This window comes from Mercenaria mercenaria, chromosome 3, assembly GCF_021730395.1.
Source record: "Mercenaria mercenaria strain notata chromosome 3, MADL_Memer_1, whole genome shotgun sequence".
NCBI lineage: Eukaryota > Metazoa > Mollusca > Bivalvia > Venerida > Veneridae > Mercenaria > Mercenaria mercenaria.
This window is the reverse complement of record NC_069363.1, coordinates 81384659-81445161: the sequence shown is the minus strand read 5'-3', so window position 1 is coordinate 81445161 and position 60503 is coordinate 81384659. Positions and strand designations below refer to the sequence as shown.

The following is a 60503-nucleotide window of genomic DNA, read 5'->3' as shown; positions in this document are numbered from 1 at the left end:
TATGTTTTTGTGACACTGCCCTTTGTTAGCTTTCAGTATTGTATAGATTCGCTTAACATAAAAAGCATGCATAAAATTGTTCTCTTTTTTCGTGGATATATTTACTATTACTGTTACGAATTCAAGTATTTTAGATTTGATACTTTTATCACTTTAATGATTAATCATATTACTGGACTTCTCTCCATAATTCAGCGGTACCATAAAGGGAATAAAGTAGGCCTAGACAGTATAGTCTTTCAGTGTGTGTAGAGCGGTTTTACCAAAGCAATGCTAATGTTCATGTACATGTTTCTATGGAAGCCTGGTGCGTCATGTTAATTGTCAGTTGTTAAATATCTGATATCAATGCTAAATGCCAAACACCTTATGCAAAATGTTTTGAAAACGAAATGTTATTTATTAAGTACTATGGAAGGCTATGGAAAGCCGGTGCGCCATGCTAATTGCCAAATGCTAAAGTACAAATGGTTATTCAAAATGCTATTTACTATATGTTTAATGTCAAATATTACCTAATAAATGGTAATTGTCGAAAGATAAATGATAATTGTTAATTGTGATATACGAAACAATAAATGCCAAATGCACATTGCTAAGTACTTATTCTAATAAAGAGCTGAATATATCAGTGTACAAATGCATCCTTTAAATAGTCATTGGCATTTGAAACATTACTTTATCTCTATCAAAAATAATTTCTTAACACTTTAGAGCGAAAAGTTTCGATCACGTCATCTCATAACCTTTAAAACATGTTATTGCTTCAAATCAGTCTGATTGTACTTCATATATGTTTTCACGTAATTAAAAGTAACAGTCATTAATTTAAGGGATACAGATTATTAACTGCATTTGACGAGTAGCATTTATCATTTGGCAATGATTATAGGCTATTTAACATTAAGCATTTGGCATAAAGGATATGGCATATGGCATTTGATATGTATGGGAGGCCGGTGCGCCATAAATATTGCCAAATGCTAAATTACAAATATTCAATGCTAAATGCCAATTACTTAATGCTAAACGCCAAATACTTATGCTAAATGCCAATTACGTAATGCAAAGTGCCAAATACTTCATATAAAATGCAACATACCAAATGTTATATGCCTATGGAAGGCAAATTCTATATGCCTATGGAAGGCCAATGTGTCATGCTAACTGCAAAATTGATAATGCAAAATGCTATTTACGAACTGCTTAATGCCAAATTTTGGCTTTCAAACGGTAATTGTCAATGATAAATGCTAATTGTTAAAACGATAAATGCAAAAATGATCATTGCTATGTTTTCATTGAAATAAAGAACTGAATATATCAGTTACATTACTTTGTCTCTGTTACATTCTTTAGTCTTAATACTTTACAGCAAGATGTTTCGGTTCTATGTCCCCGTAACAGCTTTAACGTAGACTGGCTGAACATATTTTTTTTCAAATGAGTAAAAGTTACATTCATTAGTTGAAGAGATAAAGATCATAAAGTTTGATAATTTGAGAATTACCATTTATCATTTGGCAATAAGAATTTGTTTTTATGACATTTAGCATTTGACATTTACCATTTAGTATATGGCATATAGTATTTTGTATGTAGCATTTAGCATTAAGTATGTGACATTTAACATAAAGCTATTAGCATTTAGCATTAATTATTTCTTATTTAGCATTGGGCATTTAGCATAACAAATCGGTCTCCACAAACTGCGCAGGGACAATGAGACCCAGTATTATGAAAAGAGAAGTTCGCCAAGCATTTTCGATGATGTTAGATGATCAAAATATTTTGGCCGCCATCTGTTTTCGCAATTCAATCACCAGGCACAGTCACAGAGCAAAGGAAGCTAGGGCTTTACTCAACTTGTCGTAGTCCGTATCTTGTAGGACTGCTTACACCAAATAGGAAGTGACAACTCAGTGTTACATGTGAAGTAGTCCAAAATGTAGTTCCGTGTTGTTGATGAGATTTGGTATATGAGTCAGATAAGGATGTGGCAGGCTTAGTTGTATTGCTTATTGTATTGAGAAAAGAACTAGATCAATTTCACTGTGAATGTCCATGTCTACATGTATATGAGTAATCGCTAAAGGACAAATTTCATGGGAGTATTTTCAGAGGGTGATGTTTTCAGACAGGTTGGATTTTTTTTTTTAATATATGTAACCTAACATCTCAATATATTTTTTTTTCATTTTTAGTAAGAAGACATGTTATATTTTATGGCTATATATATGTGTGTTTTTATATCATTGAAATGATGTATAGCACTGAAAATAAGGTCTCAAGAGTTAATTGCTTAGTTTTTCCAAATAAATAACTAATTATCAATTCATTTCTATGGAAACCGTACTTTGATATAATAGGCATGCGATTTACGTTCTATTTTACTGTTTAAATACAATTTTTGAAGCGATAACACTATAACAAGCAAAATGATCTTAGCCAGCAAGTGATCGTTTTGCAATATCTACCAAAATACAAGAACAAATATAATTGATGTATAGAAATAAAGCGTGCATCCTTTGAAATAAATATTTTTGATTTTAAAGAGGCCGGTTAATATTTTTAAGTGCGCTTTGATCAAATGTGAAAGAAAAGACAACTGGACTGGGAAACAATTTTATTATGATATTCTTTTCTATTAGTTTTAATAGAGATTGTAGCAAGAAAAATTAGCAGTAACATCAAATAAAGCTTTAAATCTAATTTTAAAGAAGAAATCCTTGCAAAAAACAAAATAATAATTATGCACGTGCCAACTATGTAATTTCGTACGTGCGCCGCAAATCTTGGTCATTGTTAATTCCATGTCATGTGTGCTGATGTTATAATACCGTATGTCAAGTTTCTCTGAAAAACATTCAGTAGTGTTAGTTTAAAATCACTTTTTTGAAATCTGAATTCCGAACGTGGCCAGTTTCATTAACTGTTGCCATGGTAACGCACACCGCTTCATTTCTTCGACCGGTCTTAAAAGTCAGTTCTTATTTTACTCAATTGAATTATTATAGTAAAAAGGTTTTTTTATGATGGGAGCAAGTGTGGCAGATACTTTGAAAGAATCCTCAAATGTTTAGCATTTGGCAATTAGCATGGCGCAATAGCCTTCAATAGTACTTTATAAATGTCATTTCGTTTTCAAAACATTTTGCATAAGGTGTTTGGCATTAAGCATTGATATCAGATATCTAGCAATTGGCAATTGACATGGCGCATCGGGTTTCCATAGAAACATGTACATGAACATTAGCATTACTTTGGTAAAACCGCTCTACACACACTGGAAGTCTTTATTCTAGGCCTACTTTACTCCCATTATGGTACCGCTGAATTATGGACAGAAGTAACATGATTAATTGTTAAAGTGATAGAAGCATCAAATCTAAAATACTTGAATTCGTAACAGTAATAGAAAAGATATCGACGAAAATAAGAACAATTCTATGCATTAATTATATGTTAAGCGTTACGGTATCTATACAATATTGACAGCTAACAAAAGGCAGTGTCACAAAAAGAAGCATAATTTATCCACATGTTTTCCAACAATTAATTTAATAAACATTGTTTTTTCTTTTTTTTCCATATAATATACATTAATTTTCCAAGCCGATATTTAATGAGTTATTCCTTAACATCATTGTCCATATGTATTGAAAAAGGAAGCGGATTAATAACCTGTATTGCATGTAATCCGCTGCATTAATATATAAAATAATGTTAAACTGACGTATCCAACGTTTTAGAATTTTAATTGTATGCGTATTATACAACTTTTTTAAGCCAAAAATCAGCCATAGTTGTAATTAAGTCCAAAACAATATTTTCTGATCTAAAAAGGCACCTTGTGTTTCACAGTTGAATGCAGTGCTAATTACTAAAATTGCACAAGCTGACGACAATTAAGGAATTTAAAAAGATATTTAGAGTATAATCACTGCAAGCAATAGGTATTTATATCTTAATGAAAATATGAAAAAAAAATCAAGTTTCTAATACTACTACTCTTTGAAATATGAGACAAGAAAGTTTTTTGATTTTCCGCGATTACCAGCTTCTGTAGCCGTTCACACCGCTAAATTTCTACGACCGATCTTAAAAGTCAGTTCTTATTTTACATAATTATTTTATCATAGTAAAAAAGTTTTGTATGACGGGTAAATTAAGTGTGGCAGATTTTGAAAGATTCCTCGTATATATCTTCGACAGGAGTTTGACCGTCATACCTAGTGAACTATTAAACACATGGTTAGTGATTTATCTAAATTACCATTAAAACGACTAAAAGCCAGCTTTGTTTTCGCACATACTTATATTCGCGGACAGAAGGAAACTAAGAAGGGGGTTCAGCCTTTTTTCATTCAGCCATAGAAATTTAATCCTAATGACTGAAGAAATTGAATTTATACATAATGACGTATGCGTTTTTCTATTACAACTGTAGCTTCACCATTATTCATAACTGTATGCAAATCTTCAGTATTGTATACTTTCAAGGGTTCAAATATTACTTATACACGTGATTGTGATAGTTCAATCAGTTTCATCGTGCATTCTGAAAACGAAACTTCAAAAATAGTGTATAATACTATTTTAAATGGTACAATATTTTAAATGGTACAATGAACATAACAACAATTGCAAAAAATAGGTATTTATGTAATGGTCAAATGGACATACCAACCATAGCAACTCCAGCACCATTTTGTGACGTCCTGTTGCAATCATGCTACAAAGGTCGGAACTGCAACAGTTTTGACATCCAGGCGATGTGCGCGATTGCCCTTGCTGATGAAACAGATTGAATGACCTCTTGTGGGATATACAATTCAAGATTTCAACAGCATGTTAACACTAAATTTATGGTCGTTATTTACCCAAACTTTAAGAAAGATAACGACGATATATATATGGAAAGAAAGATGTTTGAGTTAGAATTTTTAATAGTTAAATTCTTGGGGTTGAGAGCCTTGAAGGAAGAGGTACCATGAATGATATTGAATGTCTCAAAAACCAACTGCTGAACTCTAGTGATTATTTAGGATAACCTTATCAATATGGTATCTTTATATAAATAAATATACATGTATATACATAAATGTATACATGTAATTGTCTCTAAATGATTGTGGGGCAAAGGCATATTCCGTATGTTGTCCGTCAATGTATTTCATACCTATACCGTGACTTAGATCTAAAACTCAGCTTTTCAGTGGCTATATATCTAAAGATATACTGCATGAATAAATATGAGCCGTGCCATGAGAAAAACAACATAGTGGGTATGCGACCAGCATGGATCCAGACCAGCCTGCGCATCCGCGCAGTCTGGTCAGGATCCTTGCTGTTCGCTAACAGTTTCTGTAATTTGCTATAGGCTCTGAAAGCGAACAGCATGGATCCTGACCAGACTGCGCGGATGCGCAGGCTGGTCTGGATCCATGCTGGTCGCAAACCCACTATGTTGGTTTTCTCATGGCACGGCTCATATAGTGTTTTTTAGTCCGTTAAACAAGGACAATTTATTATCACCGATCGTTTCAAATAAGACATTTACAAAACAGGTACTATATTCCGTATTTACAAGCTTGCTATCCTATATGTCGCATTTGATCCTAGGATAAATAATAAAAATTTTAATCTGTAAGAAGATCCTTTGAAAGCATAGAACGCAACCAACCAAAAATAATTACAGACTCGGTATGATCGAGTCTATTAACGCGAAGAAAAGTGAAACACCCCTCACCTCTCATAGTACTGGCTTAATCGGAACCCTATTTCTATAGACAAGGACCAGAATACATAACAACTTGGAGTCCAAGTAAGGGGGGCCTTTTCATGGTAGCCACACATCACTGTAAGGTCCTCTTCCAAGATTGTTCTACATCAGTCGTTTTTCAGCTCTTTCTCGACTAGCATACTTGAACAGATGCATATCTGACTCAGTTCAGGTGAGATTTACAACACAAATAATTGTAATATGATTTTTTACTGCTATTGTAAACTTAAAATCTACTTCATGCTGTGTCATGAACTCTATAGTCATCCTATTTGTTTTTTTAATTTTCCCAATGTGCCACTGTAAACGAGCACATACTAATCAACAGGTTAATGACTGAAGTACTCGATCTTTCTAAATGTTATATTTTATGGCAACCCATTCAAATTCGTTTTTTCTGTATAATCGAATTTCCAGTAATCTCTATTTTTACTTCCACCTATCTATTATCATTTGAACCAATCAGACAACTTGTTTTTGGCTAAATAATCTTTCTTTTATATTGACGTTTCGTCATATAATGAATATAAAACATGAACTTTTGTTCTTAACTATCTTTAAAAATGCGAAATCAAGAAAAAAACATGATAATCGAACCCGGGCCGCCGCGACAATAAATAGTTCCCTGCGTTCATGATCAATACACCGCGGAGGAACACGTACTAACCTTTGGTTAAATCTAAAGCTTTATAATTAAGGCATTTTACCCCCAGTACCCTGTTTCAAACGCTTTTCAAATATGAATGTTAAAAATAGGAAACACATTACTTATTCTCATGTGTTTCCTACGATATCGACCCTATTAACAATAAAACAAATTACCATTTTCAAAAACCTGCACAGTCTGTGTTATCTGAAAAAAAAAACAGAAGAAAGATAAAAATAACTAAACAAAAAAGCAGCTTTAATTTTACACTCGTAGAACAACTGAAACCGACACTGGTGAAAGAAATTTTAGAGGACAAACAACTTTTCGAAATAGCTTTTCTTGGTGTAAATCGGCTGTTCATAGCACTACACAAACAGAAATTTTAAAGAATATTTCGATACTGTCAGGTTTGATGAAACACTCAGAACCAGAACGTTCTTCGAACAGAAAGTACGTGGACGAACAGAAAGTACGTAGATTAAGTTAAAAACTGTTCAAAATGGTCATATTACAACTTGGTAAAAAGAAAGATGCCTAAAACACAAAGGGAATTTAAAGACACATTAGAAATAAGTTAGTACACATTTCTTCTCTTCACGAGAGACAGAAATGAAAAAAAAAATGTATTTCCAGTCCAATGAGTACAAATTTTACATTATTCTCAATGAGAATAAAACTTTATAAAGCGTTAAAAACATATTTGTCTACCTCAAAAAAGGATAGTACCAAAATTAAACCCTTTATAAAGTTTTATTCTCATTAGAAATAATGTAAAATTTGTACTAACTGGACTGGAAATACATATTTTTTTTTTTCATTTCTGTCTCTCGTGAAGAGAAGAAACCTACTTACTTATTTGTAACGTGTCTTTAAAACACCATTTGTGTTCGGTTTAGGCATCGTTTTTGACCAATTCGTAATATGACCATTTTGAACAGTTTTTTAACTTAATCTACGTACTTTCTGTTCGAAGAACGTTCTGGTTATTTAAAAACGTTTAATTAGAGTTGTACCTCATATCTAAAAAATAACTATGAAAATCTACAGTTTTTTTACAGCGCAAGTTAGTTGTGTGTTTCTGAAGTAGCGAGGAATAAACTACTTGGGAAGTTCAAAGTACATGTTACTATGTGTTAATTTACATTCTTATTTAGTGAATGTAATGATAGCAGTCTTCCTTGTCCATAGTACGACGATTCAACAGGTGTCCAAATAGTCACTGGCATACAGCCTGCCTGTGCGTAATGCAGAGAGCCTGCCTGTGCATCAAAAACTGGTGTGCAGAGAGACCGCCGGTGCCCCGACAAAACTGAAAATAAGGAGTTTCGAATAATTCCATTTACATTTTGGCCTATTTGTCAGTATTTTTTGGAAGAATATTGAAAAATGAATACAAGTAGAGCGCTTGATATGTATGATATCGTTAACGACTGTGGAAAAGGTCGGGCTAGTGTTCCATGTCAGTACACCATTAACTAATTACATCGAGTTTGCGAGCAAAATCGCAGATAATTAAAAAGTAAACACTACATTACATAGTAAAGACATTCTAATGTTCCGTGCTTTACTTATTTTTAAGCAGCATACCTATTATCATGGATGGCAGCTCGATTTTTCGCCTCCTTTAAATATATACCGACATGGACATTGTTTTAGCAAAGAATAGCCGATGCCGACGCAAAGAAATCGCCGATATAGCAGATTTCGCAAACAGTCCGCCGATATGGATATGCACCGTGATTCTATGATATCTAACTACATAAAACTTACAAATAATCTATAACGTCAAATTCTTGTGAACAAACGAACGGGAAGTAATCCAGATAACATGTTATACAATCAATACAGCAAACGGGTTCGACACAGTTTTAACCATTGCCGAATAAATTACTGTTATGAAAGAACTCATTTGTATCTCAAAGATTGACTTTTATGAAAATGCCGCCACCATTAATGAATATAAAAACAGATTTTTGTACGTCATGTCTGTATATTTGCCGTTTGTCGCATTCAGTCGGTCTCAAGAAACGCGGATTATTTTCTATTAGCAGTAGTATCAATTGCTTACAACACGACCCAGATAATATACAACCTAAGTTCAAGCTCCTTGCTGATAATTTTGTTAACGTTCGTAAGATGGTCGAGAGTGAGGTTCATTTCTGTACATTCTATGCCTTTCAGTGTCACAAGCTCTCACAATGTCTGAATAAGCAGTCTTTCTTCTGCTTAATCTCCTTGTAGAACAATGTAAACTTTTATTCATTTTCTGCACATCTCATTCGATTCAGCCATCTGTTTATATGTGAAAACATAACGCACACAAATACATATTTTATTAATGAAATCAGATTCAGAGCAAAATGTTAGTATTGTACTATAGAGTGTCAAATTGTTCGCCCCGATAAACAAAATAGGAATTTTACTTTTCTAAGATGTAAATTACAAATCGAATGATCCATACCGACTATCGACAGAATTCCTGATCATGAGCATGTTATAGTTACTTACCATTATTGTACAACGTCTGATTTAAAATGTTTGCCTCGTTTCTTGCAATGTTAAAGAAAGAACAATGTTCAATTTTCCTGAATTGACATTGTTTGGACATTGCTTTGTTTTTATTTCATATAAACTCACCATACTTTCCTCTATCAGATGCGAAAAAATATTTAAAAGTTCAAATTGATGAATTACCAGGATAAGCAGTAAATATTTGACATGAGTTTACAATAACACCCTTCTGAAAGGAAAGCCAGGCTGTTAGTTTAGTCACGGTATTTATGGACCATCGGCTCAGCATTTGATTTTCTGAATCTCAATGATTATAATGTGGTCATCCAAGGCTCTAGCGGGAGCGTTAATTAGATTTATATTGCTTTGATGTAATCCGAAACTATATGGGTGATTTTCTCCAGGTAAATATAACGAATTTATACAGGCCTAATAATTTGTGAATGTTCTCCTGTCTCCTAGTAATACATGGAATTGAAGAATGAAGTAGTCTGATTCGTTGGCAGAAAAATACGGGAAGTTCATGCTTTGATGAAGGTGAGGCCTAAGGATTTAGTTAATATTATACATTTTCTTCTTTTTCTCAAAACAGAAATTCACAACATGGTGAAATGTTTGATGTGATTCAATTCTTTTATTTATGATAAATTTGCATAAATATTGGCAGTCTGTTCCTTTGAAGAGTTTATAAAGGTGTGCCAGTTTTATTGAATGAACCCATTCTTGAATCATAACACTTTTAATTAAGTTGGGAAGGAAACAGATACCCCAAAAATAATTGATTTGTCTGTCACTCGTTTTTTTTGCAACATAATGGAACTTTGTGACACATTTTGGAAGTTTATGGGCCTCCATACTGCACACAAAAGTTTGGCTCATTTGAAGTACTGATGAGAGAGTTGAGTGTTATTAAACATGGTATAGTTCAATCTTTCAGCTTATTTTGGTATGCTACACAGTATGTTTTTTTTTCTTCAGAAATGTGGAGAAACATCATGTTAAAGCAGGTCACCTCTCCATACCCTAGAGTGGTCTTAAAAGTTATTTATTTTCTTTTACAGTTTAGTGGATCAGTTTGTATTGCATTAAAGAGTCAGCGTCAAAATCAGTGAATGAAGGCTTCATTTTAAAAAGCTGACATTTTCTGAAATTAGTGCATTAGAATACACTGTGTTACTTAAACCAGTTATTTGACATTAATCAAACATTAGCTGTATTAAAAATATAAAACGTCTTCAGGGTTTCGCTTGTTTTAAAACTGTATACAATTGATACTACAAGTTGTAGGCAGAATCACGCATATATGCACTTGACAAATCTTATGAACGTATTATTCACGTTTCTACCAAAATCTTATCGTCTGAAATTTGCCATACGTTTAAACACATACCTAGTGAACGTCAAAAAGCAATTTCAATTAAATAAATTGAAGCCATCTTATAGTTTTACTCATGTTAAAACCACAAATCATCTTTGAGAAAAATGTGTTACGTTAGATGAATTGTTCCCGCAATTGATACAGTACTCACAATTGCTAAAATTAAATTAAACTATCATTATGACATGGTATACTACTTCCTTTGTATATCCATATTTAATCTGAAATTGATTTATCTTAATAATAAGTGTTATGTCGGTTTCTCTAAATTTATAAACAAATACTTCAAATATGCACATGCATCCGCAATTTTAGATAACACGAGGAAGTTTACACTGCCGCTAAAGGAGGGTTTTTATCAAAATTGTGCAAAATTTGTCATTAATGGAATACAAAGTATCAGGATATCTTTTTAAAATATCATTTAGCGAATGGTAAGCATTCAAGTAAATACTTTTGAACAACATAATTTAACTTTAAAAAGTACTAGTATCCAGTTGAATGCATGAAACGACTGTTAATATCCGTTTAAAAAGATATATATTGTAAATTTTGTTATTGTGATAATGGAATACATTTAGATGTCCTTTTATATACATTCAAATGAATGCGTGAAACGATTGTAAATATCCATTTGAGAAAAAATATTTAAGGTAATAGATACCCATCAGTGTACCGCCTTTTGAAGAGTATTCAATTCCTACAATAAATCTACTTTTGACTTAAATTTTTCAAGGGGCATAGGTTCAAGTCCCACTGGGACCAAACTTTTTCCCTTATATTCCTTTTTTCGAGTAAGTTTTAACTTTTTTAAAGACTTATTATTGATTTATTGTACAAAATTGGGACTTTTTCTGATTTGATAAGCGATTTCTTGCTGTTCAATTTGAAAGTGAATTAACCTCTGAAACAGAAGGGGGACAGAGTTTGACATCTTTAAAAATACTGAATTACATGCGGTAAAAGTTCTCTATTTTGCATTTACTCTTTAGATTACATATTATGGAAGAAATGTAGGTAGATTTTACTTCCCCAAGCTATTTTTTGAATGAAATGACAAAATTTTAAACAGTTCCACAGGACTCGGCCTTAATTTTCCAATGGAGTTTGAATTCTTTCTCATTAAATCCTTTCACTTGAGGCACCCTAGAAAAAACTGATACTGACAGTTTTATTTTGTGTTTTATAATTGTTTTTCAATAGTTTGCCGTGTCTTTCATCAAATTAATGGTATAATGAATTCTCTGCAAACATTTTGGACAATTGCCATCACTTTGAAATTTGTCTCTACTTGAGCTTGAGGATATATCATAAATTATACAAAATTTATGAAAAAACAGCACGGTAAAAGTTGTTAATAATTGCAACACAGTGCAAAACAATGTCAACTTTAAAAATATACCAAGCAAATGTCATTTTTTAAATATTTCTATTAGGTATCTAATACCGTAATCATATATTTCTTTTTTTGATTTCCTTTTATTTCTAGATCCAGTACTCATGGGGTTTCGTATATTAACAGTTTTACTAGCCGCGTTTGCAGTATATAGTATGGTGACATGCTTACCTAGCAACGACTGGCATTTCAAAGGTAATTACATGTTAATAAGTTTCAAGTTTCGTTTGTTGAATTTACCCACCAATTCAAGGCGGTGCCCATCTTTTCAATTTGCTTTTTGTCCGTTTCATTTTATGTTATGTCTATTGTCTTGTATGTTGGTGGTGTTCATTCCCTTCAACCCACCTCCCCCCTTCGTTTGCCTTGCCTCCCTGGTCCTCCACTTCTTTTCATACATTTCCTTTTCACTTAACCTTCTCTCCCATCCGCCCCCTTTTTACCCAGTCCACATTTTTAATTAAAATGTACTATTTGATGGGTATTTGAAGCAACCAGTCTTCATCTTTCCACTCCAACAATTTCTATTTGTCGTTAACCCACTTTGTGATGTGTGGCTCTGGATGTGATTTGCTGTGCTCAATGCTTCCAAAGAGTCTAATCTTACCTTTAATTATTTATGTAGAAATTGGCAATATTCACTTATTGTTATTTTAGATTTGTTACATTCTATAAGTATATCTTAGCGGGCTTTTACAACGAAGAAAACTTTGGACATTTAACAGACACTGTGGGGAATCACATGATCAAAATAATCTTTAAACCAAAGTTATATTTTGAAGAACATGAATACATTTCCTACCATGATAATATATGAAATTTTAACATAGCCTAACATATGACTAATGACAATCGTTAAATTATTATGCAGTTGGCAATAATTATAGATATCCTGTAATTACAAACACTAAGGAAAATAAGAAGTCTCGGTTTCTTGAAGTGTTCCAGATAATCAGAAGGTGATTGTTATTGAAATCTCTATAGTTTTAGGATACATCTATGTTGCCACATGATAGGCTATATTTTAGATTTACAGCAACTGTTGCTTCAATATTATCCCATATCAGTTATAAATTTATCTTAGTTTAGAGATTATTTTGATCATGTGAAAGGGTCACAAGTTCAATCTCAGATGGTACTCATTGTTACTATTTAAGAAGCATACAATACTCAAACACTTAGTCGCTTAATTTTGTATTCAGAAATAAAATTGTATAGTATATTTAACTGATACGCTCATTATTTGAAAGTAAATGATTCAATATTTTCTCAGAGAAAGACTGACTAAATTCCTTTCTTCTGTATTTGCAGGACAAAATGTTGCATTTGGGAAAACAGCATCTCAAAAACCTGCTACATTTACAGAAAAAAGTTATCCGTACACTTTGTATCCTGCGAGTCTTGCTGTTGATGGAAATGATGACAACGACTTTTCTAAAAAAAGTTGTAGCCGAACTACATTTTCATATCCAGAACATATTGCACAGTGGCGTGTGGATCTTGGAGGAACGTATGATGTAACTGGCATTATCATCGTCAACAGAAAAGGTGATAATTTTCTATAAATTATTCCCGTAACTATCGGAAATTTTCTGTAAGATAGAACTGAGTTAACATTACTTTGCATCATTCAGCGAGAAATACACATGAATGGGACGGAATGTCAGATCTTTGAGCTCATTCCGATTTCAATCAAACTGCACATGAAAATAATATCAGCATGCTTTGCAGTACGCAGATTTATACATTTAAGATTAAAAAGATTTAAATTTAGAGAAATATTTCAACTATCTGGTAAATGTAGCTTTGAGTTGCTTTCTAGAATTAGCAACAACAAACAAGAAGTGAAATTTCAATTATTGTAGAGATTTAATGAAAAGACGAAGCAGTAAAAACTTCCCAAGCCTATTTTTGGATGACTATGGAACCCGATTATCTCAGTCTTTTGCGAACATTGGCACAAACTTGCACAAGCAGTAAATAAATTCAATGGAAACATTCTTTGGAGGCATAAAACCCAACCAATCAAAATAATTGCAGACTAATTAATAATTGGTTTAGCTGAATCTGTTCACGAGAGATAAGAAAATGTTTAGCACCTCTCACGCCCCTAGCATTAGAATCGATGTTCGAATTCGAATCGATTAAGATTTAAAACAATGGACATTTTAGATTAATATGCACAGTAATGTATGCCCCAGACGAAGAGCTATAAAATTTGACGTTATTTCTTGTCCTACCTATATTCTACGACCTCGTTAAGTCACCTGCCTCGCACGTGTAAGTCTTTTCCGGCCGCACAGTTTCAAATATAGAACATGAATTTTTAATTGAAAATACAATTTAACAACGATAGTAGTATAGTAATTGTTTGTTTTGGCGTTTTAACCCCACTTAACCTTTTGACCACTTCTAAAAAATTCAATGCCGGACAATTTAAAATCCACAGGTTTTAAACCCAGTTAAACCCAATTAAAAACCAACTAAAAAGTTTTAAATACATATGATATAGATGAGTTTACAGAATAAAATATATTGTTTGAAAGAAAGAAGATTTACTGATAATATAAATCCTCATTATGTTACAACAAAAAACGGGAAAAGAATGTTAATGGCTACCTGTTCATCTTGTGGAAAGATGAAATCAAAGTTTGTTAAAAGTACAGGGGGTAATTTAGATATTCACAAAGCAATGTTACCTTTATTACCTAAGAAAGGTTTAACACTTCCAGGATATAATTATTGTGGGCCAGGAAATCCCCTAGATAATGGACCCCCTGTCAATGAACTGGATGCAGTATGTATGGACCATGATTTTTGCTATGACAGCGATGTAAAAAAGGGTACATGTGATAAGCAAATGCTTTCCAATTTAAATAAAACTAAATCAAAAACATTTGGAGAAAAGATTGCAAAACATTTAGTTGTGAAACCTATAATTAAAACGAAATACACACTTGGGTTGGGACAAAAACAAAAGTCAAAAAACGGGAAAAGGGGGTAGAGTATACCCCCGGAATCACATGGAGCGATGAATTAGCAGAAGAATTACACAAACCAATTAAAAGAAAATTTATGAAACGAAGAGTGATAGTTAATGATATTGATGATACTTGGTCAGCTGATTTAGTTGACATGCAAGCTTTTTCAAAATATAATAAAGGAGTAAAGTACTTGTTAACCGTTATTGATATATTTAGTAAATATGCTTGGGTTATTCCATTAAAGAATAAAACTGGAGAATCTGTTACTGAAGCATTTGAAAAAATAATTTTAGAAGGACGATTACCAGTAAATTTATGGGTAGATGAAGGAAAAGAATTTTATAATAAAAAGTTTGAATCATTTTTGAATAAAAATAAAATTAATATGTACCATACATTTAATGAAGGAAAGGCTGTAGTTATTGAAAGATTTAATAGAAGTTTAAAAAGAATAATGTGGAAATATTTTACAGCAAATAATACTTATACTTATTTAGATAATTTGCAGGATATGGTTGATAAATATAACAAAACAAAACATTCTAGTATAAAAATGACACCAACCGAAGCCAGTAAAAACTTAAATAAAGGTACTGTTTACTTTAATTTATATGGTGATTTAAAGATATCAAAGAGCAAAGCAAAATTTAAAATTGGTGATCGAGTTCGTTTAAGCAAACTTAAAAGACATTTTGAAAAAGGATATACACCAAACTGGACAGAGGAAATATTTATAATTTATGGAATTAATAATACAAATCCCAGAACGTACACTATTAAAGATTTAAATGATGAAATAGTTCAAGGTTCATTTTATGAACAAGAACTTTTACCTACACACAAGAAGTTTTTAGAATAGAAAAAGTTATTAGACGAGACTATAAGAAAAAACAAGCTTTAGTAAAATGGAAGGGTTATAGCGAAAAATTTAATAGTTGGGTTCCGTTTAGCGATCTTGAACAAATTTAATTTAGAAATAAAAAGTTTAATTATATAAATGAGTAATAAAAATCTTATTTCTAATAATAATGGAATAGAAACAATAGATCAATTAATTATTCACTTAACTAAACTAGCTGCTGCTTACAAAAAAGTTATAAATTTTGCGGGAGAGTAAGTACTGGTTATATATTACAGCAGGTGTTTTTGGTTGTTCAGCTGCATTAGCACTTGTTCCAACTATTCCTATATTTGTAGCAGTTGCGGGCGCTGTCCATCAGTAATTACCATATTTACTAACAGACTAAAACTTGACGACAAGAAATTTATTTTAAAATCACATCATCATAAAATAAAACAACTTTAACAAAAGCAGGGATTGGAAAAGTAAATAAAGAAGATCCAAATAAAGTTATTCAGGATATTTTTACAATACTATTAGAAATGCAGAAAGAAAAAAATTATTCAACACCTCTTGAAATGCAGATGAAGGAATTTAAACTTAACGGATATAAAAGTAAAAAAGAAGAAGAGCTGTATTAAATTTTACGTGTGTTTTTTAAAGATTTTTTTCTATAAGTATATTATATATAGATGGTTAATAGAAAGGTAGATAGAATGATTATGCCAAAATTATCTAGCACTTTAGGAGAAATAATGAATCCAGATGAAAATTCATATAAGAAAGTTCTTAAAAGAAGAAATGTTATTAAATCAAAACTTGATCAAATAGTTAGCGATGAATATAAAAATCATGTCATTGATAAATTACAAAATGTTATAGATCCTTATCTTCGTAAAAGAACTTTATTTGAATGGGACTGTGGTTGTCTATTAACTGAAGAAGAAAATGATGAAAGATTATGTGATTGTCCCAGACCAAATAATTATCGAAACAATCCTAAAAAAGTTATTGTAACCGACTGTGATACTAATGAAGAAAAAATATATAGAAGCACTTACAAAGCATCTAAAGAATTTGGTATTAATGCAGGGTTAATAAAAATGTGTTGTGAAGGGACAAACCGAGTAAAATGTGGAATATCAAAAGTTAATGGAAAAAGATATAAATTTAAATATTTTATTTCTTCTTAAAGATAATTTAAAACTTTATTTATTTTATTATTTTTTTAATTATTTTTTTAATTATTTTTTTAATCCTTTTTTGCTTGAAGATTTTTTTTCTAAATATAATACATGTATATAGATGGAAATCGAGAGATCTTCAAAACAATATTATAAGAAATTTGAAATTAAAATTACATATAGACAAGATCCAAAGAATCAATTATATTTAACTATAAACGACTCTTATGAAATACTTAAATCTGAACTTAAAACTTTAAAAGGTATAAAAATAAATGTTGTTTTAAACATAACTTTTGCAAAAATGGATAAAACTGATACAATATATAAAATCAGCTTATTTTCAATCAAAGGCTTTAGAAATTATTAACACAAATGAAATAAAAAAAACTTTACATCAAACTTTTGATGAAATAATAAATAGAATTGGTAATTGGATTTCTGAAGGAAGTGGCTGGAGAATAGAGTCAGTTGATGCTTATTATATAAATAGATATAAGTATAGTCCATTGGCTGCTTCAAGTTATTTGGAATTACCAAAACCATTACAACATCCAATGAAAGGATTAATAAATATAAAGAATGATGATAATGAATGTTTTAGATGGTGCCATTTAGCTTACAAATTTCCTGTTGAAAAAGACCCTCAAAAAATTTCAAAATATAAAAAACATATAAACGATCTTGATTATACTGGAATTAAATTTCCTGTTACATTAAATCAAATACCTAAAATAGAAGTTTTAAATGAAATATCATTTAATATATTTGGATATGAAGAAAATAGTATTTATCCATTGTACATATCAAAATATCAATACGAAGAACACTGTGACATGTTGCTAATTACTAATGATAAAATAAATGATAAAATAAATGATAAAATAACTGATGATGATTGTAAACCCCCAAGAACTGTAATCCAACATTATGTTTGGATAAAAGACTTTAATAGATTAATGAATAACAAAACAAAAAATACAAATAAAAAACACTTCTGTAAAAGTTGCTTACAACATTTTACTCAAGAAAGAATATTAAATGAACATATTCCAAATTGTTTAGCTATTAATGGTATCCAAGGTGTAAAAATGCCAAAAGAGGGAAGTAAAGTACAATTTAAAAATTATCATAAAGGTTTAGCAGTACCTTTTGTAATTTATGCTGATTTTGAATCAGTAACAAAGAAAGTTTCAAGTGCCCAGCCAAATCCAGAATCTTCATTTACCGAAGAATATCAAAAACATATAGATTGTGGTTATGGTTACAAAGTTGTTTGTTGTTATGACGACAAATATACTGAACCAACACAGGTTTACAGAGGACCTAACGCAGTTTATAAGTTTATTGAAAAAATGCTTGAGGAAGAGGAATATTGTAAAGAAATATTTAAAGAACATTTTAACAAAGATTTGAGAATGTCTAAAAAAGATGAAAGTGAATTTAAAAAACAAAAGTTTTGTCATATCTGTGAAAAAGAATATAAGGAAAATGAAAATCCTGTCCGTGACCATTGTCATATAACAGGAAAATTCAGAGGAAGTGCTCACTCAGAATGTAATATTAATTTTAAACTAACACATAAAATTCCTGTTATTTTTCATAATTTAAGAGGTTATGACGGTCATTTTATTATGCAACAAATAGGAAAATTTAAAAAAGAAATTAATGTTATTCCTAACAATATGGAAAGATATATGGCATTTATGATTTCTGACTTGGTCTTTATTGATTCATTCCAATTTATGTCTCAATCATTGGATAACCTAGTAAAAAATATTCCAGAATTTAAATACTTATCTCAAGAATTTGATTGTGAAAGCATTAATTTATTAAAAACAAAAGGTGTTTATCCATATGATTACATGGATTCATTTAAAAAATTCAAAGAAACAAAATTACCTTCTAAAGAAGAGTTTTATTCAATTTTAAATGAAACTAATATTTCTGATAATGAATACGAACATGCTAAAAATATTTGGAAAAAATTTAAAATAAAAACACTGGGAGAATATCATGATCTATATTTAAAAACTGACGTATTACTTTTAGCTGATGTATTCGAAAATTTTAGAAAATTATGTTTGGAGTACTACAAATTAGATCCTTGTCATTATTTTAGTAGTCCTGGTTTAGCTTGGGATGCAATGTTAAAAATGACTGGAATTAAGTTAGATTTAATAACTGATATTGATATGTATCTTTTTATTGAAAAGGGACTGAGAGGAGGAATAAGTTATATTTCAAACAGATACAGTAAAGCAAACAATAAATATATGAAAGATTATAATTCAAAAGAAGAAAGCAAATACATTATGTACCTCGATGCCAATAACCTTTACGGTTGGGCTATGTGTCAACCTTTACCCTCTGGAAACTTTAAATTTATATCTGAAAAACAATTCAAGAAATTAATTGCAAAAGGTAAAACTAACTTTATAGTTGAATGTGATCTTGAATATCCAAAAGAATTACATAAAACCCATAATGATTATCCTTTAGCTCCTGAAAAAATTAAAATACCAGATCAATGGCTTTCTGATTATAGTAAAAATATTAAAACAGAATTTGAAATAGGAAAAAGTTAATGTAAAGAAGTTAGTTCCAACTTTAATGAAAAAAACAAAATTAAATGTAGTTCATTATAAAAATCTTGAACTATATACACAATTAGGTTAAAAGTAACAAAAATACATAAAATATTACTTTGACGAAAGTCCTTGGTTAAAAAAGTATATTGATTTTAATACTCAAAAAAGATCTAAAGCAAAAAATTCATTTGAAAAGGACTTTTTTAAGTTAATGAACAACTCTGTATTCGGTAAGACGATGGAGAATTTACGCAAGAGGGTTAATATTAAATTAACTCATGATGAAAAATTTTATTAAAATACATAGCCAAACCTTCATTTGTTAGTTCAACGATGTTTAACTCTAACCTTTTTGGTATTCATAGAAAAAAAAGTTTGTTATTAAACAGACCTTGTTATGTTGGAATGTGCATTCTAGATTTATCAAAATATTTAATGTATGATTTTCCATTATAATTACATTAAGGAAAAGTACGAGGGTAATTGTAAATTATTGTTTACTGACACTGATTCATTATGTTTGAAATTAAAACCAAAGATGCATATGAGGATTTTTATAAGGACAAAGATTTATTTGATAATAGTGATTACGATAGTAATTCAAAATTTTATTTTGATAATAATAAAAAAGTAATTGGAAAATTTAAAGATGAAGCTGCCGGTGTAGTAATTGTTGAATTTGTCGGATTAAGAAGTAAAAATGTATTTCATATTTATTAGAAAATGAAGTTAATGTTAAAAAATGTAAAGGAATTAAAAACTTATGTTAAGAAAAACAATAGTTCATAAAAATATATAAGATACTTTGTTTAATTCAACCCAAAGTAATCACACCTTTAAAGTTATTCGTTCTGATAAACACAATCTTTCCAGTTATGTTATAAATAAAACATCTTTATCATGTTATGACGATAAAAGATATATTCTTGATAATGGTATTGATACATTAGCTTATTCTTAAATTAATTAAAGTTTTTATTAAAGTTTTTATTAAAGTTTTTATTAAATTATAGAACCATAAATTGTTAACTGAATATTCATAACGTTTAAGGAATTAATATAAATAACATCATTTATTTTAAATTCATTTGCATAATTAATAGAAATAGATTCATTTTTTCTGTTATTTTTTGCATTGTAACTTTGAAGAATTACATTTTCTTTATTTTTTAATTGTAATTTAGCTTCTCCTTTATCTAATTTAATTGCATCAACAAGAATAATTAAGATGCAATTAAAATTAATTCTTACATTATTACCATTTTGAACTAAACCAGGACTAGCATTTACAGTTTTCCATTGAAATAATCCACCATCAGTATCTTGGGTATAACTTGTTAAAAACAATGGAGGTTTTTTTATTAATTGCCTTTCTATTTGTTTTTCTATTTTATTTACTTTTTCATTTATATTATTGAATATTCCCATTATATTAATTATTCCAGTTAAATAAATGTCCTTTTTAGTTAAAATAATTTATAATAGTTTGTTCATTTACTCTTTGATTATTAATTTTTAGTATTTTATACAATAAATCATACAACGGTACTTTATCTTGTAACATTTTAATGAAAAATAAACAATAATATCCGCAAAGTGTACTTGTTTTGTCTTGATATTGAACATTGTTGTATTTTACATTTGGTATATACTTAATTACTTCTTTTGGTGGAGGAAGTCCAAATGGATCGAAGTATATTTTACCAATATAACAAACCCAATGTGTTCCAGGACCAACAGAGTGGTCCAAATTTATAATTCCACATTCAACCTTTTCTTTTAATTTTAGTAAATTATTTCTACTAAATACACCCCTAAAGTTTTTAATTTTTAATTGGTTTACCCATTGTTCAATTTCAAAGTTAGAAATAGGTTTGTTTATAAATTTTTTTTTTTTTTACTATAGGAATTCGTCGTAAGGTCTCCGTTGTGAATCAATCTGTAATCCTTTCCCACTTAACAAAGATGTAATCAAAGGTATTCCTAGACTAGCAGCCAACATACCTAAAAACCCACCGTCTTGTTTTTGTTTTTGTGTTAATTTAATCACTCCAGATCCTACAAATTGCTTTCTTTGATTAGGTGTAAGATATGGTGATATCATATTTCTCTTATCATTAGCTACTGAAAATCATACCATTTCCAAGTATTTACTAACACCAGTACTGGCCAGTCCAGAAAGGGCACCAAATGCCTAGAGGGGCTAATATTTTTGGAGCTATTTTTGCTGCCATTGGAAGAAATTGTTTTTCCTAACAAACCAGCTAAAGCTCCTAAAAATCCACCATTTTGACATTGACTGGACATCTGTTTTTTGAAATTGTAATTTCTAATCCCTTCTTATTTGCAACAGCTTTTTTAATTTGATTAATTTGTGTTTTTGTTAAAAGTAAAGGAAAGTTTCCATGTAATTGTTCATGTTTTAATCTAAAAGTATGTGGAATTTTGTTGTTGTAGGCTCGGGCTAAATTTTTCTTTTGTCCATCTGTAAGGTTAATTTTATATTCAATATAATTTGATGACATTATATACTTTATATTTATTTTAATTTATATTTATTTTATTTAAACAATAACAAGTTCATTTCCAATAGTATTTATTTCAACTGTTTCCTCATACAATACAATTGCATAAACACGGACATGTGCTGCCGGCTGAACATTTAATTTAGCTGTTAATGTAATGTGTTTAGGATCTTCTGTAGTTACTTCCTTTTTATATTCTAAGTTAAAATGAACAAATCCAAAATATTTATAAAAATTTGATCTATTTAAAAGACTTCCAGTAGTCTTATTATTTTGTTTATAATAATAATTAATTACATCATCATATATTCTTGATATACTTGTGTATTCTGTTTCTGGATAAAAAACACCATTACCAACTTCAAGACGACAAGATTCCAATGTACAATCATCATCTGCTGCATTAGCTTTAAATGTATCCAATAAATGTGGATTCTGTCTTTGTGCATTACTTTTGTCAGGTCGTTGTAAATAAACAAATACATGTTGTGGTTTTATTACACCAGCTGTTATTCTAAAAGTTACGTTCGTCTGTCGTGTATCAGTTGATTGTGTTATCATTTCCCGAAGGTATGACCATCTTGCTTTTTTATATCTTTCAGTAGTAATTAGATCAAACCCAAATTCATTGAAAATTAAACGTGGAACCCATAGAATTAATTTTGTTACAATAACTCTACCAGCAGCAGTAGCATTAGCTCTAAAAATTAATTCATCATCATCTGTCAGCTGCAGTGTTATTTGAATTTGACTTGGAGGTAAAATATTAGTTTCTAAACCCTGAAAAAATGGATAATTATTTAATGGAATTTTAGCATTTACCTCCTTATTATCTTGGATTAATAAATTCCTAGATTCAAAACCAGAATTATATCCAGCTTGGTCATCCCTACTTTCAGCAACATCAGTAGTATCTAAATAAATAAATTCATTTGTTCCAGTTGATTTTACATAATCTTCAGATAGTTCAACCAAACTCTTTACATTTATTACTTTGTATAAATTATTACAATCATAAACAATTTTTCCATTTTGTTTAACCACTAACTGATCAATTAATGAAGCTGCATTATTAATTAGAGCAATTTGATTATCATCTCCACCAGCAACATAATCATTACCATTAGCAAGCTTATTTACTTTAAAACTTACTTCAAAATAACCATTAAACCAATCAAAATATGAACTTCTATCATTAATTGTAAAGTGATATCCGTTTTTTTGTTGTTTAACATTATTTCCCAAGACAGATATTAATGCTGTATCTAATTGAATAGGAGTTAATTCATATCTTTCGCAATATTCTTTTGTTCTAAACATGTATATATTATATATTATTTTATTTTTTATTTTAGTTTTTATTTTTTATAAATTAATCTGTTAATACGTTTTTGTTGAGCTGAAGTTCCAGCACGAGCTAAAGTCCCAGATCCTGACAATATTCTATTTATTCTCGTATGAATATCCTCCTCTTTATCATTATTATTTTTATTATTTTTACTGTTATTATTTTCTTGTAATTCCTTAGCAATTAAATTACCAACTGCCGGAGCAGGTTTCTTTTTAAGTTTTTCAATAATTTTATTAGTATCTCCAGTGAAGCTTCCAATAAGCTTCGCTGCAGCTAAATTTCCAACTTCTGTGCCAACCTTTTTTGTTCCACTTTCAAGTGCTGCTTTTCCTGCTGTTTCCAAAGCTTTTTTTCCAGCTGTGCTAATTGAAGATGCGGCTGAACTTGAAAGTAATTTCGTTAAAGTGTCAAAGATAACTGTCCCGTGTATGATTTCTTCTCCCGTTTGAGCATCAACATAAATAAATATTCCTTTTTTTTTGTCATAAACTTTCTTGTACATTATATAAAACTAAAATTTATAATTTCAAATTTCTTTTAAAATTAGTGTAAAACTTGTTTCAACCTCATTAAAATTAATTATTCTACCAAATACATCTGTAAAAAATATATTTTAATTGAATTTATAATATATTTATTAATTTCAGAATATCCAACTCTTTGTGGTTTTTTTTGTAAATGGATAAGCTCTTGTTAAATCTGCAGTACTTAAAGCATAGATAATATCACTGAAATTACCATCAACAAGTGAATTATCAATAAGATCACAATGAATATAAATTGTATCCATAGAGTTAGTTATTTGGTGTTTTAGTTCCCCATTCAGTTTTGTCTAATTTTTTTTTCTCAAATCCAAGCAATGTATGAAAATTTGATATTTCCAAATCCAACTTAAAATTATCTGTAATTGAAATCAAAATCTTAAAACTACTTAAATCAAATTCCAAACTTATTGGAGCAATTTTCTGATTTATCAAATTCAAAATCATCATTACTTATTAATGTTTCCTTAATATAATTATTAATATCTTTTGTAACTGTAAGAACCATTTGTAATATAATATCTTTCCAATCCTTACCATTATGATAACGAATTCTTTTATTGTCATATTCATCACTAATATTATGCCAAGAATAGGTCATAGTGTTAATACTATCCAAACCAACAACATAAGTTTTATTTTTATCTAAAATTAAAGAACGACTAAATCTGATTGTAAAATCACTCGGAGTATTTTTATTATCTTTAACTGTTTCAGAACTTAATACTATTTTTTGTTCCATTTATATATAATTAAAAACTTTAATTAAAAACTAAATTCAAGAAAAATAATTTTTATAAAACATTTCATGTTGTTCTGGTAACAATGTTTTCATTTTTAATAGTTCATCAATTATTCTAATACCTTCATTTTTTAGTTCTTCATTATTATTTCCAGCATCAATTGAACCACAAATTAACTCCAAGTCATTAACCAATTCTTTTGGATTACATGGACAAACGCCATAACCTTGTCCCCTAATTACTTTTTTGAATTTCATAGATCTTTTATTGATAGGTAATCCTGACTTTTCTGTTAATTCTTTAAATATTTTTCTTGAATGAATTGAATGTTTTTTATTATTGTTATATCTTTTATTAATCAAGTCAATTAAATCATCATCAACTTTAGTGTTAATAACTTCTTTTCCAGTTATTCTATCCTTAGCAATTAATTTGTTTTGACCATAAAGTTTATTTAAGTTAATAATTAAATTACCATATTGTCCATTTGGTGAAACTTTATATGGGTTATGATGTTTTATTCCTTTTCCTTTTTTATATGTAGGAGCCATATCAAGAATATGATTTAACCGGTCTTTGTACTTTATCAGTTCGCCTTGTTTACGTTTTAATTCTTTTGCTTCTTCTTGCTTATTTGGATCTTTTGCATTTAATTTGCCAGTTATTGAACCATTTAATTTTTTAATATCTCCAGTAACATCATTTATTGTATTTTTAAGTATGTCTTTATCTATTTTATCTGGATCAGATTTATCTGCAGTAAAAAAGTCAAACATTTCAGACGGTTTGTAATATTTATATTCTTCTAAAACATCATTATCCACAAAAGCATCTAAATCTACTGTAGGTATTTCCTTTTCTTTCGGTCTTGTCTCAACAATTTCAGGAAATTCTTCAGTTGTATCATCAGTTGTTTCAGTTATTCCCATCTTTTTTCTTCCATAATCTTCTAATCTTTTAAGTTCATCTTGAGAAACCCATCCAACAGATTTATCTCCCCAATCTATTGGTGAAGCCGATTTTAAAGCTTGTTCTCTTTCATAATCTTTCAGTACTTTTTTAATTTCTTTTTCAGTAGGTTCTTTGTTTATTTCCCTGTATTTTTTATATTCCCTCGCCAGTTCTTCAGGAGACCATGTAATTGATGGTTCTTGGAATAGCTGTGGTACACCCTGGTATGTTTGTATGTCTTTCATTTCATCACCTAGTAATGCTAATTGTTGTTTTATTCCAGGTAATGCTTTTAACTGACTTGATAATTGTTCTTTTTGACTTTCTATTTTTTCAGTAATTGGCTTATAAATTTCAGTATACATATCCCGATTTTCAGCTTTTCTTATTTTTTCTCTAAATATTTCTTCTCTAAGATCTCTCATCTTTTGCCCAACTAATTTTTTTCTTATTATCATTTCATTAAGTTTCGATTGCATTTATATATAATAATGTAAGATAATGTAAAATAATGTAAAATAATGTAAGATAATGTAAAATAATGTAAAATAATGTAAGATAATGTAAGATATTGTAAAATAATGTAATATTATATAAATGGAAATTCCAAATTATGATACAAAAAGTGATAAATCCAATAACTTTAAACAATTTTATCCTTTTATGCCAGATTCATGTTTTAGAATGTTAATATGTGGATCGTCAGGATCTGGAAAAACAAATACATTAATGCATATACTTCGAAAACCTCTATATATTATGATAAATTATACTTATATGCTAAAAAACCTAGAAACAATTAAATATCAAGATTTAATTAACAACTTAAACCAAATTGCAAAAAAAATTAAAGTAGATCCAAATGAAATACTTGAATATTCAGCTGATCCCGACCAAATTGAACCTTGTGAGAATCTTGAATCAGAAAAACAAAAAGTAGTAATATTTGATGATTTTGTATGTGAAGATAAAAAAGTTCAAAATGAAATAACAAAATACTTTATTCAAGGACGTCACAAAAACTGTTGTGTTATTTATTTAAGTCAGTCTTACTATGAAACACCAAAAAATATCCGTATTAACTGTTCACACTATATTCTATTTGAAAGTCCAAGTAAAGGGGAAAATGGTAGGATTTGTACTGAACAAAATATAGATCGTGATTTATTTGCTAATGTAATAAATCAAAAATATGATTTCTTATATATTGACAAACCAAGGAAGTTTTTAAGAAAAAACTTTACTGGTAATATATAATAATTATATAATGGGAGTTTTTAATGATGTAAAACAAATAAGTGAACCTGACAGTATAAGTAAAGTTAAATTTGATATTGATTTAAGTGATTATGCTACTAAAAAACAATTCAAAAAGCTTAAAAAGGAAACGGAATCGTATCTTCACAGAAATAAGGAACTTGATAACACAATGAATAGAGCATTAGATATGGGAGGTAATGAAATAATCAACCTAGGAAATCCAGATAAACCCAACGATTCGGTTTCAAGACGGTTTGTGTATAAAAAAATTCAAAGTGTAATAGATGACTATAAACTTGAAGATGTCAAAAGTATAAAACAAACACTAGAAGTAGAAGTAAAGAATATTGAAGAATTAACAAAAGATTTTAAAAAGAATTCATTATTAATTAATCAATTACAAGGTAAAATTGAAGAAGAAATGAAAGCTATGACTGATTCTATTAAAGAACTTGAAGAGAAATCTGATTTGACAGATTGACAACATAAAAGAAGTATTCGAGTCAATTTAAACATTTTTTACACTCAAGTTCAAGAATTAAAAGATAGTATGATTAAACATGAAGAGCTAAAAGATAAGATTATTGAAGCTGAGAAAAAGTTACAAAATATGTATCAGTTAGAAATCAGAACAGAAATAAATAAACTAAATACTGAAATGGCAAAAGGGAATCAAGATTTACTCGATATATTTTCAAATAAATTTGCAGGGAAAAATAAATCTGAATTGGAAAAGGCAGCTTCACAAAGAGGTGATGATCATGATACAGCATTAGATAACCTTAAAAAAGAAATTAATTCTAAAGTAGATGACTTTAAAAAACAAATTCGAAATTGGATTAGTATTGTTGACAACCGTCACAATTTAAAATATGCAGAATTAAGTAATATTACAAAAAAATTACAAGAAGATATTAATGAATTTAATAATAAAATTAAAAAAATAATAAATGATCTGGACTCTGTAGTTGAAATATCAGCTAAACAAGGAGAGTTAATTACTGCTAATACTGAAGCAATTAAGATAATTAATGATCAAATTAAAAAAATAATAAATGATTTGGACTCTGTAGTTAAAATATCAGATAAACAAGGAGAATCAATCACTGCTAATACCCAAGTAATTACTGCTAATACTAAAGCAATAACCGCTAATGTCGAAGAAATTACCACTAATGCTGAAGAAATTACAAAAGTAAAAAATGTTTTCTTAAAACAAGAAACACAATTAGCTAGAACAAAAGGCGTGTTGACAATTTATCTGCTTCTGAAGTTGCTACAACAAACGAGTTGACGATTTAGCTGAAATAATCTTAAACTTATAAAGAAAGACAGGAAAATAGAAAAAAGGGTAGAGGAAGTGAGACATGAAGTGTTTCTCTTTGAATACTATTATAATCATACTTTTTGATTACATACACATTAAAAAGTATTTGACCGTCGTGGTGCCTGGATACATTCAACATATAAAAATATGGCTGATCTGAACTATTTAAATGAATTTGAAGTAAGACCTGGAATTTTCGTAGATTATGAAGATTTTATAAACACAAACCAAAAATATAAAATAGATGTACTAGATATGCTTTTGAGTGGTGTGTTTATAGTCAGAAAAACCGGAACTTATATAATAGATATTAAATTTTTATTAAAGGGTGTGAGCTCTTTAAGTGAACCGTATAAACCGACTAAAAGCCCAATATCACATTTTATATTTAGGTGGTGGAATGATAGGCCTCAGGGTAATGTTTTATTTGATATATTTGATAATGTAAATATAACAGCTGAGGCAGCTGAGGACTTTGACACTGATAAGTTAATATCTATGTATAAGAAAAAAATTAAAATTTATCTAAAACAAGGAACAATGTTTGATATTCACCCGTATGACGATTCAGCATCTACAGAATTAACATTTATGCTTTTGATAGGTAGTTACATTAGATTCTACATATCGGATGAACCTATATCCTCTGATAGAAGCAGACTTTTGGATTAAAGGTTTAATTAAAGCTTAATTAAAAGTTTAATTAAAGTTTTAATTACTATGTGTACCCTGATAATATACTTACTGATTGAAAATAAGATCAAATAAGTTATATTTTATCAATAAAAATAATCTGCCAAAGTTTTGCCAAAGTTCTGCCAAAGATTCGGCCAAAGATTCGGCCAAAGTAAAAGCAAATGACAGTTTGCTGCCAACTTGGCAGAAAAATGGCAGGCTTTTGATTGGTTGAATTTGTGGTTTCCCGCATTATCATTTTTAAAAAATGCACTTGATTTACCTATGACACTTATATTAAATCACCTGTAAAACGTAAATCGATCACAAGGAAGTTTAAACGAATTGTACTACAAATGTAAACATATCGGTTAACTTTATGAATGAAAGTAAATATCAGTAGAACGACACCGGTGTCGCTTTACATTGAGCTTACAAACGATATTGATTGATAAACTTATTAAAGAAAATGACTGGTGTCGTTAGATTTTGAGGGTACAAGTGTAACGAGTGCAACCGAAGACTGTAGGTCTGACTGGGTCAAAGACCTCGAAGGTTTCAGCTTCGCGAGTTAGTATTATAAGTTTAGGGTTGGGTTAATTGTTGGGTTTAAAACCTGTGGATTTTAAATTGTCCGGCATTGGATTTTTTAGAAGTGGTCAAAAGGTTAAGTGGGGTTAAAACGCCAAAACAAACAATTACTATACTACTAACGATTATACCAATCCATGATATGTACCCCTTAAACGTTCATCAGTCAACCAAAACATGTAATCAGTCGAATTATTTGCGCCGCTTTACTGCGTATTACGATTTAGAAGACGAAACGTGCTGCACAATTATGGCATTTCAAACAACAACGATCGTTTCCGTAGCCAAATTTCGAATGATTTCTTCAACCTGTATGTTATTTGACAGCCAATACTTTAAACGCAAATTCAATTAATTTGAAAAGGGTATTTTGTTCTGAAAATTATTATCAACTGTCCGAAATATTGATATCATATTAAAACGATACGAGTTTTTGTGATAATGAGGAACATTTTTGAAAAGCTGTATGATAAGCGCAAGGATAACCAAATACAACTTTGGCCCCTTTCAGTTGAATTCCTCTGACGTTTTCGTTATAACTTTTGTCCAAGATGTTGCTATTGGTCAAAATATATATGCTATTTATGTGTTGCTTTCTAAATAAAAATGATTAATCAAACCTAAATTTTGCACAGAGCCACTAAAAGCAAATCTGTGCTTATTCTTTTCCAATCTAAGGACATTTAGCGCAGATATTGCTTATGAAAATTACAAAGAACAGAGGAAGGACCAAGTTATTTTTGGACATAATCAAGAGAAGTAACTGACTTATGTTCCCCATTTTTCTAGACATTAGTCATTAAGGAAGTAGTAAAAATAAAATTTTGAATTTTTGACACGCGAAACGTGTTTGTATATTCCTTCTTTTGAACAATTGTGTAACCTGTCTCCGGCTTAATGGTTTAATAATGCTGAAACAATGTATAAAATACAGCAGGACCTCTACGCAATACTATTGCATTAAAATGACACTATAGACGCCATGATACTACGTGTCAGTAACCGACGACAATTTATAGCTTTTATCTTGAAAGTTTGTGATTTTTTAAAACTTTTTTGGACTTTAGATAATTTTAAACAAACATTACTTGCCAATATATTCCATGAATCTTCCGTTTAAAATGACAAACAAGTTTGCATGTTTTAGGTTCTGGTACTGGTTTTGTGGCATGTCTTACATTTGTAAATGTTTTTTGATAACTGACTTTTACTGGAAAGATAGGCGGTTGCAAAGTTCATTATAAAGGACAATATGAAATAAATTGGATAGCTTGATTTCTGATATCTATTTTCCTTTTACATTGATAATTTGGTATTCATTACTAATGAATATGCTAAGAGAGCCTGTCCATATTTAAGTAGAAATTACGATATCACAAACTTATATTGACATGAAACACGAGACCTATATATCTGACTTCAAAATTCAAAGGGTGTCCCATCTGAGAAATGTAGTTTCAGCTTTTAACTGTATCTAAAAGCGGTTCATAATAGCAATACTTGCAAGCATATTCATACATGTTTCAATATTTTTAAAAATATAAAAAAAGACATATATAAAATATATCTTAAACATCCGTTTCGATATGTTTAAATACAACTTTGAACGATAGGGTACCCTGTTAAGTGTTAAATATTCTACCCATATATTCGCTCCGAAGTTCTATATAAGTTTTAAAGAAAAACCTCGTTATTATTAAGAACTGTTTCGTTGAGAGAAAATGCGTTACAATGAAAACAAAGGTCAAGCGACATAATTGTTAATACATATTTTAGAACGCATATGTATCATGATGTATATTCTGGTTTACTTTTTTATTATGCAGATTTCTAGATATAAAAGATGAAATTCAAATACTTCCATAATTTCCTTCTTTAAAATGAAATACCCTAGAGAGATATGTACTTCAACTTTGATAAAAATCTTAGAATATACTTGGACAAACAGACCTGAGATTTTTTGCAGTTGAAATACTAGTATTTAATTACCATGATTACACGAAGTACAAGGAATTTAGGAATTGCTACGACTGAAAAAAGTATGAATCTATCCTGATGACATGTTTACTTCATCATTAAATGCTTACCAATTTTGCCAGTTGAATGAAAATAATTTTTGGTCATTATCAACCTATACAAGATGCCTATTAACACTAAATTTAAGTGAGAATTTCATTATTTGAGTCTATAATTCGTCAACAAAGTAAGTACACGGTGTATACCCATATCGGATCCCTCTCTGTGGAAAATGAGAAAACGGATCCCTCTCTGTTCGCGCACAGGACACTCTCTGATCTAAACAATGAACTCCAATGTCAGTCAGCTCGGAAAATCAAATTTTTCGACCTAAACACATTTTAGTGCATAAAAGCATAAAAACATATGGCCCACGGAATGACGTAGCTATATAACATTGCTTTTTTATCGTTACATTTGTTTTATCAGTTCACACAAGTTCAAACGAAGATGTAATGTAGACGGAGGGTACTGGCTTGGATGAACATCGTGCGATGTTTATGAAACTTAAATACGACTTTCTTAAATATATCAAATATCTGGTACCTTAGATGTGAAGTCGTTGATCCCATCTTACTTGTAAACACACTTTATGTGGATATTTTCATATGTTTCCTTAAAAACGCCCTACTTTCGATTTCGTTGATGCACGGGATCCCTCTCAGTCGGTGCAATTTTGCCTCACAGGATCCCTCTTGACTCTCTGCACCCGGCACGGGAACCCTCTTCGACAAAATTTTCTATCGGCACCGGCACCCTCAACTTCAGTGTTAGAATTTTGAGATGGTAGTCTTATTGAAAATAACATCTGTTTCTAAGGGTAAGATCATGGTGATATGCTTTTAAATTGAAAATAAATCAGCAATCTCACATAACATTCATATTTAAATTTTATTTTCAAATTTACTAATACCTACGGAAGAGCATTAGTGCCAGGTGTATGTCATTTATTAACTCGAAATTTCTAGTTACTAACTCGAAATTTCGAGTTATTAAGTTGACATTTTGAGTTACTAAGTCGAAATTTCGAGTTACCTATCTCGAAATTTCGAGTTATTAAGTCAAACTTTCGAGTTACTATGTTGAGATTTCGAGTTACTAATGGGAAATTTCGAGTTACTATCTCGAAATTTCGAGTTACTTATCTTGAAATTTCGAGTTACTAACTACAATTGTTTACGTTGATGTATAGGTCCTGGCCAAGATTTGGTACCTGATGTAGTCATTGGGTAGCCCTACAGGGTCATATGGCAGCATTTGCTCATAGAAATTCAAATATTTCTATTTAAACAATGTTTCTTTATTTATTGATTTTGTTGGGTGCAACGTCCAACCGACACGGGCGACTTCTCAGCTTTTATGTTGGAGGAAGTCCTCAGGTGCCTAAACTATGCTTAAGTCTGGAAGGTTTCCAACCTAGTCTGAGCCCATATGTCAATGAAATATAGACATAACTAAATGAAAGTGTAATTATGAGTCTAACCAAGATTGGGTACCTTGACAGACCTTGATTTTGAGTAGAGGTCATAGAAGGTGACCTTGAAGTATGCAAACTTAGAATATTTCACTATTTTGACCATGTCTGGAAGGTTTCCGCCCTAGTTCGAGCCGTTGACACATACATGTAAATGAGGGTATATATTCTGGATACAGTTTGAAATATGGAGTAGCTTTAGATGCTATAGTAGGTCATACATTGATGTATTGTAGTATATGTTAAAGTCCCTACATGTTCGGTACAATATATGGATGTGTAATAGATGATTCCTCTTTGAAGAGTCAAAAGTCGTCCATTACATTTTTGGCCTTTTGACTGACTGACGGACGGACGTTCAAATTTTGCTGATAAAAGGGCAAGTAGTCTGAAAAAGTTCAGCGACACATCTGTACTTACCATAACAAACCCCCGTCCGCCCGGGCACACAAGTCTGTACCGAAAACACCGGTACATACTCTGACGCCTGACTTTCATATCGGATGCGTGGCGTAATTGAATGTGTGTCGTGGCATTAACTTTTTTTATTTAGTTCAGTATTGTCAATCTTATTCAGACTATTGCAAAAAAATTATAGTGCAGTTACATTACATTGTATGCGTATGTAATAAAAAGGTTATCATCTTTGCATTGGTTAATATGCACTCGATCGTTCTTTAGCGGAAGAACATTGCACTCCTTAAGTCGTACTATCTATTTCCGCTGCAGAACTTGTGCATAGCTAATAACCTATAATTATTGTTTTGCTTTTAAATACGAACCGTTTCATAACTCTATGAGAGGGCACCTGTGCTGATAGAAATATAATTGTGTCCGAGAGGGTTCCCGTGCCGTGTGTAGAAATTCAAGAGGGATCCTGTGAGGCAAAATTGAGCCGTCTGAGAGGGATACCGTGCATTAACGAAATCGAAAGGAGAGCGTTTTTAAGGAAATATGATGAAAATATCCACATATTGTGTATTTAGAAATAAGATAGGATCAACAGCTTCACATCTAAGGTACTAGATATTTGCTACATTCAAGAAAAGTCGTATATAAGTTTCATAAACATCACACGATGCTCATCCTAGCCAGTACCTCCGGCTATATTCCATCTTCGTTTGGACTTGGGTGAACTGATAAAACAAATGTAACAGTACAAAAGCAATGGTATATATCAACGCCATTCCGTGGGCCATGTTTTATGCATAAAAAATGTGTTTAGGACGAAAAATTTGATTTTCCGTGCTGACTGACGTTGGAGTTCATTGTTTAGCACAGAGAGTGTCCTGTGCGCGAACAGAGAGGGATCCGTTTTCTCATTTTCTACAGAGAGGGATCCTAAAAGGGTATACACCGTGAAGTATGGAAATGTTGACTAATGGGCGTAAATTGAATTGGTGTCACCAAAAGTGAAGAGGGTGCCAAAAATTAGAGAAGTTTGCACACACCCATAGGAGTTGTTGCTAAATTGGGGATGGGGTGTGACAAAAACGTAAGGTTGTAGCTCACAATATAAAGAGATTTGGTCACAATTTAAAGAGTTGTGGCTAAATATTAAAGGATTTTAGCAAACAATAAAACGAGCGACCTGGTAATGAATGAAGTGGTGAGAGCGAATTCGAGGGGACGAACACAAATAAATGTAGCTACATAGCAAAATAATGTTGCAAACTGTTTGGTGCGTGGTAGTTAGGCATGGCATAGCTGTGTTACTTTTGGAAACTTTTTACTGCTACCGAACGTAACGTCTACTGTAGATGACCGGAAGTACGGGCATTGGAGCGTTGCCGAGGTGGAGTCACTCGGGTTTGGCCGGATGGGCATGTCTGGAAGTAATGACAACTTTACCATTCTCAAATTTGCCGTCCAACTCTAAATGCGACGTACTATTAATACTTTACTGCAATAATGTTTGAAATATGTTAAGCAATAAACCGCTTTAATTAAAAGACATACTTGGTGACATTATTGTTAATTCAAGTATTTATAACGGTCTGAGATGTTACGTTAACAACTATAATAATATATACTTGTTGAAAGTACAGATAGAAATATCTGGCTCGAGGGTAACTGTTAAGGCGGCAACGAGAGCCTGCCGAGCTACCACAGAACAATTTATCGACTGTCAAATATTTCATTCGCACCTAATGATGTCTTTTTCTTGCATACCGTATTTTTCAATTAATAGAAGAAATAAAATTAAATAATTGCTTTTCTTTTAAAGACACTGATTCTGGTATGCGAGGTATGTGGCCTATGGGGATTATACGGTCTGCGTATTGGCGGTAAAAGCTAATATACAAGACTGGACCATTGATATACTAGCTTCTCTTTATCATAATAAGCTATTGTATAGCTAGCTACTGTGCAGGATTGTAGGACATTTGCCCCCCAGGCCATTTGCCCCACAATGAAAAAATGTACTACCTGACATTTGCCCCCCAGTTGAAATGGCAGATAGGACATTTGCCCCCCACTTCTTATTTCTAGAATGGACATTTGCCCCCCCCCCCCCCTCCCCCCTCAATATTTTTATCCTATGTGCCAGTAGACATACAGTGTTTTATGTTGTTTTATTATCAAAATTACTCTAAAAGGCAACTTTCAGTAAAAAAAAGCTATTTTATTGATAAAAATTTGATGAATATGTTAACTACATTCAGGTGTTAAGGTAAATAATAGCCTATTATTGAGTTATAAAAGTGCTCATAACTATGTTATAATTTTTTAATTTGTACAATGTTTTAACACTCAAACTTGTTAATTTGGCAATTATCTACTAGAAAGATATAAGAAACAAAGACATTGTTATCTGCAATATGATAATTATCTTCTACTAAGTTCCTAAAAAATCACTAGGGGACAAAAATATTGGGGGGCAAATGTCCGTTTCAGAAATAAGCACTGGGGGGCAAATGTCCTGTCTACCATTTCAACTGAGGGGCAAATGTCCAGCAGTCCACTTTTTTATTGGGGGCAAATGTCCTGGGGGGCAAATGTCCGGATCACACTGTGCAGTACATATATTGCATGTGATATTTCTAACATTTATAGCAAACCAGTTCTCACCTTTAAAGCGAGTTTAGAAAGCCTGGTTAAATTAGGGCTAAACAAACAAAGTGATAAGATACAACTTACAGAATTTTTAGTTTTTGATAAATCAAGTTTTATTGCAACTGAACGCTTCTTTAATTTAAAATAAAATCCAGCAATGATCAATTTTTCTGGTTTTATTTTGTTACTTAGATAAAAAGATCATAATAACTGTATAAAATACTTGTCATTTCTCTTATTCAGTTTTAAATAATTATTTCATTTTTTATCAAATAAAGGTGAGAGTTTTCTAAAAGGGTGAGAATTGCTTTGCTGTAAGAGTTATAATTTAATTGGTCAGGACATTACTCAACATGACTGAGCAATTACAATTAGAATATCATCAACAAAAATAATTTTGTGTATATTCTGAAAAAGCTGCATTTCAATCAATAAAATGCAAAACACAGGAAATTACCAATTATCTTTACATATCAATTAAATTTATGATCCTCTGACATGGACTACATGTCAAGTCTACAGAGGTTTTATTGACCCTTATCAGACTGGACCAGACAGGATTCTGTTTATTGGGGATTAAGATGTCTGGCATTTTTTTTAGTTGGGTGTGTGTGTGTGGGGTGTGTGTGTGTGTGGGGGGGGGGGGGGTGCATAAATTTCAGCAGGTGAGCAATCTATCTTGTAAGATGAGTCTTCCAAGCACCGGCAAAAGCACAGGAAAATCCTGTTTTGCATGCAAGAAAGTATTATCTTACTAGAAATTTTTTGGAAACGATCATACTAATGGCAATCTGTGTGCAAGAATTGTATCTTTGTTACTTCTAAAAGTACGGAAAAATCGTGTTGATGCTTGTAACAACTCTATCAACCTTAAGAAGACATGTCTAGGTTTACATGAGATTTTAACATAATGAAGACAATACTTCCAATTATAATGATTAATTATAAGTAAAATTCCGTATTTCTGAATTTGTTTAAGTGTACTTCGGAATACCTATTTTCGGTATTTACTTGTTTTGAAACTGAGATTTTACTAATAGACGTATTGGTTACTTCATGTAGTAACATACGCAAGGTAAAGCTTTATGTACTTTTTACTTTTCATGTTTTCAGTCGATGAATTATGTACTAAACAGTATTCATACGTATGTGTTTCATTTTTAATGTTAGACTATTTTAAAAATATAGGTGTACAAAGTAAAAGGTCAGGTTACTTTTTAAGTGATTAACTTTTTTTTCCTTTCTGCAATAATTTATATATACGGGTGGTTTGTTTCTATTTTAACATATTTAGTGACCACCGCCCTAGCGAAAACAATAAATGTTCCATACCAAATTACACTATGATAATAGCGGATTATGCTTCTCAGACCTATGTAGAAGGATAATATTTAGAATTCAAATAGAGAATTCTTGATTTTCTTCTCTTTAGATTTACGTAAATGATATAAAATATCATCTTGTTATTTCATATATCATATTCCATGGAATATCATATAAAGTATACTCGTTCACAATTTGTGTGTGTTATTTAAATCCTTTCAGTAACATAGAATTGGAGATAATATGTGTCTAGTAATGAAAAGAAATATGAAAAACGGTCTTGAATATTTGAAAAACAAATAAGTGTTAAATGTTGATTTTATTCATAATTCCATATGAGCTCCAATGTTTTAATCCATTTGAAAGCATTAGGTAAAACAGAACACGTTATATATTATACACTGAAACAGAAATAGCATACAAATTGTCCATTTCAAATATTTATCAGCTCTAAATCTTTTTGTTTTATAATAATTTTATGATAAAAGTAAAGAGGTACCAGTTTACATAAATAGTATGTTTGATAAATTACACCTTTATATCATTCCAGATTATAGGGAGCGTCTCAAATATTTTATCATTTATGGCCGAAACTACAATACTTGCTGGAAATGGTGCGAACTTTACAATGATCGCAACAATTCTGCTTACAATAATGCTACTATTCGCATAGCGATAAACAACCGACAATCATATCATAAAGTAGCCATTAACTTGCCAAAGATTGATGGTGTCCCCGACAGTGGAGGTTTTAACTTGACACTGTGTGAAGTAAAGATTTTTGAAGGTACTATTTGTTTTGATATCTTATTTTCTTTTGTAGCAAAATAATGTATTTTACGCCTTTTCCACAAATATCATTCCAAGTTCATCATGATCATATTTACAAACAGAGAGTTTGCTTATTTGTAGAACAGCCCAAAACAAGTTAAAGAAGCGCCAAAACGTACCTTCAGATGAATTTTCCTATACAGCTTTTTACTGATAAAGCAATAACACTACATCTACTTTCCTTCGCGTTATCAGATTTTAAATAAATTTGCAATTATAATCTGAGGATTTTGTGTTAAACACTATTAAAATTTTTTTAATAACTTCAACTATTAAAGAATTAAAACATATAGCTATACTTCTATGGACAAACAGTAAGAAAAACAAGCCAACTAGTAACATGAAATAGGGCAGCTCGAACCCTTTTTGAAAAGTAAATTTATCATGATTTTGTTTTCTTCCAGCTCCACGACATGTCTGTAAAGTACCCAAGCCATCTGATAAAAGACATGTGGTTATTTACGAAACGACTGGTCTTTTAGTAAATGGAATGTATACTGTCGGAACAATTCTTCAATTTTATTGTGACGACGGCTTCCTAATTAATGGATCAAACTTTGTCAAATGTTTAAGCGGAGGTGAATTTAATCAAACGCTTCCAGTATGTACAGGTAAAAGTTTAATGCCATTTTCACCGTAAGGCTAATACATTTCGCGTACAGTTTTTCGCCCGAGGCCGACAATCCCCTACAGTATTCTGCATGCACATCTTTAGATAAGTCCGTGTTGTTTTTCTTCTGCAAAACCAGCAATGTGTAACCTTAACAACACCGGTTCAAAACGACATAGGAATATAGAAGACCAATGCCGGGGCAAGGCTTTTTATGGTCATGCATTTCATCAAATAGTGACCAGGCAAGAGGAGTGACATACGTTTGATCTATTTCAGTGCCATCAACATGTGTACAAGATATAATTGCTTAGAACAATTCAATTATATACACCACATACATCTGTATTCGACGATATTTTAACATCTGGCATCCACATGAATATCTTTACAGAACAAAACTGAGTGTTAGCATTGACGCTAACAAGTTGTATAGTCAGGTTAACATGATCTTCTTGATAACATGTGACTGGATGTATACTTTTTTTTTCATTTATGGTTGACATAGATATCCTTTCCGCGCCTGTAACGTAATAAAACGCATTAGTGTCTGATGGACCATTCACGCTTCCGTAGAACCAACATTTATTATATAACATTCATTTTGAAACTATTTCTGAAATGTCTAGGTCTGCAGCTCTCAAATATGCAAATATCTAACATCCGAGGCATATACTGGCACTTTTAGGCAACACCAGAAAGGACCTTGAAGTTCCAAAAAATATCTATATACGCTTGATCCGTTACGGACTCCTGTGGCATTTGTGTTTATTCCGAGTTCTCGTCATGTTTTCTTAGATGACAAGCTGGCATGTCATGCTAAAGCCCAGGTACTTTCAAATCGTTAGACAGTGCTGAAAATTGACTCCCCATTAGCAAAACATAAAAAGAAGTCCACGCGCATACATTTAGACGGGGTGACCCCTGCGCGTGACCCCTGACAATGGACCAATGCAAATGCGACTTTCGTTTCAAGTTTAGCCACTGTATTTCATTATCTTTACTTCCAGTAAAACTGAAGGTCTTCTGACGTCACTTTCTGTGTTGTCAAAAACATACACGTATGCCTGGCGAGATTGATTTGCCACATTTCCAACAAACATTTTTTTTAAATACGTAATAACCATATACACATGCACAACTAAATATTTGCTTCAATTCAAGAGAGGAGTTTTAAGTAATGCGTAACTAAATATATTGTTCAGCCGTGTGCCGAACCTTACAACTTGTAAATTGCTTTTAAAAATGCTTCACTGATTTTATTTATAACGTCATTTTCTTACAGCTGCATGTAAAAATATGACGATTGATAACGGTCGTATGTATCCACTACAGACATTATACAATGTAAATTCACATGCAACAATTGAATGCAGTGTAGGTTTTCTACCCCAAAGACAAGAGATTATATGTCTGTACGGAGGGTACTGGAATCAATATGAGCAATGCAAACAAGTGTTATGTGATTATCCAGGACGACCAAACAATGGATATTATATTTCAAATTCAACTAACAGTATATCTGAATTCTCATCTCTACCATTTGGTAGTATAATAACAGGAAGGTGTTACGATGGATATGAAAGCAATGATAATGATAAAAGAGTTTGCCAAATTAACAAGACATGGAGCGGGATACCATTTACATGCAGTAAGTTTATAACATTTATTTATTTATATTCTGGTGAATTGTTAAATCGCTTGGTCACAAATAAGGACTAACAAGATTTAGCTTACCAAAAGGTTCTTTCTAGCGCATATAAGATATTCTTGTTAAGGGATATTGTTAACTTTTAGCATTATGATAATGTTACAAATGTTTAATAATGCAATGATAAAAATATGTTCTGTCATTTTGGTGCAAACTTAACAATTTAAGAACTAATCTAAGTATTAACAGTTTTATCATAACCCAAAGTTTTGTTTTTTTGTTGTTTTTTTTTAATATAAGCAAGTGCAGTACAGATTATGCTATTTGGAAGCAAGTACCTGCACAATTAACACACAAAAAATCACACATGCATTTAATACGATTTGAAAAACAAATCAGGAAGAGTAAAAAAGTGCGCAAAAGAATGCACTTGCAAATCTGAAACGTTAGAAGCTAAAAATAATCACGTGACCAGGGGCAATTTCATTACGTATTTTTTTTGGCGGGAGTCTATTTTTAGATGATGCATTCATTTCATTAATCTCGATTCTTTACTATGATATATTCAATCGAGGAGTTACATGATTTAAACTGTATTATTTTGTCTTGTTCTGTTATTTTACTTAGTTGTATTTCACTAAAGACTGAAATGAAGATTGATTATGCGTAAACACATATATTGGGCTAGAGGCTATATTTTTAATGAATATGCATGAGTCCAAGATGGCGGCGCCCTATGAGAAATCGGATTTCTTTGATGATACCCTTGTATCCATTACATGCTCAGTCAAGTTTAACATGTTCACCATAAGTGTTCCTGCCCTTCAGAAGGAACAATAAAATGCTCATTTTTTAAAAGAACCTTAAAGGTATTTGGCAAGCTTATATTTCTTACAGGGTTCAAAATATGAAATTGTTTGCGAGTGTTACCTTGACATTATCATACAAATACTGCACGTAACTTTGAGACATAAGGGAAACATATTCACTTAGGTCAGTGAGATTTGTATTACTGTAGTTTGTTTACTCGTGACCGTAGGTCCATAATAAACTTATCATACACAACTGCACTGATTATAATTATGTGTTTGACACTTTCAGTTTCAATAGAAGCAACAGCTGAAGCAAGCCAAGCGGGTCTTATCGGTGGTATAACTGCACCTCTAGTCTGTCTACTCTTGGTTTCTTTAGTGGTTGTTTTCTTTGTCCGTCGCAGGTAAAGACATGAACTGTCATGAAGATATGACATATATGATAAGTATTGCTTAAAAGACGGTTGTGATGTAATCCTTTGTTAGTTTTGTCCATTATATAGGTTATTGTACCGATACCGCTCTATACACACGATTATTAGCTCGACGTTTCGAAGAAAATGTAGAGCTATTGCACTCGCCCCGGCGTCGGCGTCGCCGTCGCCGTTGGTTAAAGTTTTTGATAAAGTCAAATATCTCTGTTACTATCAAAGCTATTGACTGGAAACTTAAAATAGTTATTTACTATCAAAGTCTACACCAGGAGAAACAATCCCCATAACTCTGGTTTGAATTTTGACAGAATTATGCCCCTTTTTAACTCAGAATTTTTGGTTAAAGTTTTTGATAAAGTCAAATATCTCTGTTACTATCAAAGCTATTGACTTGAAACTTAAAATAGTTATTTACTATCAAAGTCTACATCAGGAGAAACAATCCCCATAACTCTGAATTTAATTTTGACAGAATTATGCCCCTTTTTTACTTAGAAATTTTGGTTAAAGTTTTTGATAAAGTCAAATATCTCTGTTACTATCAAAGCTATTGACTTGAAACTTAAAATACTTATTTACTATCAAAGTCTACATCAGGAGAAACAATCCACATAACACTGAATTTAATTTTAACAGAATTATGCCCCTTTTTAACTTAGAATTTTTGGTTAAAGTTTTTGATAAAGTCAAATAGCTCTGTTACTATTAAAGCTTTTGACTTGAAACTCAAAATAGTTATTTACTATCAAAATCTACACCAGGAGACCATATTTCTATAACTCTGGTTTGAATTTTGACAGAATTATGCCCCTTTTTAACTTAGAATTTTTAGTTAAAGTTTTTTATAAAGTCAACTATCTCTGTTACTATTTAAGCTTTTGACTTGAAACTTAAAGTACTTATTTACCATCAAAGTCTACACCAGGAGAAACAATCCCCATAACTCTGATTGAATTTCGACAGAATTATGCCCCTTTTAACTTAGATTTGTTTTTTACTGTCAAAGCTCAAATTCAGAGTCAAGCACTCAGAAACTATAATGTGAATTTTAACAGAGTAATGCCCCTTTTCAACTTGGATTTTTTTTACTGGCAAAGCTCAAATTCAGAGTCAAGCACTCAGAAAAGTCGAGCGCGCTGTCTTACGGACAGCTCTTGTTTTACTATACCTGTCCATTCTTAACCTGTAACTGTCCATTCTTAAAATAATGGATACTTTAAGAATGGACAGGTACAGGTTAATAATGGACAGGTATAGTAACAACCTTGTACGTTGAGAGGTGTGAGTACATCAACCTATGAAATTCGAAAGTGCCGAAATATAAACTGCAACGTTTATTTTTCAGAACTTGTAACTGCAATAAAAAAAAAACGCTGAAGGGGGACGTATGATTTTAACCCAAATCGCCCCACAAATTATCAGTCAAATGAAAATCAAACAATGTGCCATAACTAATTACTGAATGTTAGTTTAAATCTTCAACCGTTAGAAAGAAGTAAAGTCCTATTTGTGTACTCCTGAATCGCAATAGAAAGGTATCGCAGATATAAACCTGGTATGGCATTTTCAGTCAAAAATAGATGAAAATAGGCAACGTAATGTAAAAACAAGACAGCAACGCTCGACTATTCAACAGTTTTGTCAATTGAATGAATATTAAAGTCGAAAAGGGGGCCATAATTTTGTAAAATTGCAAAAAGAGTTATGGAACCTGTGCAATGCATATCAGCTCATGACAGGGACAATTGTGCAAGTTTAAATTCGTTCCCATTAGAGGGTACTGAGATACCAGCTTACCTACAAAAAATTAACCAACGACTGCCTAGTCGAAAAAATGGCAAAAATTTGGAAAAATGCAAAGTAGAGTTATGACACCTGAGCACTGCATATCAGATCAGAATAGTGAACAAGTGTGTGACGATTCAATCCATTTCCATTAGTAGGTACTGAAATACCTACTTACATATAAAACCTCAATCAAAAATGTCTAAGTCATTAAAAGGGCATACGTTTATACAAACGCAAAATAAAGTTATTGAATCTGTTCAGTGTAAGTCAATTTATCACAGTGAATAAGGTTCATATAAAGTGTTTTGAAACTGCCCCTCAGGGGAATTTTTGCTTTATGTTTTTAGCCATCATAAGCCTTTGTTTTTCATTAAATGTACACCAAACTGTTCAGAATAAGTAGAAGTGTTTTTTAAGAGAAGTGTTATGTTTGGAATAATCAATTTTCTCTTATATCACATGTACTTTGCTCGTCCACATTCTGTTTTGTAGAAAATATCAAACTTCCTTTACAAAAATATTTTGACATTATGTCTATACTTATTGTGTGCCTAACATATTTCTCCAGGTACTCCCAGTGTTGAAAATGTTAAAAACATGCACATTTCAAAACATTTGCAAAATGAAAGTGAAGGTAGAGCTGTCAAACTGAAAAAAAATACTGCTATGTTCAAGAGAATATGTTAGTTAACCATATTTCATTACTGGGGAGTATCCAGATAAATATGTTGCACACACAACCAAAACAAAATTAAAGAAAAATACGTTTGAAAAAGAAGTTTGGTATTTTCTACAAAATAGAACGTTTACAGTCGAAGTGAATGTGATATTAAACAAAATACACATTCCTAAACAATCTTACCTTTGAATAAAGTATTTCCTACTTCCTCTGAACAATTCAGTATACTTATTATAAATGGTAATGGTCTATGAGATATAAATTTCAGAAATTAATATTCATCTGAAGGATGGTCTCCAAACACTGTTGATGAACCTTAACCAAATAAGGACGCTGACGCGGACGAAGACTCATAGATGAAATAAAAACAAGTGGAAAACCACAGGTCGCCCAACACGTCATTAACGAAAATGTTGCAGGCTCGGTTTGTTCATGGACGGTAGCGGAAGTGCAAGCTACCGTCCACGCCATCTATCCCCGGGTTGAGCAGAACTCAACATTTCCACATGTTATAAGTACCAAAATGTATTTTAGAGACATCCGCAGATGTACTTTTACGGTGGTGCACATGGAACCTTCAATGATGCACAGATAGCGATTCCATGAAAAGCGGCGTATGGTCCCCGGATAAAATAATGGATAGATCCTAAACGAGAAAACAATAGGCAAAATTAAACAAACTTGAGTCCAATAGCTCTACCTATTCTTTGAATAGTCGAGCTAAAGAAAACACAATTTTCCTTTCTTTTTCAAATGTTGCAGCCCTATTTTTCTCATGCAGTTTTCCGTGTAAAATTGGTTTATTTTTGGCCATAACTGACATTTGTTGCAGTCCTACCCAGAAATGTGTAATTTCACCTTTCTACTACGAGGACAAAAAAAAAAAAAAAAAAAAGAAAAACGTCAAGTTCCCTAAAGTTTTACTGCACGTTTCAGTATTTCGGTATTACCAGAAAATTTGGCTTTAACAATAGAATTTTTTGGCAATGACGATGTTATTTATTGTAGTACCAAAATATTTTTTCGTAATAACGAGATACGAGTCATAACTAGTAAAGATCTAATGTAATACGGGTAATTTACTTCTAATAAAATTGATAGAATATTTCGTAATTACGAGATAAGAACGATTGTTTTACAATAATGATATAAAATACATTATACATACATACATTTTAGAATGTCTTCTCCTGGGCCCGTCGTTTATATAAACTGCAAACTCAGCACGAACAAAGCATGGACAACTATTGATACATACATCATACGGCCAAGTTAAATTTTACTTTTTGCAAAGGTACCTCAAATCATTCATAAATATGACAAAACGAGATGTGTTCAAAACTTTCCTAAGAATCAGCACTGAATATCATTAGTGTTTAAAAAACTTTTAATTGCAATAAATATTTATATGCAATCTAATTTCAGATCTATTTGACTTGGTATTTTTACTTAGCACAAAGACACAAATCAATGAATTGTCTTTGCCTCAAAGAGGACAATGTTAGTGACATTATATAAATATTGCATTCCTGAGAGGGTGATATGAAAAATGTTCACCGCGAGATATATGAATATTGACCGAGGCGCCAGCCGAGGTCTATATTCATATTTCGATGGGTGAACATTTTTCATATCACCCTCTCAGGAATGCAATATTTATTTTATTATACCGAAAACGTATAAGGGTCAAAGCTTTTACTGGAAAATCAACATAATAATGTATTTAACATTAAAAAGTAATCACTAACCAAATAATGAAGACAGAATTAAAGAGTCCTTACTTGTTAGCACTCATAATTTGTGGCGACTTTGCTGTGTAATAAGACGTTTTTGATAGATTTAGTTTAGACGTTTACATATCGCTGACCCCTATATTTATTCTAATATTTCAACATTGCGTCAATCAGTAACATTCGAAAAACGGTGATAACTTTCTTTTTTCTAGATGAAACATATAAGTGTGAGCACTCATTTTCTTAGTTAGATCATTTCCAAACTTATTGTGGTAGTTTCGATTCAATATTTGATGAAAAATTGTTTTCGAAATATTTTGCACGTAGCATAAAAAGAAAATTCGGCCGTGTTCGCACATGCAAGAGCACCAGAAAAGGGTAATTTAATCCTAACGTATAATTATATAAGCGCCTCGTCTGAAAATTTATCGACTCAGTCTTTTAATCAATGCGAAAGTATCAATCTCTCAACGGGTGATATGAAAAAATAATATCACATGCGCAGAAAAACAAAATAACGCTGTTGCGCATGTGATATGAAATTATGGATCATATCACCTGCGCAGAAATTGAAAGTAACGATTTTGTGCATGTGATATAAAATCACTGGGGAATATGATATATTATTCACGTTAAACTAATGGGAAATTTGCATTAGACATTTATGTGAGGTATAATAATATATAATATCACGACAATCTTGATTTTTTCGTGAGGACCGTGTTTTAAGTCAGAGAAAAGCCTCAAACTATCCGTTATGTGAAAGAATGGACAATCTCGGCGCGTTGCGCCTCGATTTGTCCATTCTTTCACATAATGGACAGTTTGTGGCTTTTAAAAATAATTCTCCTTTACATATATTTGTTTTACGCTCATTGAATTATCTCAAGAATTCTAGATTATACCGATAAATGTTTCATGCATTGTTAGTCCGTTTTCCCAGCTTCTTTAACTACATGTACTTAGAATCAAATGAGCTCTTCATAAATATAGTACACATAGTAAGAGGAAAATACACACAGTGATTTAAACCTGAGTACGATTTCTGCTTAAACATATACCGCTTTTTTTACTGTAAACCTTTACACAAATGTTTTAAAAATTAATTCCGCTATAAATAATGTACTTCAAAGGCGACAGAGTCGTCAGAATAAAGGAGAAAAACCTAAACGGCAGGCAAACTTGATGAGACGTGACAACGATTCAAACAGAATCATGATACACCAGAGGGATGGAGATTATGCCGGGATTCAGGAGGCACATTCGCCATCTTCATCCGGTATATAACTTCTAATAAGGCTTCAGAGGCTTCCGCGCATTATTGCATGCAGTTTGCGTACGGAATGCCGGCGGTTCTACTCTTGTAGCTACTTGTGCTTGAAAAACCGACTAGAGATGCACCTTTGATTTTCCCCTTCAAATCTATAAAGTGGTCATAAAGTCTACATTGGTGTCAGTTTTACTTAAAACACAACTAATTGAACATATATTGTTTTGTTTTATATTTCCCTTTTTACAACGTATCTCATCAGCACTCGTTTGATGATTGTGAAGCATTTTTGATATTGCTGTCTATATCTGCTTTGAATAAAGCACATTCTATTTCTTAAACTGTAATCATACACTTTCAATACTATTTATAATTATATAATAAGAAGTAAACAATATACTAAATGAAAAAAAAAACAACATTTATAATGAATATGTGAATAAAACTTACGCCTTACCAAATTGAGAAAGGTGAAAAATCTTATATTAACTTCATAAATCTTCAGGTAAAGGTATTTAGTTCGACTATACGAAGATTAGGTAAAATCACTTTGTACTTTATTTACTGTGACGAACTTTTACGAAGTTATGCCAATACTTCGACTTAGCAGGTTTTGGAATGTAAGCACTACCTGAGTACAAACTAATTGGAATGGATTGAAACCTCACATACTTGTTGACTGTCTTTACATGAAGTGCATATGTTTCATAACTCTACTTTGTATTTTTACAAAATTATGCCCCATTTTTCGATTTAGCAATTTTTTGTTAAGTTTTTCATGTAAGCTGGTATCCCAGTACCAGCTAATAGGAATTGACTGGAACTTCATGCACGTGTCCACTGTAATGATTTGAAATACACGACACAGTTTTTTTTAACTTTATTTAACATTTTTACAAAACTATGCCTTTTATTCAACTTGGCAAATTTTGTTTACATTTTTGTATGTAATCCGGTACATGCACTTGAAGTAATTGATTGAAACTTCATACACTTGTTCACTGTGGTGACCTGACATGCATTGAACAGGTCCCACAACTCTGTTTTGCATGTGTAAAAAATCTTTGACTTTCAACTCTAGTGTTTATTCAGTTAATTTTCTTTAGTGACAAGGCTATTAAATAGTTGAGCATTCCTGTCCACCGACAGCCCCTGTTATCTGAGGTATTAGTGTAAACTAAAAGAAGCTGAAAATAAGAAAGTATATTACAATGTAATTACGTATTAATACAGTGGCACGCTGTATCTAAAACTTAATATTCAGTTAAAGGAACTGTTACCCAATAATGTATTGGTTTTGATCATGCAGAGCAGTGCGTATTTAATTGTCTTATTCACTGTTTACATTTCTTTCAAATATTAGCGTGTTTTATTAATTTCCACATTTTCGTATTTCATAAAACTGGCCTGATCCATTTATAAAGGTATGGAAATCGAAGAGCTTGACAAGTACATAGAATATCTAATAATATAAGGCATAGATTATTACATCACGGCTCTGCTTTCTTCTGTTACCAAATATACACTACAACTGAATTGAGTAATTCTGTGTACTAGTAGTGTTCAGTAACATGGTAATGACTGAAACAATTGTTGAAGGAGCAATATATTTGTTATCACGTTAATACTTTACTTCTGTCATATTTCAAGGACATATATCGTCACGCATAGGTACAAAGAAAGAAAGCCAGTCTGCAGATACTATATACAGTTTGGCAAAAGATGACGAGACAAAGAAACCTTCCTTTTCAAGTTCTATTTCACTGCAATCTCAAAATGCCTACTACAGTTTTACAAATATAGACAAAATTCCAAAGACTGCAATTCCAGTGAAGGATCTTCCAGATCTAGTCCTCACGGGAGATGTCGCCAAAAACAAATTAGAAAAAGAATTTCAGGTATTATCATTGTATTCGACATTTGTCTGAAATAAAATTGCAAGACGGCTGTATTTCTTTTATTTTGGACATATAAAATATTGGTTACTGACAATGACCTAGAAATTTATTAAAATGCTATTAACTACTTGAATTAATAATGTTATAGAATCTCCCACAAGGTATGGTAGAAGAACACAAAGAGGCACTGAGACGACATAACATTGAAAAGAACCGATACAGGAACCTATACGCTTGTAAGTGTGCAAGAGATACTCCTGTGATATATTTGTAAGCTGAATGATTATAAAACGTTAAGCTTATGCCAGAATATATGACAAACACTGAACATGCCTAGAGTTCCTTATTTCTTATCTATCACATAAGGATATAAGTAGTAAATAGTTTGTAAATTAGTTAGACATTTTAGCAAGTAGTAACGCAGTACCATGTTTAAGTTATTATGATCGTCTGTCAACTATTTTCTCCTTAATATAGTATTTTCATGTGAGATGCAAAACAGTCAGAAATACCTTCCGTTTACTTTGACATTTTTGTTGCTACAAAATAAATAATAAATGTGACTATTACTAAGTAAACTTTCAGAAATGATATGTTTTGTATTTGATTTAGATGACAACACGCGGGTTGTTTTGGACACTGACGGCAATTCGCAGTCCGATTACATCAATGCCTGTTATGTGCATGTAAGATTTTCAAAATCAGTCTGTATATATCAGAGATCAGTGGAACCGTTTGTCATTAAAATGTTAAATTGTTGCATATATTGCTGGATAGTATTACAAAAAGTGAGAAATAAAATCTATAAGGTGATATGCTATTACCACTGTAATATAAAGAATTATAAGACTTGCTTTCCGTCTTTAATATGATTCATCTTTTTATGTTTGTATCTTATGTTAACGTGTTTGTGTTTTTACATTTACAACTTTAAGATTTAGAAAACTCGTTAACTTTATTTCATGACATTAAACCAACAGTATAACTCAGTAACAGTGGGTGCACACGTTGTTATCAAATTATTGAATATCTTGACGTAGGTAAAAAACTTTGTATCCTATATGACACTCCGATTATAACTGTTAACGCATCAGGCTATCAAAGTTTACAAAAGTCCGTGGGTTAGAACTCACATTACTTCTTTGAGTGTTTAAAACTGTTTTGTACCTGTTTTGGTGTATTAATTATTTCTTTTTTAGTTATTTTCTAAATTTTGAATTCCTTTTCTGCGATTTCCGTGTTATATACAATATATATCTTATTATATTGCATATCAAAACGCAATGACATATATCAAACTTGTGCATTATTTATAATACATTATACTATTCAAAAGCACTGTCCACATCTGAATAGCATGCAATAATTCGTTGATGGAGCGTTCAATAACATTTTTCCACGGCAATATTTGACGACAATATATCTCCTGAAAATATAATCTTGGAAAAAATAACATCGCACGTACGGTTCTTATCTTCAGTCGGTATTATGTGACAGCCTCTTTACCGACTTCGATAACTGCCTGATCACAAAATTAATTTTAGAACTTTGTCCAGAAAGTATAATATCCTTTTTTTCTGTTTCATTCTTTCATTGTTATGATATCTGCTATTAATTGTCAACAGAATAAAGTTTTCATTGTAATGTTCTCATTAAAAGAACTTAAGCGTTTGAAAAGTAAAATGCAGCATAGGTGTACGACCAGTGTAGTTCTTCATTATAGTGTATTGATAAACAGGTTCTTGAATTATATTAAGGGCTTGACAACACAAATATATATCTTGTGTTATTTCTGTCAGTGGCTGTAGACAATTCACAATAAAATATTACATTATTATCTTATTTCAGGGATTCAAGAAACCTAAACAATACGTTGCATCCCAAGGTTTGTTTCTTAATAAATACAATAAGTCTTCTGAATAGATTTAAAGAAAGTACAAGTACGTTTGAAATTAATGAATACATGTTTCCTTCAAATTTTTGTAAAGATATATTTGTTCTGTTCTGTTTTAGGACCAACAAAAGAAATATTGACAGATTTTTGGAGAATGATATGGCAAATAGAGTGTAGCAAAATTGTTATGCTTACAAATATCATAGAGGAAGGAAAAGTACGTAATTAAGATCTAATCTACAAACAGTTAAATTTAGCAACTGTTAGTTATGGACTGTGATACATAAACGATATGAATATCTTATAAATATTAAGTAATTAAACACATACAACTTGAAGCTTGATTACATGACTATCAGTTTTTACTTACAGCTTGTTTGTGCATATTTTTTTATTTGAAGCAATTATATAGTAGTCGCAACTTGACCGCGATGGTTGACCTTAGGCTGATTATTCATATCGATTATTTCATTGTAAAAATAATGGGTGCTTAGGGTAGCCGTCTATATTCATATGGAATTAGTTTGCACACAGTGTAGTATCAGAGTATGTATACTTACTTTCGATCAGTTAAAACTTTCCAGTACACTAATTTATCTTATAAATATTAAGTAATTAAACACATATAACTTAAAGCTTAATTACATGACTATCAGTTTTTACGTACAGCTTGTTTGTGCACATTTTTTATTTGAAGCAAGTATATAGTAGTCGCAACTTGACCGCGATGGTTGACCTTAGGCTGATTATTCATATCGATTATTTCATTGTAAAAATAATGGGTGCTTAGGGTAGCCGTGTGTATTTATATGGAATTAGTTTGCACACAATGTAGTATCAGAGTATGTATACTTACTTTCGATCAGTTAAAACTTTCCAGTACACTAATTTATATTCACACAAATTTATATTTCCATTTTATTGTGCAGCTCGTGTTTTACGTACACTCCTTTTCAATAATAGGTTGTGCCTCATTATGTATTATAATACAAAGGTCAACCATCTGCGTCAAGCTGCGTCCACTATATTGATGAAAGTATGACAAAACGTTTGTTTTATTCCAGACCAAGTGTGAGCAGTATTGGCCGGTAGAAGGAAATACAAGCTCATATGGTGGAATAACAGTGTACACGGAGAACACTGAGAATTTCTCACAGTTTGTGATAAGGACATTCAAAATACAAAACGTACTGTTTTATTATTTTAATCTTGCTTAAGAAGTGATTTTTGTTTAGAATTTAGTTATCTATATAATAATTATGCTTAAGATGTGAACGAATACGTACACGCTTGTTCTAAACAGAATCTTGTATTACATACCCAACTGAAAATGTCTAAAATCTCATTTTTTACACATTTTCGTTTCTTTACTTTATCATTCACATTGCCATAATTGTAACAGTTCTGCGTACTTTTAAATCCCTACAAGGACTACAGTTGGCGACAGCATTTTACGTTCTAACACGTAGTCTCAATGCACACCATTTAACGTGTGCTTAAATTCACGTTTCCCATATAACGACATGACGTTGAAATCTCAGAATTGGAGTGCAGCTGCAGTTGTATAAATGTTAATATTGATAACTAAAAAGAGATGTTAAAAATGAATTTCTTGATGTATCATTTACAATCTATATAATTTCCAACCATCTGAAACGCTAATGTTTAACTTTGAAGGACATTTCAAACCGGAAATCAAAGACGATAATCCAGTTTCATTTCACGGCGTGGCCAGACAGAGGAGTTCCAAAACACGCTTCTTCACTTGTTCAGTTCCTAAACAAAGTTAAATATGCTCCAGTGCACGGGAAAGGACCAATTGTGGTACACTGCAGGTCACAAATTTAGTTGATTATACGAGTAACATTAGAATACAGCCCGTTACATTTCAAATATTTCAAATGGTGTGTTTGTGTTTAATGTTATTCGTTTATTGTTCATATTCTTTTGTTTTGCTGAAATGAACGCAAAATAATATGACATGTTTTATAATCGCATTTGACTTTGGAACCTACGTTAGCTTTAAACGTTTTTTTTATATTTCGGAATCTTGATCATTACCTTTTTGTACCATTTAGCAAAATATGTAGTTAATTTTGTACGCTTATTTATTGACATAAACATGATACTATTGGTAAGTGTTGAAATTTCTTAATTTCATTACTATCTAAAAGGATAGTATATTTATATATGCTAGAATATATTTTGATGACAGTGCTGGTGTAGGAAGGACTGGCACATTTATAGCACTAGATTATCTGACTGAACAAGGCAAAACAATGGGGTTCGTTGATGTTTCTGGCACCGTGACATCCATGAGAACACAAAGAGTTAGTCTAGTACAAACGCTGGTAAGAACGGTTCTGTTGAATATGACAGTTTTGAAACTATTACAGACACTATAGTACTTTTATTACAAAATTATTTATGTTCTATGGTATAAATAAAAATAAAAACATCATTACAAGAAATGTAAACAGTGAAACGTAAGTAACAGAAAAGATCTACATTGAAGAAAAGCATTTAAATTTCTAAATAATGATCATTAAGAAACAAGTTTTCTTCAAAAAGAATAAAATGTTTAAAGGTGGTCAATCACATTTAAACAACATTTAATGACATTTTTTACTTTTTGTATATTCTGGTAGAGAATTATTTAAGGAACAAAAAGACCGATTACATAGAGTTAGATTCCTATTTGAAATGTATATTTTATTATTTTTATAAAATTTTGTAATTACTCCCCTTTAATATGAAAGTACATAAAAAGCTGGGTATTTCTTTTTATTTCGATACAATGTCTAGTTTTACATTTGCATTTGATAGACATATCAACTATTGAACAACCTGAACCAAAATGCAAGTTTAAAAGCTGTGTGTAGCTTCTGAATTCATTTATTTCCAATCTATCTTGGTTGCGCAACCAAGATAGGCAAAGGGAGGTAATAATAATTTTTCAAACTTGCGTTTCTAATGAATTCCATCTAAATACATAATTTTTAATGCAAATATTTTACAAATATATTACAATATGTCTAATATTTATACATTTCCTTAGGCAAAGTATGTTTATCAAATTTATACTTATGATAAAATAACTCTATCTTGGTTGGGCAACCAGGATAGGAAAATGAAATTTTAAAAATACCTCCAGTGAAAATCTTATTTGTATTAAGTGTTAAGTGAACATAAATGAGTGTAAATGATCAGATGCTAAAGTTTCGAACAAATCCGTTACATGGCCAAAATCTGATTATCCACCTTTAATGATGATTGCAGGAGCAGTATATATTTGTACATCAAGCACTGATCGAATCTTTGATGTTACCAACATCTGCATTACCTGCAGCAAAGTTTCCGGAGGCATACCAGGAGTTGCTTCAGATGGACAGGGAAAAGAAGAAACGGAAAATATGTGTAGAATTTGAGGTTAGTATTTACTTATTAGCGACCGAAACGTGGTATTATTTGGATGACGTTGATTATATCTTCAAGATATCCCATGGTTGCCATTGACAGTAGTTTCTTTCAGAGCAGTCTGGATTTGAACATGTAATATGAACATTTGTCAGAATTGATAAACTTAACTGGTGTATAATGTTTATAGAATTAATCATCACATTCCTATATACAGTCAAAATCGTACATGCGACCACCGGTATTAAGTGACTTTTCTATTAAACGCCCATTTCAAATCCCTCCCGAACGTTTTTACTATATAGATACATTCTGTTAAACACCCTTTTAGTATGCGACCAGCGGCCACCAAAAGTATGTCCCGATCTGCAAAGATATATCTATTAAGAATCCGCGTTTTCTTGGAAAAAGAGTTAAATGCTATTTAATTGTCCGTTTGTGTTTAATATACATGATTTAAAAAAACCTATTTTTCAGACATTGAAAAAGGTGTCTCCAGTGGCAGATGAATGTGAATATGTGTCAGCAAAGCTTGTCAGAAATAGACAGAAGAATAGATATTCTAATGTACTTCCTGGTATGTGTTTTTTCGAAATATATAAAAATTAGGTGTACATGCTACCAAATAAAATGAAGGCTAAACTGCGTCGTGCAAAGCTTGTTTATTTTACTTAACATCCTGAGGTATTGAAAAATAAAATGTTAAATGATAAAAGCAAGTTTCCTATTTTCTCTTTTATCTTTAAACAAATATCATTAATGAATTGAGTTTAATACATCTGGAATTTCCCAACCGGTCTATGCCCAAATAAGATGATAACTACTTCTTTTTTAAAGCCAATAGCAACTAAAGAATGACAATCTCTTATTACAGTTGAAGAGTTCATGCCCTCATTGATGTCAAACAGTTACAACGGAGACAATCGTTACATCAATGCTGTGTTCCTATCGGTAACTATTATTTTAAGTACTCAAAGTGACTTAAACAGAAATCAACTTGACATGCGACGTAACCTCATCTTTTTTCTTGTATTTTTATTTGTAATTCGTATAATTCTTATATTAGAAATGAACATATACATTAATTATTAAGCTAAATGAATTAGTAAAATACTTGTTGTAAAACGTTCATCAACGTATTATTTAGAGTTATAAAGAACGAAAGGCATTCATCATAACACAAACACCTCTTGAATCCACGAAAGATGATTTCTGGGGTCTTGTGTGGGAACATGATGTTCATACTATAGTCATGATGAACAACATTACAGAAACTACGGTAAGCTACCAGTATTGCCTGAGCTATCAACATTTGATTCTTTAAATCTGTTGAAAGTGCATATACATGAACATTTAATCCCAATAATTAGCCGTTCCTATGTATCATTTCTGTTGCAATATAATGTCTGCTAGTTTGTGCTGAGTGATCTTTTTGTTGTGTGTTTTGATATGGGGCCTTTCGTGTATGGTTTTTAATACGTTTTGGTCGCTTAGATGTACAATGTTGATGTTTTATAAAGACACCATTCATGGATTCGTGGTTTCGTTTTTGCATTATAATAAGTCTTGAAAAATTAAATGTGCTATGTTAATGTATACTATTAGTTTCTTTCAGCCAATTTCCGATCTTGGTTTGTGGTTCTGAATGGGTGAGGTGGGCTTTGTCTATAAGGCTCCGTGGCGTCAAATTTGCCTTCTAAATACAGTACGCTTTGTGGCCGTACATATCTACTTGGAAGAATGATCCTTTTATACTAAGCTTTGTTATGTTGTTACTAAAAAGCAGAAAAAAAGCTATAACTGCATTCCAGGATTCTGAGAGGTACTGGCCAGATAGTGATGAAACAACTGCATTTGCAAACATTGAAATCACCAACGATGGTAGTGAGGAAATAAACGACCATAAAGTGGTATCTTTGTCAGTAAAGAAGTATAAAATGGTAAGACAATGGAATGGTAAGACAATTAAATGTAAGACAATGGACTGTAAACTAGTTTTCTAGTGATTTCTAGTGTTTCGAATTTAAAAAGCTTCGGATTGACAGAATAGTAAGATAGCATTTTATCAGCAACGTTTCAAGACGGAACAATATTAAACAGCATGCATAGTGTATTTAAAAGGCAGAAATCGATGTTAGAATTAGATAAGCATATCTTTGTTAAATTGACAAAAACAATTATTATAATGATTTATGTATATTATGATTATATGCTCTTAACTGATATAGACAAGAAAGGTCAAGCAAATCAGATGTGGAAGATGGTCGCCAAACCATAACTTGCCAGACTCGCCTGAAGTTATACTAGATCTTATGGAACTTGTTCAAGTATCGCAACAACAGTCGGGGAACCATACAGTTCTTGTACATTGCATGTACGCTTACATATTTCATTGTATTTTACATGCTGTAATGACGGTAGTCGGTACAAAGTTTAGTTGCTGGAAATGCATGAAGACTGACAAATTGAACAGTTTGTTAAAGTAAATAAAGCAATATATCTGTACTATGTTAAATATGGTATAAGATACTTGAAAGTATGACATTACTTTGGAGTTTTCTTGTGTTATATCAAGTATAGAATGGTTCAAGCTTATAAACGATATAGAAAAACTATACAAATTATTTGACGGTATTGAATATTTACCAGATCGTAAATTTCCAGTGTATCAAGAGTGTGACTTCGATGGCATGAAACTTTTGCAAACGTATTTCTTATTCAAGGGATATAAAGCTGAGAAGTAAAAAAAGAAATATTAAAATCCTTATTATACTTCTTAGATTTTGTTGCAAACATAGTTCATTAAGGCCTTGACGACATGCGTGCTCAAATTCCATGATTTTGCTTACCTGTCCTACGTACGACAGGTAGGATAATACTTTGCAAATGGATACAAAATATCATATTTCAGTTTTTAGCTCACCTGAGCACCAAGTGCTCAGGTTGAGCTATTGTGATCGCTCACCGTCCATCTGTCAACCCTTTCATTTAAACAACATCTCCTCCTAAACCACCAGGCCAATTTTGATGAAACGTCACAGGGATATTCATTGGATGGTCGTCTTTAAAATTTTTTCAAAAAATTGAATTCCATACAGAACTCTGGTTGCCACGGCAACCGAAAGGAAAAACTTTAAAAATCTTTTTGTACAAAACCACAGGTCCAAGGGCTTTGATATTTGAAATGTAGCATTATCTAGTGGTCCTCTACCAAGAATATTCAAATTATCCCCCTAGGGTCAAATATGGCCCCGCCTGGGTGTCATATTTTTTTATAGACTTATATAGGGAAAAACCTGTCCAAAACCACAGGGCCTAGGGCTTTGATATTTGGTATGTAGCATCATCTAGTGTGTTTCTACCAAGATTGTTCAAATTAACCCCCTAGGATCGAATATGGCCCGGCCCTGGGAGTCACATGGTTTCTATAGACTTATATAGGGAACAATTCAAAAATTTCTTGTCCAAAACCACAGGTCCTAGGGCTTTGATATTTTGTACGTAACATTATCTAATGGTCCTCTACCAAAATTGTTCAAACTATCCCACTAGGGTCAGATATGGCCCGGCCCTGGGGGTCACATGATTTATATAGACATATATAAGGAAAATTTGAAGATCTTCTTGTACAAAACCACATGGTCTAGAGCTTTGATATTTGGTAAGTAGCATTGTGTAGTAGTTTTTTACCTAGATCGCTCAAATTATCCCCTGGGGTTCAAACTGGCCCCGCCCGGGGGCGTGGGGGGAGGGGGGAGGTGTGTGGAGGACATGCTTTAAATAGACTTGTACAGGGAAAAACCTTTTAAAATGTTCTTGTTGAAGTTACAGGATAGAAATTTAGACCACCAGTATAATTTTTGATGCAGATTTCAATACTCATATTGAATAGTCTTAATCGTGACCTACAGACCTACTTTCTTGTTTTTTAAGGTACATCATAGAAATTTGGACTACATGTATAACGTTTGATACAGATTTCAGTACTCATTAGCCGGTGCTAGGGGGCGTGGGCAGTGTTGCATTTTCCATTGCTGCTCATGAACAGACTCAATCAAACCGAGTCTGCAATTTTCACTGTTTGCCTTGTTCTCGGTGCTTCCGAGGGATCTACTTTCCAGATTTTATTTAATATTGTTAACCCTGACCTAATGACCTACTTTATTGATTCTACAGCAAAGAGATTCGGACCACCTGTATAATGTTTTAACAGATTTCAGTAGTAATCTTAAATAGTCTTTACCATGACCTACTCGCCTAGTTTTGTTTCTGAAGCTTTAGCAAAGAAATTTGTTCAGGCAAGCAACTAAACTAGGTGAGCGATATAGGGCTATCATGGCCCTCTTTTTTAACTTTACTTATATGCTACACAAACGATGTAAGAGTAATTAGAGTGTGATCATCAGAATCAGTCACATGATTTTGTGTTGTCATATAGTAGGGATTATACCAAGAATCAAAACACCTTTTTTCTGTTGCTTTTTTAATGGATGAAATAAAGTCGTATGAATAAATCGTGAATCTTTTGCATAAAGAGATACCTGATTACAAGTTTATTTGATATTACAGGAATGGTGCTGACAAAAGCGGGCTGTATTGTGTGATATCAGCAGTAATTGAACGCATGAAGATTGAGCAAGATGTTGCAATCTCGCAGGTGATTGAAGAAATGAGGAACGCCAGGGAACAGATTATACCCTCTGTTGTAAGTAATATATAGTATTTTTGTGAATCTTAAATGAAAAACTACAAGTTGTTAGGACAAATAGCATATGTACACACATAAGAACAACACACATTCATCGAATTAATCATGGATTCTTTTGCAAATAATTTTGAATTCTTTTTTGTTTCACGTAAAAAAATTTTGACAGAGGAAGGCTTGTACTAGGACGGTTGCGTCTTTGAGATATGCCAACTGCATATATTTAAAAAATAAATACGTATACATACACAGCAAACAACAGTTACTTCAATGTAAATTCATATTAGACTAAGTATAAAAGAAATGTTTGTTATTGTAGGAGCAGTATCAGTTTTGCCACAGAGCTGTCCTTGCTTTTATACAACAGTACGATACGTACTCAAACTTTACTGTGTGACGGTTCATCAACCGATGAAAAATGATGAATGGGGGAACTGCTGGAATTTTTGTAGTGAACAGAAATACAGATTGTTATACGCTTTATACATGTGCTGTTTTATACCAAGAGACAAGTGTACATTTAATACATTTCCTGCTTTTTTATAATCATCCTTAATTGAGTAATCGATTTATAAGCACAATTAAAAATGTTAAAATATAGTTCATGGAAACGTATGATCTGATTGCCGTCTTTCGCTTGGTGTAATGTTCCGTTCATTTGCTGATTGGATTAGGTATTTATGTTTTAGCTTATTTTAATTGTTAGACACATGTAGAACAATCTAAAATTGCGCTGAAACTGTTCATGGATTTGTAATCAGACCTTTATCATTTCCATCCAAACATAAGTTGAAATAAAGATCAAGTCTATCTAGGTCGCATTTCAATTAGGAAGACACTAGAGTACATATTATTACTTGATCTGTAAAAAGTACATAATAAATAAAACCTATTTGCAAGCAACACTAGAATTTTTGGCAGTTATAAGATACGAAATTGTCTGCTACGTACATTAAACTCAAACTCGTTTACTTGTAAAAGAATACGTTCTGTTCAGTGTAATAAAATACACGTCACTGACGTTATCATTGACATAGAATTAGTCCGATTTTGAGTCAACCAAGTTCATGTCATATCGCAACTGAAGGAATACTGCCGGTCCTGTCTGAAAATCAAACCTGTGTGAAAAACTATCGTCCTTACGCAAGCAATATTGATAGCTCAATGAGTACTAAACAACTGGGCCACGTGTAGCCTGTATTTGTTTGACTTTTGTAGTTTATATGTTATTAAATATAATATGTACGGAACACCGACACTAACATTGTTCAAAAAGTGTTAAATTTATTTTGTAACCTGCAAATCTTTTATAATATACAATATAATATTTCTCATTTTAGACATTTCTGTTATTGCAAAATATATATTATATCTTACCTTTCCAAATAAATGCTATTTGTTAATAGCTAGTTGTTCCGTCTCCAAATAATGAATCCTCCCTTACTTCGATATTTAATTTATGTCCTGTACTGCACAGATCTTTTGCTAACAGTAGAAATGGTTAAGTATTATGGTCATGATAATTACTAAAGCCCAAAACAGTATTTGAAACCCTAAAAATGACTAAAATATCACTAACACGTTCGCGTCTGAAATAAATTGCCTCCAAATCTAATTTAAAAGCAAG

At 31.5% G+C, this 60503-nt stretch overlaps 2 protein-coding genes across 5 annotated transcripts; both read left to right on the top strand.

Moving 5' to 3' along the window:
* Positions 1-2116: 2116 nt before the first annotated feature.
* Positions 2117-45490, top strand: LOC123524149 (uncharacterized). Of its 3 annotated transcripts, none has more exons than XM_053539056.1 (8): positions 2117-2141; positions 11813-11914; positions 13031-13267; positions 37705-37941; positions 38390-38596; positions 39881-40246; positions 41348-41462; positions 45139-45489. In XM_053539056.1, exons 2-8 carry the CDS (start codon positions 11824-11826, stop codon positions 45233-45235), a joined length of 1350 nt encoding a protein of 449 aa, XP_053395031.1. In that variant the 5' UTR covers positions 2117-2141; positions 11813-11823; the 3' UTR covers positions 45236-45489. The 3 variants fall into 3 exon arrangements, with proteins under 3 accessions (XP_053395031.1, XP_053395032.1, XP_053395030.1); XM_053539057.1 differs by lacking the exon at positions 2117-2141 and adding an exon at positions 10603-10757 and having other exon boundaries at positions 41357-41462; positions 45139-45490; XM_053539055.1 differs by lacking the exon at positions 2117-2141 and adding an exon at positions 10603-10757 and having other exon boundaries at positions 45139-45488.
* Positions 45491-46528: 1038 nt separating this feature from the next.
* LOC123524145 (receptor-type tyrosine-protein phosphatase kappa-like) lies at positions 46529-60280 on the top strand. Of its 2 annotated transcripts, none has more exons than XM_053539054.1 (17): positions 46529-46971; positions 48634-48860; positions 49009-49096; positions 49473-49546; positions 50709-50745; positions 50874-50971; positions 51819-51941; positions 52432-52589; positions 52970-53105; positions 54034-54183; positions 54649-54748; positions 55046-55122; positions 55319-55450; positions 55983-56111; positions 56400-56545; positions 58741-58876; positions 59196-60280. In XM_053539054.1, exons 1-17 carry the CDS (start codon positions 46878-46880, stop codon positions 59271-59273), a joined length of 1983 nt encoding a protein of 660 aa, XP_053395029.1. In that variant the 5' UTR covers positions 46529-46877; the 3' UTR covers positions 59274-60280. The 2 variants fall into 2 exon arrangements, with proteins under 2 accessions (XP_053395029.1, XP_053395028.1); XM_053539053.1 differs by having other exon boundaries at positions 48613-48860.
* Positions 60281-60503: the final 223 nt, after the last annotated feature.

Coding starts and splice junctions, on each gene's coding strand:
- LOC123524145 (XM_053539053.1), top strand. CDS start 46,878: ATGAGACGTGACAACGATTCAAACAGAATCATGATACACCAGAGGGAT. Junction 55,123..55,318: donor TCAATGCTGTGTTCCTATCG/GTAACTATTATT, acceptor CGTATTATTTAG/AGTTATAAAGAACGAAAGGC. Junction 56,546..58,740: donor ACAGTTCTTGTACATTGCAT/GTACGCTTACAT, acceptor TTGATATTACAG/GAATGGTGCTGACAAAAGCG.
- LOC123524149 (XM_053539056.1), top strand. CDS start 11,824: ATGGGGTTTCGTATATTAACAGTTTTACTAGCCGCGTTTGCAGTATAT. Junction 37,942..38,389: donor TGAAGTAAAGATTTTTGAAG/GTACTATTTGTT, acceptor GTTTTCTTCCAG/CTCCACGACATGTCTGTAAA. Junction 40,247..41,347: donor CGGGATACCATTTACATGCA/GTAAGTTTATAA, acceptor TGACACTTTCAG/TTTCAATAGAAGCAACAGCT.